This window comes from Sapajus apella, unplaced genomic scaffold (genome assembly GCF_009761245.1).
Source record: "Sapajus apella isolate SASKATOON/1434 unplaced genomic scaffold, GSC_monkey_1.0 scaffold9, whole genome shotgun sequence".
Classification (NCBI taxonomy): domain Eukaryota; kingdom Metazoa; phylum Chordata; class Mammalia; order Primates; family Cebidae; genus Sapajus; species Sapajus apella.
Window position 1 is genome coordinate 32,675,109 of NW_022436949.1, and position 72,089 is coordinate 32,747,197.

At 33.2% G+C, this 72,089-nt stretch overlaps 2 long non-coding RNA genes across 2 annotated transcripts; one reads left to right on the top strand and one right to left on the bottom strand.

The window, feature by feature from the left end:
* The first annotated feature begins 20,350 nt into the window (after positions 1-20,350).
* Positions 20,351-32,483, top strand: LOC116551340. Its single transcript, XR_004268861.1, has 3 exons — positions 20,351-20,470; positions 23,353-23,525; positions 32,008-32,483. It is a non-coding gene; the product is annotated as an uncharacterized LOC116551340 (long non-coding RNA).
* A 143-nt stretch (positions 32,484-32,626) lies between these two features.
* On the bottom strand, positions 32,627-39,189 carry LOC116551341. The gene is made up of 3 exons (XR_004268862.1): positions 38,660-39,189; positions 34,445-34,604; positions 32,627-32,910 (listed from the first exon to the last, which is right to left on the bottom strand). It is a non-coding gene; the product is annotated as an uncharacterized LOC116551341 (long non-coding RNA).
* Positions 39,190-72,089: the final 32,900 nt, after the last annotated feature.

A 72,089-nucleotide genomic window follows, 5' to 3' on the forward strand; every position in this document is an offset into this window, starting at 1 on the left:
GGTTAATAGCAGTTATCTTCACATATATATGTATTTATTTTTTTAATGTCAGTTTGGTGAAATGTGTCGTTAAAGCAAAAAAGAAGGCAAGCAAACAAAGCAAAGGTATAAGATACTTTCTTTGCGCTATGGTGGGATTCTCATGCTATGTGTTTTTCATTTAGGTTCTGGAATTCTTCAGTATTTTAATCTGTGTATGCTGATTATGAAATGGAATAGTGACAATCAGAATATATGGATATTTGATTTGCATTTTGATACAATTATTTTAAACATGAAATAGAATAATCTCCAAATCTCTCAAAATTACATATAAATTTTGCAGTTGATGTCCAAAGAAGACAAGCAACAAATCTTAACATGGGAAATCAAGCAAGACACTGAGCTGAATACACACGCACACACATTTTAGATTTAGGGATACTGTTTTATGATGTCATAAAAAGACTAATGATTTATATGTATATATATATGTACATATAACAGTAAATGAGGTGGTATGCATTTGATTTTCTTTGAAAATTGAAAATCTAAAATACATAGTATGATGTTATTATTTATAAAATCCATGGGATTCGAACTGTTAGAGAGCAAGGTCTTCATCCCTAAATTTGGTGTTCCTTATCTGATGTTCTCTCAGTTGCACTATTTATTTGCTGAATAACTTTGAAAGTTATACATCGCATCTACAATTCATAATACTATAAATTCTATGCTAGTATACATTAGCCTATCAGAAACTTTTTGTTTACATATCATAGAATTTCACAATTTTTTGTTGCATTTTAAAGTTATAACTTCATCCTTCTACAGCAATCATTATATAAAACCTCATTAAAATATTTTACAAACATTTTTGAGTCTTATAAATATGCTGACTAAATACTAACCTGAGAACTTTCTCTTGAAATGATATGCTAAACAATGTTGTTTTTTCTGTGAAAATAAATAGTTCTTTCTGTCCAAAGAAATGGATTTTTGGGAGAGGAGTTATATTTCCTTTTGGAAGCCAAGAAACACACATGTAATACACTGTATGTTTTTGTCCCTCCCAAATTTATGTGTTGAATCCCTAACCTCTAAAGTGATAGCATTAGGAGACTGGGCTTCAGGGAGGTGGTCAGGTTTTGAAGGTAGAGTCCTCATGAATGGGAGAGGTGCGCTCATAAGAAAGACCTCAGAAGGATTCCTTGCCTCTTCTATAATGTGAGGATATAAGGAAAAGACCAGTCTATAAACCAAGAAGTAGGGCCTCACCATACACCAAGCACCAAATCTGCCAGCACTTTGATCTGAGACTTCACAACTCCCAGAAATGTGAGGAATAAATATTTGTTGTTTATAGGCCATAGTGTCCGTTGTATTTTCTTCTAGCAATCCATAGAAACGACAACATCTTTAAGAATTACATTTTTATAACTTATCTTTTGATATTATACTTTTACTTTTCCTAAATATGACTTCATAATTTGATTTTATTTTCTTCATTTTATCATGCAAAATAGTATAAACCACTTTAAATAAGTTTATGTAGAGAGACAGAATTTAATGGACCAACCAATAAATAAATTAAAAAGGTAAACCCATGAAAAGTATTTTTTTTATTGTACTTTAGGTTCTGGGGTACATGTGCAGATCATGCAGGATTGTTGCATAGGTACATACATGGCAATGTGGTTTGCTGCCTCCATCCCCCCATCACCCACATCTGGCATTTCTCTTCATGTTATCCCTCCCCAACTTCCTCACCCCCACTGTCCCTCCCCTAACCACCCCCAACAGATGCTTGTGTGCGATGTTCCCCTCCCAGTGTCCATGTGTTCTGATTGTTCAACACCCACCTATGGGTGAGAATGTGCTGTGTTTAATTTTCTGTTCTCGTGTCAGTTTGCTGAGAACTATGGTTTCCAGATTCATCCATGTCCCTACAAAGGACGCAAACTCAGAGATTTTTATGGCTACATAGTATTCCATGGTGTATTTTTGCCACATTTTCCTTGTCCAGTCTATCGTTGACGGGCATTTGGGTTGCCTCCAGGTCTTTGCTATTGTAAACAGTGCTGTGCCGCAATGACATATATGTGCATGTGTCTTTATAATAGAACGATTTATAATCCTTTGGATATATACCCAGTAATTGGATTGCTGGGTCAAATGGTATTTCTAGTTCTATATCCTTGAGAAATCACCACACTGTCTTCCACAATGGTTGAACCAATTTACATTCCCATCAACAGTGTAAAAGTGTTCCGATTTCTCCACATCCTCTCCAGCATCTGTTGTCTCCAGACTTTTCGATGATTGCCATTCTAACTGGCGTGAGATGGTATCTCAATGTGGTTTAGATTTGTATTTCTCTAATGACCAGTGATGATGAGCACTTTTTCATATGTTTGTTGGCCTCATATATGTCTTCTTTTGAAAAGTGTCTGTTCATATCCTTTGCCCACTTTTGAATGGGCTTGTTTGTTTTTTTCTTGTACATCTTTGTAGATTCTGGATATTAGCCCTTTGTCAGATGGGCAGATTGCAAAATTTTTTCCCATTCTGTTGGTTGCTGGTTCACTCTAACAACTGTTTCTTTTGCTGTACCAATGTTCTGGAGTTTAATTAGATCCCATTTGTCTATTTTGGCTTTTGTTATCAATGCTTTTGGTGTTTTAGTCATGAAGTCTTTGCCTATGCCTATGACCTGAATGGTTTTGCCTAGGTTTTCTTCTAGGGTTTTTATGGTGTTAGGTCTTATGTTTAAGTCTTTAATCTATCTGGAGTTAGTTTTAGTGTAAGGTATCAGGAAGGGGTCCAGTTTTTATCTGATAAGGTATGAAAGCAGAATACCAATCCTCATTTGCAAAAAATTACTATAACTGAAACCTTTCATTAATTTTTTATGAGATTAAAGGACACACATTGAAATGTATTTGTTTGGTGTTTCATCATTTTAAATAGTTATATTTAATATAGTGATAGTATAGTAGATTGTATTTGAATGTATTCCATGATAACTCCAATAGAAAATAATAATTTAATGCAAAAAACTTAAAATAGAGATTGAATTAAAGGACAGGATGAGATAGTTTGGAAATAATGCTTAGGATGGATTTGTTAAGAGTTAATAAAAATATCTACTTAATATATTTATTGATTTAATTGTACATACAAAGAAAAAAATAAGTAAAAATTAACTTTTTTGAATTAAAAAAAAAACTTCATTATAGTAAAGTTTAATATTAAATGCAATAATAGTTTATATTTACATAATTATGTTCTTCATTAGTTTTAGGTATGGTTAAAAGTCAGAGAAAATGATATAAAGTCTCATTAACAATGATAAGAAACTTGTACATATAAAACAGGACTTTAACATTTTTCTTATCTGTCAATTGACTCAGTGAAAATAATTTATGACTTCTTAATTTAACACAATTATTTTCCAAAGCTTTCTAATAGACAAGCCATCTATCCCTTTAATTATTTAAGCACATTAGCAGGAACATAAACAAACATCTTTACTACATTTTAGTAACATTGAATTGTTTTTTTTAATCACTACAGTGACATTTAAAATCTAAAAATAATAACAGTTTATCTTTTAGGCTGATGTTTGATCAACCATTTATTCTTTCTTTTACCCATTCATGCAGAAATATTTATGTACACCTACTATGTGATGGAAACTCTCCAAGATTTTGGGGATTTAGCCAAATAAGAAAAGAAAAAGACAAACAAAAAACAAGACAGACAGGATACTTTTATTGTGAGAGAGAGAAGATATAAATAAGCCAAAGCTACATACACAATTATTACTTCAGATTAGATAATTATTTTGAGCAGAAGAAAGACACATGCAAGTATAAATGACTGGATTTGATCATCATGTAAATTCCCCTGCAGATGTGACAGCCCTGCACCAAGTGAGGGAGAACACCTTGAGAATAAAGTGTGAGTCCCAGAGGATAAAACGCCATTTAGACATTTTTAAGGAAAAAAAAAAAAAAAAAAGACAGGAAAATGAAGTTGACCAAACTTTACAAGGGAGGAGTATATACAAGACAATCATAGTGACAGAATTCAGAACAGATAGTCTTAAGGCTACGGTAAGAATTTTAAAATAGTTTCCCCAATAAGATGGAAACCACTGTAGAAATTGAGCTTGGTTAGCTTATAATCTGAATTGCACTTTTAAAAGAGTACTCTTAGGTCTCTGAAAATGTAAGTCCTATGAAAGACTCAATGACATGATTTATGTCAGTTTGCTGACATGTTCACTGTCACTTTTAAAGCCACTGTGCAGGGATAAGATCCATTGAGCATCCAATGCTTTTCCACAAACAGACAGTCAGATGCAGAAGTTGCAGTCCCCTTGATTGCTAGGTGTGCAAAAAGAGTCTCTGCAAGAAATACTCCATGTCACCCTTTGGATGATATTCTAACATGCACTCAACAGTCTGAACTTCCTTTAGGTGGAAGGTTTTTATCCTTGCATCTAACCTGCTTGAACAGGGGCCTCTGAACCCATCTCAGCTCTGACCAGTCCCACTGAATCTCTGTCTCCATCCAATTCTATTAGAATCAGATGACCTATCTGCCTTGCTCCTGGCATCTCCAATGTCTCTCAAAGGGGTAGGATTACAACACAGCAATGCAGAGGAATTAATGCTGCTTGGGGTGAACTTTTACTAAAAAGTTATAGGAAAAGGAAAGGAATCTGTGGATATATTACTTTATATTACTTTACCAACTTTTCCTCTAATAGGCAAGAAATAGTAACTCCATATGGTCTGCTCCAACTAGAGCAATCCCATTTTTCTGGTCATTTACAATTTTGATTTAGGCTCTGGCCAGGAATCTTGAAATTTTCTTCTCTTCTACCTGATCTAAATTTATTTTTCCCTTCCTTCTTTCTTCCCTTGGATTGTGTCATAAGATAAATTGTTAACACATCAGATTAAAAAATCTATAATAATAATTAATTGCAGTGATGACCACAGGAAAATTGAAGCCTCAAGATACAATTCTGAAGTTGAAGAGTCTCCCCATCTGGGAGAATGGGGGCATTGGGACCTTGTTTCTTGTGGTTTGTGCTTTCATACGTGCCTACTGGGGAGGATGCGAAGGCAGCAACCACGAGAACAATGATAATGATAATGATGGACTGTGATGTGACATAGCTGTTTTCAACAGAATAGATAAGCTTGTTAAAAATAAAAATAAAGAAAGCTCAGACAGCTACAAGACAACTTATACTTTAAAGGATAGAAAGCCAGAAAAATCTCCATAGTAGCGTTAAAAGATACTAAAGTTGTAGGAAAAACCGCTGAAAGGCAGACTTGAAATAGGAACTTTGGGGAGAGCGAAACTGCAAACAAGATTAATTGCAGCCAAATCAAGTATCCTGATGGCCATTTGTATGTATTTTTTTTGAAAAAAATTTCTATTCAAATCTTTTACTCATTTTTCAATTTTTGAGGTTTTTTTTTCTTCTTTTTGCTATTCAGTTCTTTGAACTTATATATTCTGGTTATTAATTCATTTTCAGATGTGGCAAATATTGTCTCCCATTCTCTGGATTGTTTTCTCACTTTGTTGATTCCTTTGCTGTGCAAAAGCTTTTTAGCTTGATGTGATCTCATTTGTCTATTTTTGTTTTGGTTCCCAGTGCTTTTGAGGTCTTCAAAGTTTTCTTCTAGTAGGTTCATAGTTGGCGGTCTTGGATTTAAGCCTTTAATCCTTTTTGACTTGATTTTATGTATGGTGGGAGATAGGGCTCTAGTTTCATTCTCCAGCATATGCTTCTCTAGTTCCCCCAGCACAATTTATTAAAGAGACTATGCTTCCCTTTTTGTACATTATTGGCATCTTTGTCAAATATGAGGTGGCTGTAAGTGGGAAGATTTGAATCTGGATTCTCTCTTATTCAGGGCTTCTGTGTGTCTGTTTTTACGCCAGTAGCATTGGCATGCTGATTTGGCTACTATAGCTTGGTAGAAGATTTTGAAGTTAAGTAGTGTGATACCTCCAGCTTTTTTCTTTTTTGTCTCATAATTGCTTTGGTTACACAGTCTTTTGTGATCCACACAAATTTTAGAATTTTCTTCTATATTTATGTGAATAATGTAATTGGATTTTGGCAGAGGTTGCACTGAATCTGTAAATTGCACTGAGTAGTAATGCCATTTTAACCAAATTGATCCTTCTAGTTCATAAGCATGGGATACTTTCCCCATGTTTTATGTCTTCTTCAATTTTTAAAATCAGTTTTATAATTTCCTCTGTGTAGATCATTTGCTTGTTAAATTGATTCCTAGGTATTTTACATTATTTATAGTTCTTTTAAATGAAATTATTTTCTTGATTTCTTTTTCAGATAGCTATTTATATAGAGAAATGGTACCTGTTTTCCTAAGATACAAATCTGAAACTTTACTGAAATTGCATATTACTTCTCACGGTATTTTTTTTTTTGGTGGGGTCTTTAGGGTTTTCTAGGTAAAAAATCATGTAATCTCTAAACAAGGCTAATTTAACTTCTTCTTTTCTAATTTCAGTGCCTTTTAGTTCTTTCTCTTGCTTAATTGCTTTGGCCAGGACTTTTAGACATTCAAATAGCCAACATCTATGTGAAAAAAAGTGCTGAAAATCACAAATCATCAGGGAAATACACATTGAAACCACAACAAAATATACTCTCACCCCAGTTAAAATGGCTTTAATCAAAACGATGGGAAATAATGATGGTGAGGAGGATGTATAGAAAGGATAACTTTCCTACACTGTTGGTGGAAATGTAAATAAGTACATCAAGATTCATGTACCAAGAACTATGTACTAGAACTGTAGAGGATCCTGAAAAAGGTAAATATAGAGCTATCATATGACACAGCAATTTCACTATTAGATATATACATATATATACTAAATATATGTGTATGTATATATATCTCCAAAGAAAGGAAATAAATATAAGGTGTCTTTGCACTCCCATGTTTATTGTAGCACTATTCACATTAGTAAAAATCTGGAAACAATGTAAGTGTTCATCAAGGAATGAATGGATAAACAACAACAAAATGCGTAATGGAATATTATTCAGCCATTAAAAATAATCAAATCCTGTCAGTAGAGATTTTATTGCTTAATTTTGCTTTGGTTACTTTTAAAAACATATTACACTGTTGTATTCTGGTTTTGATAGTTTAAATTCAGAAGCCCATCATCAGTCTCAGGTTCTTTGAAGGCTGCTTTATCCACAAATGTATAAATGAATAAAGAAAATATGATATACGTATAATATATTATAATGGAACAATAGGCACAAAAATAATAAAATTCAGTTATTTGCAGGAACATGAATGGAAATAGAGATCATTACGTAAATTAAAATGCACCAAGCACAGAAGGACAATTATTGTTAGTTCTCACCCATGTATGGGTGACATAAAAGTGGATCCTAGAGGGGTAAGGATATATGGGAAAGGGAATGGAGAGAAGTTGATTAATGGGTAAGAACATACATTATTTCCTTCTCCATATACAGTTTGGTAGAAGAAATAAGATCAATTGTTTGCCAGGCAACTAAGGTGACTATGGTTTACAATATAACATAATATAGTGTGTAGCTTGCATGTGTAATGGTTAATTTTGTGTGGCTATGATGCTCAGTTGTTTGGCCAAACACTAGTCTAGATATTGCTATAAAGGTATTCTGTATGAGTGATTAACATCTAAAATTCAGTTCACTTTAAGTAAAGCACATTATCCTGGATTATTAGGGTAGGCTTCATTCAATTAGTTGAAGGCCTTAACAGCAAAAACAAATTTTCTAGGAAAGAATAAATTCTGTGTCAGGACTTCAGCATATAATTTGTGCCTGAGGTTCCAGCCTCCCCTGTGGATTTCAGCCTTTCCAGCAGCCAGTGATGTGAACCAATTCCTGTATATAATACATCCACACACGTATACATATATATACACAAATATATGTATATATGCATACACATACACACTCATTTTCAACACAGCATTGATAGCCCTGCCCAGAGCAACTAGGCAAGCAAAAGAAATAAAGGACATCCAAATAGGAAGAGTGGAAGTCAAAGGATTCCTGTTTGCAGATGATATGATTTTAAATCTAGAAAACTCTACAGTCTCAATCCAAAAGTTTTTTAAGCTTATAACTTCAGTGAAGTTTCAGTACACACAATCAAAATACAAAAAAAAAAAAAAAAAAAAAAAAAAAAAAACCTAGAATTCTACTACTTCCACAAGAGTCAAGCTGAAAGACAAATCAGGAATGCAATCTCACTCACTCCTGTCACAAAAAGAATAAAATGCCTAGAAATACAGTGAATCAAGGAGTTGAAAGATCTCTAGTGAACTGCAGAGCACCACTCAAAAAAATCAGAGATGACAAAAAACAAATAGAAAAACATTTCATATTCATAGATAGAATCAATATCACTAAAATGGCCATAGTGTCCAAAGCAATTTACAGATTCAGTGCTGTTCCTATCTAACCACCAATGATATTCTTCACAAACTGAAAAAATGATTTAAAAATGCATATGGAAAGAAAAAAGAGCTCAAATAGCCAAGGAAATCCTAAGCAAAAAGAACAGAGCTGGAAGCATAATTCTACCTGACTTCAAACTATATACTTCAGGGCTACAGTAACCAAAATAGCATGATGCTGAACACACAGACTGATGGAACATAATAGGAAGCTCAGAAATAAGGCAACACGCCTACAACCATCTGATCTTTGATAAAGCTGACAAAAACAAGCAACATAATGACTCCATATTTAATAAAAGATGGTGGGATAACTGGCTGGTTACATGCAGAAAATTGAGAGTGAATGCCTTCCTTGTACCATATATAAAAACCAACTCAATATAGATTAAAGACTTAAATATAAAACTCCCAAATGTAAAAATGCTGGAAGACAACTTATGCAATACCATCTGAAACATAGGACCTGGCGAATATTTCATATTGTTGCCAAAAGCAATCTCAACAAAAGCAAAAATTGACAAACGGGATCTAATTAAATAGCTCTGTATAGCAAAAGGAAGAATTTCAACTCTTTCTAATCTTATATACAAAAATTAATTCAAAATGTAAGACTAAAATTTAAGGCTTCAATATATGAAACTCTTAGAAGTAAACATAACACAAAAGCATTATGATATTAGATTTGGAAGTGATTTCTTGAATATGACAGCATTAGCCACAAAATAAAAATTAGACAGATTGTACTTTATAAAAATTATGAAATTTCAGAACGTAATGCAGATGTGAAACTCAATAAACATAAGATGGAAGGAAGCAGGATGAGAAGGTAAAGTCTGTGACCACTAACCAGACTTGACAAATTCTTGGTCACCATGATGAAGATGTATGAAATAAATGAAATATCCCAGCTTGAGCTTGGCTATAATCAACACATTTTAAACAATCCTGCTAACTCCATTTTGCCCACCCTGAGCTATATAGGGCATTCTGTTCCAAAAGTTTGGAACACCTGACATCTGAGACACCTGGCATCTTTGCAACCAATTTACTGAGAAATCGGGCCCACCGGCCCTGGACATCCTGTAACTGCAACTGTGTAGCTGTTACCCTGCACTGCTACCCAACATCCTGAGTGAAAAACAATTTTAAGTAGAACTTTTTGTTAGGCCCCCCTTCTCCCCTAACCTGCTCCTTCTGCTTCTGTAATAATCTGCTTACCACCCCCTGACCTTAAACTGGTGTAAAAAGGTTGACCGCCCTTTGTTCTTGGCTGAGAGATTTGAGCTCTAGCTGACTCTCGGACACCAGCATAAAGGTGAACTTTCAACAAACTCAGTGTGTGGCTCTTCTGTTTAAACTCGCTCAGGTATAACATAAACATTGCCCAGTATAGGGGTCCTGCATTGGACAAAAATGACCAGCCTTGATAATCTTGTTAAGTTTAGTCATTGTCTGGGGCCTTCTCGAGTAATGTGTGGTTTCTGCTTACATGCTGGTACAGAGCCTAAAGATGCTGTAATTGAGGGCTGTTAGCTACCTGCCATTTTCACAGATGAATAGCAAGCTCCTTTCAAAGAGAAATCCAAGCAGTGCAAGTAAAAGATAATCATGGTAGAACTAGATGATGAAAGCTTGAAACCATAATCACATATTTTCATAGAGACATGTAGTTCTATGAAAAAATAATTTTATTTGATTTTACTTTAATTTGACTTTAGCATTTGATATTTAATGACTTTACAGACATTTATAAATAGGAGGAATACAACAATGCCTATGTAAAATATATAGTATATTAGTATAAAGTTATGTGAGCCAGTGAAATGAAAATACTAGTTCAATTTAATAAAAAAGAAAAATGTTAAAATAAATGTGAAATTAATTTATACATGGTATAGATTAATATCATGTATTAATTTTTACATGGTAATAAAATAAATTTATACATGGTATAAATTAATACCATATAACTACTTTTTGGGATTTGCCATATATATTTAAATAAGTAATGTAATCATTTGGGGGAAAAATCCCAAATATGCTGAAAATCCCATTATTTGCAAATATTTAATGTTATACTGAAAAACTGATAAAAAGTGTGTAAAATTTTCTTTTATTCCTCACGATCCATTTGTGGGTTGCAGGAGCAAAAAATGATGATTTCTGGAAAGCAGTTTGACAGTTGAATTGGAAGAAAATGCTGATAATGAATCAAAATATAGTATCTCTGGACAAATTAGCTTATTTTGTTCCTTAAAAGCCTTGATATCTTGTGACTGTCAACAAATATGTGTATTTGGTTAAAGTTCATACTTTTACTTAAATAAATAGAAAGATGTCATAAATGGAATTCTTTGAACATCACCCCTATGGCCACAGATTCCACGCCTTGTATTAAGATATTGTATCCATTAGGGTAAGGTTGTATCCTGAAAGTGTTAGGAACAAGACAACAATTATAAAGTTCTTAGACATTTCATTTGTGAAGTGCTCAGGCTTTATATATTATATATTTTCAGCAGAATACTGCATGTATTTTTTCCAATATGAGAAATATCTAGGCCAAACTACCAGAATAAATATTGGAGATTAAAATTTTACCTCTTTGAATATGCACTAACATAAAAAGAATCAATATGTGTATTTATGCAGAGAGAGAAATCACTCTTATCTTCAAGTCCTTATGATTTTACTTATATCATTTGATTGAATGGAATATATTAAATTAGTGCCAGATTTATCTGAAAATAACTTTAGTGCCAGTTATTATTGCATAGAGTACATATGCAAATTGCAAGTGATCAATAAGAATTTTTCTGAATGAATGACTAACTAGATGGATGAAAAGTTACTACCACTGGAAGCTACTGAAGATAGTTCCGAATATTCCAAATTTCTATTTTTAGTACCCTGTTCATCACATTGTAAAAAAATTAAATATAATAGATTTTATCCTGAACTAATAATGAAATGATATTGAACTTCAGAAATGTGTAAAATACAAACTTAGGGTATGGTAAATAGTTTAAACATGTTTGTGGCTAACTGGAAAAGCTTAGGTTTTATATATATATATGTGTATGTGTCATTATATATTTTATATATATATATGCATATATATATATAAATATGGCATCACTATCTTTTAGTCACATTATAAATGAAAATGAAAATTATGACTTCATCCTGAGTTCCAAATTACAGAGTCAATTAATGTATGCTTAAGAGTTTTCCTCATTGAAGTAAAGAAGCCAGACAGGAAAGAATGCATACTATATGACCATATAGGTAGTATTACTATGTACATAGTAGAACTAATCTGTGTGATTAGAAGTCAGATAGTGATTACCCTTTTGTGTCTCAGCTGTGATTGGAGAGGGCATCCAGATTTCAGCCATTGTCTGCATCTTGATATGGGTGCCAGTTACATTAGTGGATTGAATTTAAGAGAACTAATTGAATTCACAATTTATATACCTTATATTTATTGAGGTATTTTCTATTTCAATAAGAGTTAAAAACTGAATTATTTAATTGAAAAATTCCTCATTGGATTTTAGAATAAAAATGTAAAAGTATTCTGGGTTGTAAAATTTAGTATTCATGATTTATCTGCTAAATTGTCATGGGCATCTAAATTTAATAAAAAAGACTCTTTTTTTTTTTGAAAAACAGAAATAAGGTACTCCAAATGAATGCTAACAAATGCAGCACACTGGTGAGGTTCACATAAGAGCAAGTAAAGCTGTAAATGATAATGATGACAAAGAAGAGAAAGTATAATTGTCTATCTGGGGTTTCTAAAATATGACAAACCACAAGAAACCTGAAGGCACATAAAGAAAGAAACAAAGATGTCAAATGAGACTACTGGATGAAAATAATGTTTATTTCCTGCTCCACCAATTTGTGCATAGATTATTTCTCAAATGTATTTAATATATCAAGTTTTGAAGATAAAATTTCAGTTCTGCCTGCATTTTGAGTTATAGAAACATTGGGCTCTATAAAGTTAAAGGTATAATATGAAATTGAAACAGAATTGAGTTATAGAGTGAAAAATTGAATCAAACAAATTAGCTAAAATAAGAAATTATATTTATTGAAATAATCTTAATGATAAGATTCTTATTTGGGAAAATATATTGTTAATTTTCAAACACATTGAAATATATTGTTAATTTTCAAACACATTGAAAATTAACAATATATTGAAAATTAACAATATTTTGTTAATTTGAAACATAAACATATTGAAAGTTAACAAACATATTGAAAATTAACAGTATATTTGAATGTAATATATATTTGAATGAATTGATATTTCTCCTTGGAATCCCTAACATTCTTACTATAACAGGTTCTCATTTTATTTTGAAGGAACACAAAGCTTATATTTTATGTCTAATATATAGTTTGGAAGATCATGTTCTGGGTCATGATATTGAGATCATGTTCTGATCTAATCGAGATCATGTTCTGGGTCATGCATATATCATTTTATTTTTAGTGAAATGATATAAAATCTATTACAGTCAGTTAAGGTACTTTAATGCAGTCTTATCTCTGCATTAAAAAAGCATATTTTGTTTTATTTCTAAGTAGTATCAACTACAAAGTTACCGTTTTATCATACAAAATATTGAGGTTTTTGATGGCATAATATTGTGTTATTTTTGTATTCCTAATCATTAGCCAGAGATTGAACATATTATAAAACTCAAAATCATTTGAGGAATAGACGAGTGTATAGAAATGTACAGAAATAACATGGAATATTGTTAGAGTTTTTACTTAAAATATTTATTATAGTTGATAGGAAGAACATAGGATTTGGTCAAATAACAATATACTACAAACATGAATTGCTTTGATTTCTTTTCTGGAATGTTGGATGCTTAAAAAATTATAAACAATTGAGTACATGTGATTAACTTTTCAGCTTTTTATTCTTTATGTGTTGAAACCTAATACTTGAAATTTGAATGATATTCAAATTGTTTGAGGTTTGAGAATTCAAGTCAGAAAGAACCAATGATCTCCTTCCAATCTGGAAATTTCAGGGATAGAACATTTCTCAGACTGTGATACACCTATATTAGATTTTCACTGTAAAAGATTAAAAATGTGTGAAGGTGGATTGGGACAGTTATTACCTTCATTACTTTACTTTGCTCTTGTCGAGCAGAAGATGAAGAAGCAGTGATAACTAGTGGATGTTAACAGGGCTAGGGAGTGGACAAAGCTGGAAGAGAATGCTTGTAGGTTATTTTTTTCTGGGACCATGAAAATAGCAGTAAATGTTAGCATACACCAGAAGGATATGGGAGTGGTCAAACCAACAGATGGTAGCACTCCACAGGAACAACACCCAAAGACTAATTTGAATCAAGTCTCTCCCTGGTGGAATTAGCAAAACTAAGCAAATAATGTTACATTGTTTTCCTTCTTATATATTCTGGGAAGAAAAAAAGGAATGAAAGAGATAATTGCCTTGTAAAGGAGATTAACTTTGAATAGACTGAGGTTTTGAAGTAACTGCTAAACCATATAAAAGAGACTATATTTGAAATGGGAAGACAGTGTCTTAACTTGAACAGAAAGGTTAAACCTCCCTTCACCCCTCTTTACCAGATAAGAATAGAAATAAGTTCTTATGAACTAGTAGAGATTATTGAAGACTAACAAAAAAATTACAAGTCTAGAATTCTGAATAACAGAATAAATGTTTTAAAATCTCTAATATGAGAGTCAATGCTAATTGAGATCATGTTCTGGGTCATGCATTACCTAACAAATTTGTAAACCTTTTCATGTAATCCTTAACAATTCTACAAAAGATAAACTACTATTGTCACCATTTTATCAATAAAGCCAACAAGGCAAAGTAAATGTACAACAGTTATACTGGTGTTACATTGAAGATTTAAACCAGGTATACCAAATTAAGAACTGTGCTGTTTAAATTTATAGTAACATTAGTTAATTTTCCATATTTATTTGCAAATAAAACCTATGTAGATTTCCAGATACCCTGTTAGTTATGTTTTCATAATGTTTACGCAGGCTTTATTTCAGCAGCATTTTCTTCCATAATGATTCTGATAAATTAATATACACAAAGGACAATGTAAAAATTTCAAGTTGCCAAATGAAATACAGGATGACCAAGTTACATTTGAAATTCTGATAGATAATAAATTTTTTAGCATTAGTATATTTCCAATATCATATATGTCATATTGACATTAAAAGTTTCATCTTAAATTCATTTGCTACATAATTTTTTAAAATTTTTTCAAAATCTGGCAACCCTAATTCAATTGAATCTTAAATACACAGATCTAACCCTTTTATTTATATAAAAGCTAATACCACTATAGACTCACAAATGATAACCAATTGGCATTGCGGCAAGAAAAACATAAGTGGGAACTGCCTAGGTGCTAATAGCTTGCAATGTGATATGGTTTGGGTGTGTGTGTGTCCATCCAAATCTCATCTTGAATTGTAATCCCCCAAATCCCCAAGTGTCCAGGGAGTGAGGTGATTGGATCATGGGAGTGGTTTTCCCCATTCTTTTCTTGTGATAGTGAGTGAATTCTCAAGAGAATGGATACCTTTGTAAGGCAGTTTTCCCTGCTCTTCCATGCTGTCTCTTGCCTGATTGTAAGTTTCCTGGTGCCTCCTTAGCCATGTGTAACTGTGAGTCATTTAAAGCTCCTTTCTTTATAAATTGCCCAGTCTTGGGTATGTCTTTATAGCAGTGTGAAAATGAACTAATACTTTTCATGGTCCACTGTGGTAGGACCTGGCCTGGCACTCATAGTTAAGTAATGTTGTTCATCTGTTAAACATAAACAGTTACAACACCGACATAAGTCATTGTTTTTCTGACCAGAGACAAAAACAAGGTCACTGGGCACACCACAAATATCTTGAAGGTTAGCTCCCTTCCCAGCTAACCTGAGCGACTGTTGCTTCTTTACCAATTGTGTTTAGCCTTATTCCATTTCTTGTCTCTTATATAATATTCATAAAGCTACTAAACCATTAAATTAACCCCACTACCTAATAGCACCCAGTCTGGACAAGGATATCTGAAAACAATCATTTGAGAGCAAACCTCTCTCCTTTGAATCCATCTAAAACAGGCTTTTACTGAAATGCTCTAGAATTCACAATAATATGTTGTTTTATTGATTATAATGAGCCCGTAACCAAACTTCACTCAGATTGAAGTTGGCCTGGGGGTCTTGGATACATGAGTATCAACATTTGATATAGTCTGTCCTTTTTTCATTTTCGATCTACTGGTGAATATTTAGTACAATTCAGATTTGATTTGACTTTGCATTTTCCCTGTGACTTCATATATGATAAGTACACAAGTACATGCACTAATACACAATGACTAAACACTCTAAATTCACTGTGATTTTCCTTTTACACTGTTTTGTTCATTTTTCTATTGGAATAATTGTGATTTTTCTTAGTGATTTGCATACATTTTTAATATATTTTATATCAAGACCTTTCTCAATAAAAAATGATATGTATATATATATGTCCTATATAAAATTTCTCAATATAAAATGAGATATATATATATATATATATCTCCTATTAGTTCTGTCCCTCTAAGAGAATTCTTATAGGAACAAAGCTAGTAAATATATTATTCAAAATGAATAAAAAAATAATGAAATACATGATCTCAGATAGGAAAGTATTTTTTGGAGAATCAAAGTATATATGACAATTACAATTGACTATTATTATTCTGAGTTTACCAACCTTGTATATTGGGCAAAAGAAAAAAATCAAAAAAACAAAAAAAACCCTTAAAGGCTATGTTTAGTAAAATAATTATGTTGTAAAATCAATATTATATTTTTTACTATCAACTTATATATTGCCACACTTCAAGTATATATGTATTCTGCCTTGTATCTACACACACACACACATAGATCTGAGAGTAATTGAAAATATAAAGTTAATGTTAAACCAACCAAACTGAAGCACGGGTTTGTGGTTAAGTAACAACAGTGACAACACAAATCACAACATAAATGCATGCATATTTAAAACTATCTTTATTTCCTCCTAGTTTAGAGAGTGATTTAGCTTAAGACTTAGGTAAGTAATGTAAAAGATGCTTTGAGAAAATACTCTCATTTTCCAAAGACACATTATAGCCATGCTCATATCTCCTTCCCTTTTCATATTTTCTTCAACTTTAGCCCACTATCATTCAATATTCATTTAGGTTTTCAATTATTGAGGGCTCTGATTTCCAATACATAAGGCTTTATCTAGCATGAAGCTTGATTAATAGAGGTTAGTCAACTATTTATAGAATGAATAGATCAAATTGGGCTTGTTAGTAGAATGACTCCATTAACACTGTCACTTCAAATCATTAAAATCTATGCTGCATGACCTGCACCCAATGAATTGATTATTCATATAAATTTTAACATAGCCATTTAATCGTCCCATCACTCATAAAACATATTAGTTTTAACAGAAAAACTGTCATGTACTACCAGCTGCTAAATTTCATTTTTTCCCTGTCTGCCATCTACTTTGGCATTATATAATTAATTTACAAATTAAATTACAAAATATAATGATAAATGCCATGGAATAATATAAACTAAAATAGATATAATGATTCAATGAAAAATGCTTCTTTTTCAAAAATATTCATGAAAATATTACATTGACATAATGCAACATTTAACGTGATACATATATAATGGTAACATCATAAAATATTAGCACATGCATCTGTTTTCTGGATAATATCATGCCATTTCCAATAGCACCATTTCCTATTCCCACACACACACATAGCCACAAGTCACACAAAAGATATTGGCTGCTCATAATTATCAAGAGGCTCTAAATGCAATTGAAAATTCAAATGTTCTATGGAATATTCAAAATAAAACCAAGAAAAATTTCAGGAAATGGAATTTTATATGTGATTGTGTGTGTGTGTGTGTGTGTGTGTGTGTTGTGTGTAATTTTAGCCTTACTTTTAACTTAGTGGTGAGAGAAAAAGATTTTGCCATACTTCCATTATTTCTGCCAACATTTCTGATTTTTTTCCTTTTAACTATTATTACATATTTAGGATTAAAAAATTCCAGAACTACTTACACAGATAAAATACGTTAAGCAATGAATCGTGATGTTATTGAAGTAGGACAGAAAATCATGTTTTTGAGTAATCAGGTTGCTCCACTTAATCAAAGCATGCTTAATTAGGGAGCCCTCTTAATTGGGACTTTCCCATCTTATCAAATCGAGCCTAATAACACTCAACTGTAAAGACAGGTGCTTAACTGGGATAGTAATTCTAGATAATTGGGGGTGCCTGCGGGTAACCAAGAGTAACTTACATCAATCTGATTTGAAGATATTATGCCTTTGTAGGTGTCTCCCACTGTGCTTGTATATTGGCTCTCCAAAAATGACCTCTCTCCACTGTTAAATGAACAAATCTCCTTTTAGCACTGACTGCTGGAATTTCCTATTTCTCAGTTTTTAATTACACTATGACTTTTAAATTCTTTTATTATAACTACATATTATTTTACATATGATAAATTTATTAGTTTGCACTTTCAATTGAATTTTAAAGCAAATAATTAGTACATAAGTGAGGAAATCAAATACCACAGTTTAAAAATGCCATTAAGACACTAAATTATAAAAATAACGAACACTTCTGAATCTCTGAAACATAATAATTCATCATGTGCAAATAGATTACTTAGATTACTTTTTTTACTTACATATCATTTAGAAATTCCAATCCCTACTATAATATGTGTTATATTGGGCATATTCACAGATTTCAGATTATTTGACTAGTATCAAAATGTTGGTCCAGTTCTTCCCAAATAGCAGATACTCAAATAAGTTGACTGAATTTGGAAACATAAAGTTTATTCTATTTAGTTGTTTTAAATTAAATTAAATTATTAAAACAAGACACATAATAGAATTTCATTTTATTCTGTTTCACTTATGAAGCTTGCAAGCTCATTGGATAAGGTAGAGTTTTTCTATAAATACACTTCCAATTAAAACAAATTTTTTTCTTTAATTCTTTGGAATAGAATTTTTAGAGAGTGATGTTAATATTCATGTTTCTCCCTTTAAGTCAAGACACATAATACAGCTAACTGTGGATGATTTTAAGAGCCATAGAAAAGATATGCTAATTTATTGTAAATAAAAATTTTGTTTGATTAAATCCCTGAAAATTAAAAACAATCTTTATCAGGCTGTGTTAAATTACTAATTTTAATAACTTTACAAATGAACATTTTAGCTATGGTCCAGTTTTTTAAATATGAACTGTCATTTGAACCTATATATGCTATATTTTATTTTGTTAAAAATCACGTGAGTAAAACATTCTAGAAGAGAACAATTTCCTAATAAACTTAACTTAATTTTAAAATTTAAATATTATTCTAGTTTTATTGCTTGTGAGGCTTTCTTTTTATTTTAAATTTCAAAAGTGAAGACCTGTTTCCAGTGAAATTGAAATTGGCAATGATTTCAAATGATGGAAAAGATGTAGAATAACAAGAACTCTCATTGGTTGCTGGTAGAAATACAGAATGGCATAAAGCACTTTTAGGGAGTGTTTGGCATTTCTTAGGAAGTTAAACATAGTCTTACCATAAGATCCACCAATCACACCTATAGATATATACTTCCATCCAGTTAAAAATTTACATTTGCACAAAAACCTGCATATCAGTGTTGATAGCAGCTGAATTTCTAACTGAAAAAGAAAAAAAAGGCATCCAATATGTTTTGAAATTGTTAAATGGGCAAACTTTTTATATTCATACAAAGTGATTTTATTTAGTTATTTGAAAAGAGCTATGGAATCATGAAAAGCATGAAGTAACCCTAAATGCATAGACTTAAGCAAAAGAAGCCAATTTGTAAAAGATACATGCTGTCTTATTCCAACTGTATGACATTCTGGAAAAGGAAAATGATAGACATGGTATAGATAAAGAGCATTGTTTGTCCAGATTTTGAAGAAAGGGTTGGACAAATAGGTGGAACACAAGGGATTTTTAGGGCAGTAAACCATTCTATTTTACATCATAAGTGTGCATTAATGACATTCTGCATTTACCAAAACCAGTAAAAGTTATATGGCAAAAATAGTGAACCTTATTGTAAACTTCAGTGAATATAGACTTTAGTGAATGTGAATATATTTGAATATATTAAAACAGATTAAAAAACTAACAAACTTGCCACACTAATGCAGAATGTTAAAAATAGAGGAAAATGGGGTTAGGGTTACATGGGAGCTCTCTGTACTAAGTGCTCAATTTTTCTGCAAACTTGAAGCTGTTCTAGAATTAAAGTATTAATTAAATAAACGTTAACTGATCTATTGAAATGAAGAAGAGAAAAACAACAGATACAGGAGAGTCTGAGGAGAAAAGTGAATGCTTATACACTTGTTGATGGGAATTTAAATTAGTTCAGCCATTGTCAAAAGTAGAATTCTTAGATTTCTCTACTGAGTATATATCCAAAAGAAAACAAATATTCTACCAAAAAGACACATGCAATCAGATGTTCATGGCAGCACTATTCACAATAGAAAAGACATGGAATCAACTTACATGCCCATCAGTTGTGGATGGGATAAATAAAGTGATATATTTACACCATAGAATACCACACAACCATAAAGAACAAAATTATGTCCTTTGCAGCAGCATGAATGCAGCTGGAGACCATTTTCCTAAGTGAATTTGGAGCCATTATCCTAAGTGAATTGATGTAGTAACAGAAAATCAAATACTGCATGTTCTAACAAGTGGCAGTGAAACATTGGGTACTCATGGACGTGAAGATGACAACAATAGATACTGGGACTTCTAGAAGAGGGAAAGAGGTAAGCAAATTTTGACACACTACTTTTGAGTACTATGCTCAATACTTGGGTGACAGAATCATTTGTTGATGTATCTGGTTACCTACGAAGTTACAGTTAAATGTATTCTTTGGTGGCCTCCATTGAGCATGTGTGATCAATTTTACCAACATACTACAACTGTGTACTTCCCAACACAATCATTTTAAAACTTAGTACACTCAATTTTTTTTTTTTTTGAGACTGAGTCGTGTTTTGTCACCCAGCTTGGAGTGCAGTGGTGCAATCTTGGCTCACTGCAATCTGTGCTTCCTGGGTTCAAGCAATTCTCCTGCCTCACTCTCTCAATTAGCTGGGATTACAGGTATAATCTCAGCCACCATGACTGGTTCATTTTGAATGACATATTACAATTTCATTTTAATATAGATGTGTATAAAAAGCATATGCATTTTTAGTGTTTAAAAGGCATATGTTTAGAACAGATCATGTCTTCCAATCATAGGCCAGATGACAAGGATGAATAGTTGTTAGTACTTGTTTATTTATCAACATCAAAAAATGTCAGCAAAACAAAAACATTAGGAATGTATAGGAGCAGCTGTGGATGCTGTGTGGAGTTGTTGGGAGTGGGGTGAAGAGGAGAAAAAGAGAAAGAAATTAGTTTATTTTCAGTTGCATCTATTACAACCATTCTAGTCCATGCACCAGACAAGTGAATGAAAAAGACATCTTGCACATCAGGCTCAATTCTGCCTTCAGGGGACTTTAGCTCCAGGTGCCATTAGTCGGCAAGCCTTTGAGAAACTCCAAGAGAGAACTGTCCAGCTGTGAATAGTCAATCATTTAAGAAACTATGTTCTGTGGCAATCTGTCACATGGCATTAGACATTGAGAACAATCTGAAGGCATGCCTGAGGTACGAAAACTGTAATTAATAATGGAATCAGTGAGGATAATTTTTTGCTTGTCTTAGTAGTGATGAGCAACCATGGACAAAGAAAACAGAAAGATGTACCCTCCATGTACGAATTTGGAAAAGGAAAAGTGCTAAGAAAAAATGACTCCAAAAGAAATTTTAAACAAGGCTAATGTACTTAGATACTTAGTTTTATTTTTCAGTTAAACTCATTCATTTATTATTCAAGGTAACAGGCAATTAAATAGTATATAGATTATCTAAAATATTTGAAGTGTATAATAATTATGAATTGAAAATAAAGCTAGAAGTATTTGAAATTTGGCAATATAATATTTTTCTTGTTAGATGCTTAAAATTTTTATTTATTTGTTTACATATTCAGATGAAACACACATTTTAAGGCTAATATCACAAATTCTGTATAGCCTATATAGTTCTAATACTCAGTTTTAAAAGATAATTGAAAATTATGAAATTTTTTATTTGTAATTAAAGAATGTTACAATTTAAAACCAAATACATGGCCATTAGAAATAAAATTTTCAGGTGCAGTTTTTAATATTCTTGATATTAAAAGAAATAGATTTAAAATATTAGTCCAGGCATGGTGGCTTTCACCTGTAATCCTGGCAATTTGAGAGGCAGAGATGGGAAGATTGTTTGAGCTCAGGTGTTCAAGGTTACACTGAGTCATGATTGTGCCACTGCAGTCCAGCCTCAGTGACAGAGAAAGACCCTGTCTCAAAACAATAAAAACTTATTTAATATTAAACTACTCCATAATTTCCCATTGATATTGTAATATCATTGAAATTACAATGATATCTTTGATGAAATAAAATTGTCTATATTATCAAATATTTTACAAGATGGATTTTTAAAATCCTTAATGTCATATTGACACATTTCAGGATATTTTAAGTACGTGAATTCTTGAAAATACATTTAGCATTTCAACATGCATATTCACATCTCTTTTAACAATCTACTAATTTGGGTATTAGTGACCCATTTTTATGCCAAATTCAATCTTAATATTTTGGGTCATATTATTTTCAACATGTCAAATATTATTCTCATGTTTTTATCAAATAAAAGAAGTAGCAACTGCTAAAGATGTTAAATTTCTTGAAGTATAAATTTAACTCTCATATATGCAAAATCTATTTCAATATGTTTGTGCATTTTGCCTTGAAAAACTATTTGACATTGATTTTTCTATCTACACTAATAGAGTTACAGACATATAAAAATGATCACCTACAACAGCAGCAATTTTGATCAAAAATGTACATCCTAATGAAGAAAACCTAATGTGTTTCATTATTAAAATGAATATCTTATTATAAAACTGTTTATAACAAAAATATTTAATAATGTCAAAGTATTAAAATATGATGAATTGCTGAACTGGAAGAAATTGTCTTCGTTATTTTTTTCATGAAATTTCTACATTATGAAGAATTAAATAATTTCTTGAACTTTATATTATGCAGTGTAAACACAGCATTTACTTCATATCTGCTTGATATATAAGTTATTCTTTTTTTTTTAATCTGGCTTTCTGGTTTTTTTTTAATTATTTAAGTTCTAGGGTACATGTGCAGAACATGCAGGTTTGTTACATAGGTATACATGTGCCATGGTGCTTTGCTGCATCCATCCCCCCATCATCTACATAGGTATTTCTGTTAATGCTATCCCTCCCTAATCCCCCCACCCCCTGCTCTCCCTCCCCTAGTTCCCCACCACCCGACAGGCCCCGGAGTGTGATGTTCCCTTCCCTGTGTCCATGTTTTCTCATTGTTCAACATCCACTTATAAATGAGAACATGCGGTGTTTGGTTTTCTGTTCTTGTGTCACTTTGCTGAGAATGATGATTTGTATCTTCAACCATGTCCCTTCAAAGGACATGAACTCATCCTTTTTGATGGCTGCATAGAATTCCATGGTGTATATGTGCTACATTTCTTTATCCAGTCTATCATTGATGGGCATTTGGGTTGTTGCCATTCTTATATAAACCTGCCCACACTTGAATAGAATCCGTTCAGACAGCAAAGAATGCTCAATTAATGAAGGAGTTGCTGCCTTACAGTTACAGTAGACTTGTAGAAGACCATGTGAGTAACCAACAGCCCACCTCCTGCCAGGTAAGAAGGTTCTTCACATATCATAACTGTATACTTATTCACCTTATTATTTTTTTTTCACTAGGCCTTTGGTCCAATAGCAATGGAAACAATAGAATTGCAAAAGTAGTCATCTAAATTATATTTCTATAAGTTGTATCAACAATGTTTATTCAACCATGTTGTTTGGAAGGCAAACAAAATAATGTATAGATGGCATATCAAGCACACACAAATAATAAAATCAACAATGACTATCAGCGAACATTGGTACAGTGCATGAGTGTAGCTCTGCATCATGCAATCACATTTGCAGGGTGGTGTAAACATCACCACAGTTAAGCCACAGAACTATTCCATCATCACAAATATCCACCTTGTGCTATTCCTTTACAGTCCCATTCACCATCTTGTCACAGGCCCTAACTCTACCTTTCAGCAACAACTGATTTGTATTTCTTTTCTATAATTTGGTCACACACACACACACACACACACACACACATGTTTTATTGCACTTTAGGTTCTGGGGTACATGTGCAGAACATGCAGGATTCCTATTTAGTTTTAACAATAAATTTTTTATGTATGTATTATTACTAGGATGATCCCATACCAGCCTTTGTCTCTCTCATTTTTACTCATAGCTTCTCAAATTGAAATGCACAAGAACTGAATTTTATTTGTAATTAAGAGTTTTGATTAGCCACATGACATCCACAGCATTATTGAAAAGAGGGAATCTGCTGGTTCAAAATAGACAAAAAAACAAAAAAAAACAACATTTACAAAGACTCTGAAGAAATTTTATTTATTAGAACATCTTTTAATTTTGCAAAACTCCCATTCATGTTAAAATTCACATAAGCAAAAGGAAATAAGAGGGTCAATTGAAATGGTGCTGAAATTGTTTATTCAATTTTTAATATTATATATACTTATAATTTATATTTGTCATCAATAGAATGAGGATTTGGAAATATGTTATTTCTTATCACTTCCAGGAACTAGTTTAAAAACCATGAAATGTGAAATTGGTATTTTAAAAAAATTTTATACTTTAAAATCTACTGTGTTTTTGGCATTACAGTTTTAGAAAAACACATAGGCATGTTGCTGGTTGACATTTATGTTAAACACAGACTTTCAACAGTTAAAAGATGAAAATACTCATATTGATTCCTTGAAAAATAAAATACATGAGATTAGATAAAGCCAGCCAGTTAATAAGTCAGCGAATAGCAAATAACAGTTATATAAGGAATAGTTATCCAAATTGCAGGGTATATTGTTTAACATTCAACATGTCACAAACCTTACTTGAAGTAATTTTCCTAATTAATTTATTGATACACAAAAATTATGGAATAAAAAAAGTATAACCTTTCATACATGACCTAATTCTAATCTTTGACAAAGTGGGAAATCCTAACTGAACTTTATGATACAGACATTCACGTGTTTTTTCTGACTGACATAGAAATAATTTATTTTTAAAATAATTCTGATGATCTCTATTGCAAACTATTAATCACTCTCATTCTGTTATGTTCTAAAACACATGGCATTGGCTGTAAGCAGTATTTATAAGATATATTGATTCTAGAGGTTGGTTATAAAAGTTATTGCTTACCCAATCAACACTATATATTGATCACAATCTATATGATACACTTTTATAAATTTGATGTTGATGAAGACATAAACTGAATTTAAAACTTTGAATTCCAGCAGCAGATATAATATAGTTGAGTATGTATATGTACAAATGACAATAGGCAAAGATAATTCTCATTTTAATAAGTGCAAATATGCTGTTGGATTATAATGGAGGAAGAGATAATATGCCTTTGTTGGAGTAAAGATGGTTTAATAAACTTGGCTTTATTTATGCCTATATGGAATAGGTGGTTTTGCATTTTCCCTTTGTTTATTCTAATTTGAAAAACAGAGATTTTCTACAATTACTATGCTTGTAATATTTTATTTGAATATTCTTCACAATTTACCTATTTAATAACTGCCATATATATTATATATATTTAATAACTTCTTTACATATGTATGTTTCTGTGTGTGTATATATATATATATATATATATATATATATATAAAACTGGAAATATATTTATTGAAATCTTACCCTGGAGCAGCCATAAGTTCTTCCCTGGGCCAGCAAAACTTGAAATTTTAAAACCTAGTTCACAAATATCTATATATTTAAATAGTAAGTTAAAAGGATATTTTTCTATGTGTATTCTTAGATGCTTCTTTCTCTCATATTGCAAGTCAAAAAAGTTGTCACAACTGAATGTGTAAGCTATTTCCCATACCCATGTCCTTCTCCTCATATACATAGATATAAACATGCACACACACACACACACACACACACACACACACATTTTTAAGGACAATGTCTTTATAATTCCCTGTGTATTTTATTAATCACAGTAAAATTAATTACTTTTTAACATGTTATTTTTTTCCAAAAATTATTTTTCTATGTTTATTTTCCAGCCCCATTATGATAGCTGCCATTATTAGTTTCCTAGACTTGCCAAAACAAATGACAAATATGGTGGCTTAACACACAAAAATACTTGCGTTTTCACAGTTCTGGAGCCTAGAATTCCAAAATCAAAGTAAACAGTGTCATGTTCCTTCTGAAACCTAAGAGAAGAATCTGTCTTTGCCTGTTTCTATCTTGTGATCATTGCCAGCAACCCTTGTCATTGCTTGAGCTGTAGCTCTCTCACTTCAGTACCTGCTTGTGCCTTCAGATGAGCTTCTTTCCTGTGTTTCAATGAATATCCAAATTTCCTTCTTGTTATATAATCACTAGCCATTGGATTTAGGGCTTTATTTTTCCCTCTTAGTGTAAATACATGTGCAAAGACCATCTTTCCAAATAAGGTCATGTTCACAGGAACCAGGGATTAAGACTTCAACATATTCTGTCCAGGAATAGTATTCAACACATTGAAATTGCTGACAGTGATATGAATATATATAAAAAAAGAGTTGTCACAAAAATTTCAAGTCATGTTGAAACCTCAAAATATCTAAAAATTTTAAATGGCATGGTAGTCTTACATATAGTGGCATATAGATAATGTTGAATAAACAAAAATTAAATTTCAAGCAGTCACTCCAGAGATCTTTAAAAAGCTTCAAACAGAAGAAAGTACTTACATAGATTTATATGTAAAATATAACCAGCTATTTAAATAAGCCATTTGGTAATTGAATTGAATTTTATTCTACATATAAGAGTAATACTTCACTTTGTAAAAGCCACCATAGAAATGTAGCAATTACTTTAAAAATCTAATTTTCTGATTATACAAAATAAAATAAATGGAACACCACCATGGTCCATTTCTGGTGTCACAGTTTATTCTACATCAAAGCTGTTACCACAAATGTAAAGGGAAAGTTTAGCAACAGTGAGTGCTTAAAATCACAGTGTTTACAGATTGTGATTTTTAGAGAGAGATTTATGTCTTGACTGAGCATTTTGTTGTGCAAACTGAGCTGATTACAAAAGGAAAGGAATCAAAACCATGATTCAACTGTGTCATTCCACCTTGCCCTTTATAGCATCATTAAGAAAAAAGATACTTTTGTCCATGTGTTCTCATTGTTCAACACCCGCCTATGAGTGAGAACATGCGGTGTTTGACCTTCTGCTCTTCTGTCAGTTTGCTGAGAATGATGGTTTCCAGGTTCATCCATGTCCCTACAAAGGACACAAACTCATCGTTTTTTTATGGCTGCATAATATTCCAGGGAGGGGAGCACTACACACTGGGGTCAGTTGGGGGGAAATAGGGGAGGGACGGTGGGGGTTGGGAGCTGGGGAGAGATAGCAAGGGGAGAGATGCCAGATGTGGGTGATGGGGAGGAAGGCAGCAAACCACACTGCCACATGTGTACCTATGCAACAATCTTGCATGTTCTTCACATGTACCCCAAAACCTAAAATGCAATAAAATAAATAAACGGGAAAAAAAAAAAGAAAAAAGACACTTTCTTTTTCCTGGACGTTTAAACATTATTATAAAGTAAAATTATAGATAAATGTGTGTAGTTTCATCAAGCCTCCAGTGTATGAAGAGAAAAGGTACAACTTCTTTTTGACATTAGCAGGATCTGCAAATCTATCAGAGGAAGGTTTTCAAAGAAAACATTTTCTTTCTGAATGTATTAAAATACTGGTAAAGCAATGGACAAGCTTGTTTCTGTAAAATAAAGTATTTTATTTTCAACCTATTTATTTTTCAATCTATTATGTTTTAATTCAGTGATAACTTTTCCTGCTCCCACCCTTGCTGTTGCACCATCTTTACTCTTTACCACTCTCTCCACATAAAACATGCAACATTTATGCTCCCGAAGCACTTAAAGATAATGTGGGGATTACAAGAAAAAAACAAACAAGCCCATTCAAAAGTGGGCCAAGGATATGAACAGACACTTTACAAAAGAAGACATACATGAGGCCAACAAACATATGAAAAAATGCTCATCATCACTGGTCATTAGAGAAATGCAAATAAAAACTACATTGAGATACCATCTCACGCCAGTTAGGATGGTGATCATTAAAAAATCTGGAGACAACAGATGCTGGAGAAGATGTGGAAAAATAGAACACTTTTACAGTGTTGGTGGGAGTGTAAATTAGTTCAACCATTGTGGAAGACAGTGTGGTGATTCCTCAAGAACCTAGAAATAGAAATTCCATTTGACCAGCGATCCCATTACTGGGTATATATTCAAAGTATTATAAATCATTCTATTATAAGGACACATGCACACAAAAGTTCATTGTGGCACTGTTTACAATAGCAAAGACTTGGAACCAACCGAAATGCCCATCGATGATAGACTGGATAAAGAAATGTAGCTCATATACACCATGGAATACTATGCAGCCATAGAAAATGATGAGTTCATGTCCTTTGTAGGGACATGGATGAATCTGGAAACCATCAGTCCCAGCAAACTGACACAAGAAGAGAAAATCAAACACCGCATGTTCTCACTCATAGGCGGCTGTTGAACAATGAGAACACATGGACACAGCGAGGGGAACATCATACACTGGGGTCTGTCGGGGGAAATAGGGGAGGGACAGCAGGGGGTGGCGAGTTGGGGAGGGATAACATGGGGAGAAATGCCAGATATAGGTGATGAGGAGGAAGGCAGCAAGTCACATTGCCATGGGTGTACCTATGCAGCAATCTCACATGTTCTTCACATGTACCCCAAAACCTAAAATGCAAAAAAAAAAAAAAAAAAAAAAAGATAATGTGGGGAATTATCCTGCATGTAGATAGCAATTCTCCTAGATTTAAAACATTTTGTTTTGGAAAAAATACATGCTGGACTCTTTCCCCATCTTCTATCCTCTGTTGAGTGTCTACTGTTGACTCTGCCTAGCAATTTTCTGTCTCTGAGAATGGAAGTGTCTCTTTTAACAACATCAGCTTCCCTTTCCAACCCACCTCCTTACTACAGCTATAACATTACAACTATAAAGTTCTGCTTCACAATGTATAACTATGTATCTCTGTCTACAGTTGATTGTTCTAGGAGTAGACAATACATGTAGTGCTTTTTAATGACTATTCTTGCCTATGTTCAGAAATAGGTGGGAAGAGATTGTCTGAATTTTAAAAAAAAAAGGCTCACACACACAAGGAAACAGGATTGAAAGGGAGATTACTGGCAACATTGCTGGTCTCATTGGTTTCAGACGTCTAAGCACCCCTTCTTTACTCATAATTAAATGACCCTTATTTTATTCTTTGCCTAAGGTCTTTTGTGATGATTTTTTGTGTGTGCTTCTTTTTGTCACTTTCTCACCTCTATTTTTCATATAAAAAAGACAGGAAAGTTTATCTGGAAAATAACAAAAAACAAACTATCATTAATATTTTTCCTTATTGGGGAAGGGATTAAGGCATTTCTAACCTATTGTTTAACTTAACATGCATCAGGCAAAAAAATAATAAGGACTTATAAGTAACTAATTTTATTAGAATTCATATCCTATTATCATCTGTTTCCAAAAGCAAGTTTATGATAGGTCATCAACACTTACTTCATAGTATACATGTCATTTTGGTGGATTGATGATGGTTCTTAACATTAAAACAGGAAAATAAATCATAAAATGTTATTGATATATTATTTATTTGTTTTTAGATGTTCTATATTTTCTAACCAAGAAAGTTGTAGAAAATATTCCTGATTTTAGACAATTTTATAATTTTTTTAATATTTTTATTTGCTTCATTCATTAACACATAATTTGTTAATGCTTATTTTAGAAGGAAGCCAGATAAGTCAATACTTTGATATTTTTCTCCTCCTGTTTTCTGATGTTCACCTGTGAGTCTTAAAAGGCTAATCCCAATTTGAAGTCAAAAGACATGAGAACACATTGATACAGTTCATACCGTCAGTCTCTCAGGGAAGAGAGCAGGATCAAGAAGAGTGCAGAGTGGACGTGGTAAGTCAAATAGACAATACCTGACACAATTCCTCTCTTGTTTCTTATCATCTATTCTATGTTTTCAGATTAAATGTAGTGTTTTCCTAATAAGATTAATTCACCAAGATCCATTATCATCCATTTCATTTTATCATTGATAGGTGGATCACAATCAAGTCTTGCTCCAAACTAAAATCTAACATGAGTTCTAACCAGTGTTCTTTAAATCAGATTTCAGAAAGAGAGCTAGTGGTGGTGAGGGTAATTAATTGATGTAAAACATAGATGTTACAGTGCCTAGACTAAATCTTGTCACAGCCCTGCATTGGCAATCACAACATACTCCTTCTACCACCTCTTCATGTTCTGCCCTCTGTTAGCACATTAGCTAACAGAGCTGCCCATGTCTTTAAGATTTCTGATCAAAATTCATTTTATAAATTGTTGCTTATTTTATAGTAATAATACTAAACAGAAGAGAATTAAAAAAGTGTAAACTGTTCTTAATCCAAAAAAGAAAATAACAATAACCACAAGTATCTTTCCTTTGAGTATGAGAGATGTCTTTAAGGTACAATTAAAACCACTGTTAAAATGCATTCATACACCACATTTCTGTATTCACCCTACCAGTTATATTTTCTAAAGATATTTTCCTTCAAATGTGTTCCTTCCCATGAAAATTTCCAAATACAAATATTTCCAACTTTAATCCAAATATATTTTCAACTTTCTTTATAAAATACATCTAGCAAGTTAATTCATTTTTACATGAGAGAGCTATAAACACTATACACAGTGTCTAATGGGTAGTGGACGTGGAGGGCTTTTATGTATAAATATATATGTATATAAATATATGAAGACAAAGAGATACAGTGTTTCTTTCAAATTATTGCTCAAAATTAGTAGACTCTGCAGGAGTTAAGAAATACAGTTATTTGCTGCATAATGACATTTCCATCAATACTAGACCACACATGTGATGGTGATCCCCAAAGATGATATCGTATTTTTACTGCACTTTTTTCTATGTTTAAACATATTTAGATACGCAGATATTCAACATGGTGTTACAATTGCCTACAGTAGTCTGTTCCATAAGATAGTGTATATACAGGCTTATAGCCAAGGGGCAATAATTTACAGAATATAGCCCAATTGTGTAGTCAGCTAAACAATCTAGGTTTCTATAATTACCTTCTGTAACTCTATGATGTTCTCACAGTGAAATCACCTAAGGTTGCATTATTCAGAATGTATCCCTGTCATTAAGCCACGCGTGACTGTAAATGCATTTGTTTTATTCATTTTCACACAACATATTTGCTAATGTTCTCTTTTAGAATGTGCTCATTTTCTATTTTATCTCCTCTTTTATTTCCATCTCTAGCTATGTTTTTGCTCTTAATGTAAATGAATAATCGTATAAGCAATAATGAGAAGAAATTAGAAATCACATAACAGTTGTAGAAAAATGCTCTTGAGAATTAATATGTTTTTTCACATTATGCAGATTTTAGTGTTATACTAGGAATAGATATTAGTTCAGAGGTTTTTATTCTTTGTATTATATTTTTATTTTTGGCTTTATGTTTTAATACTGGTTCTGGGAGAAAAATATCAAATATCTTCTTTCCATAAGAACTGTAAAATTTTATATAAATTTTGTCAGAATTTTCTTAATTCTTCACCATGGGCCACTAGTTCTCTTAAAGAACTCTGTGGGTAAATACTTACATGAAATTAATTAAAAATCCTACCTATAATGATTATTCTTTTTTAAAGCAAATAACTACATGCTCTTTTAATTTTATTAACTCAGTACATTTTATATAGTAATCAAAACAGCCCTCATATTCCCGTGATTGAGTAAATTTTAGACAATTTTTTTTCTCATTACAGGTCCCTGACCTCCCTTTTTTAAAGAGCATTTATTTAGAAAAGTTAAATTGTAAATTTTGTCTCCGTCCCATTGGCATATAAATCTTTTCACAGGCTTCTGCTGGTTTTATAAGCAAGCAATGCCTTTTTCAAGGACCTGAGAGCCATCTCTTTGAAATGCAGTCAATAAAGATAGCAACTCTTTCTCTGTGAGAGAGCAAGAGCTAAAAATTGATAACTGCCAATTAGCAAAGACAGAATGACTCATCACATTACCAGCCTCTCTTATTATGCCCTCCAGTACTTTTCACTAGATCACCCCGGTGCTAAAAAACTCCCCCTCCTTTTTTTCAGCTGTGTTCAGTTCAATATCTCCTCTTTATTGCAGTAGTCTTAAAGTCCTTCTTACCTGTTTATTTTGCCTGATGCACAATTTTCTTTGACAATAATATCATATTTGGGAAGAACTTGAAGAAATAACATCTGTTTAATGTCATAGTTCTCAAAACATGAATATTTTGATAAACGGAGCTTCATAAAATATAATTTCTGAAACTCAAATAAATGTAAATATTATTGATATGTAATATGTAATGACATCAATAGATACTGAGCACTCACTATGAGCCAAACCACATTTTTAGTATTGGAAAAATGCAAAAATAAATATGACATTGTCTCTACCATGTATTATTGCATGTGTTAAAAATGGAGTTAAACAAACATTCAAAATTATGAAGCAAAGCATAAAAATTTGCTTTACAAAAATTATAAAACATATCTTAAATAAAATATTCCTACAAGCACTAGGAAAACAAAAATAAAGTCTTGTTCTGGCAACACCATTCACTCCCTTTGTCCCTTCAGGCCTAAATGCATTTTCTAATCTCCTGCTGTTATTTGTCCCTGGTGCTTCACCATCCATTTTATCTGTGTGTCAATGCATATATTTGGCCATGGTGTCTGAATGGAGCAGTAAGGCTGTTCACAAGATCCAGTGTCTCAGATCTCAGGCTCCTGCAGCACAATTGTTGCAGTTAAAAATAATTTATTACGCAAGAAAGAAAATGTAATAAAATAAAAAGCAAAGCAGCATATGGTAATCTCATAAGGAGATATTTGTTTTCTTTATTCATTTAATTACTGAGTAATGTGATTTTGTACAAATTATTCTACTCAGTGGGCCTATCATTTATATAAGTTAAAGAAAAATTGTTAGATGGGGTGGTGTCTCAATCTTCCCTTTTTGACATTATATATTTTATGATTGCATCTGTTTTTGCTTGGTTGGTTGGTGTTTTCTTTTAATAATGACTACTGACCAATCAACATCACTCCTGTCAGCTCAACTATATTTTCCATCAGGTGAACTGTGTATTCCATATTTGAGATGCAACTCAATCAACCACACATTTATTTTGACATTGAACAAATATATTTTACATCACTCAATTTACTCGATTTCTTTCTAAACTGAAATTGAGGAAGCATTAAATATATCACTTTTAGAAATTGAAATAATTAAGAAATATATCTGTAAATTCACCTTTTTCTGGTGTGTGTGTGTGTGTGTGTGTATATGTATATATAATTGAAATTTATTTTAAGAAAAATGTTTGTCAGTGATAACTTTTAGAAAAATTAGTAACCTTTTTCTGTTGTGTGTGTATATATATGTATATACAATTAAAATTTATTTTAAGGAAAATATTTCTCAATGATAACTTTTGGAAAAATTAGTAACAAAAACATGTATGTTTGGTAGTAACACATTTTATTATATTATAATGTAAAATACTTACATATAAAAAATGTTACTTAAAGAACATGGAGTCATATATTGTAATAACTCCAACTTCTTTTACATTCATATTCTATTTCAATCTAATCCAGATAGATTAATGATTTTTTTTCCATAATGGTGAACAATTTATTTTAAAAATATTTTATTCTGAATTTACTCAAAGGCAAACATATCTTTGAATGGAAAAGTAAGCACAAATTCTCCTCCACTGCATCCCCAAGTACTATCAAAAGAATAGGGTAAAATATATTTAATTTAAAATGAAAGATTCAAAGTAAAATTATGCATTTTCCTACATGTTCAAAAAATTCAAAAACTGATAAGATTTTAGTGACTGATGACACACATTATAAGATGTAAGGCCCAAAATACAGGGAGAATAAATATGTAGTAAAGGAGGGAGACGCTTTTACCAGCCAAACTTTGGAATGTATTGCAATCAGATCTGGCGATAAGACACACCAGGAACAAGCTTTGGGAAAGAAGAGTTGAATTGAGCTGACTTTAATTGAATTAAGTTGAATTAAAGGCTTGTCAGTGGAAGGAATATGGAATTTCATTGGAATTCTCTGCACACACTGTATTAATGATCAAAGTAACTGAAAACCTTGAATTACACACATGCCAAAGCATCAATCATTTGATCTCTAAATAAATTGAAAAGAGTTGTACTATTCTGGTCTAACAGCTTTGACATTTCAGGATAATTGTAACTTATTTTGGCGTAGAAGGCAAAAAATATCTTACTAGCTAGATTGCATACTGAAGAAGGATAGCTGTTCATAAAACTCTGATTTTACTTTAATCTTACTGTATGGCTAATTGATGGAAAGGCAGCGGAAGAAACATGCACAATTTCCTTGCATTGCAGATGAAGCCTCCTGCGCGTTCATCTCTTTATTCTTCTCTGTTACATGTGGGTCATAAAGGAGAAGATGATGACAAAGGCAATATTTGAAGACCACCTTCCTCACCAAATTGTATTATCTTATTTGGAGTAAAGACACAAAATTTTGTTGCAATAAATAATTACAGGTTTTCAGCATTTTTAAGCAATTTAACCTAGTTGATATTCAATTGAAATGGATACTTTGAAGGATGGTGCTCCAAGAAAAATACATGTTACAATGACAACACAGAAAGTGAAATTCAGGACATTACTCAGTGGTCAGAAGTTGTACACCAAGAAAGCCGATATGGAGACTGGAAATGAAACATCCCTATACCTTGGCAAAACATTTGCTAAGAGTAATGACTGTGATAGTTCATTAGGCAGTGTCAGTGTTGGTCAAGCTTGAGGTTTAGAGAAAGATTTCAAGTTCCTATGACTCATTAAAATATCTGTCTACAGCTCAGGAAAAGTGGGGGGAAAAAGAAGTGTGTGTCAAATTGAACTTGTCTTCAGGAAGAGATTAAATTAACATAGGGATTAACAAATAAAGGTCTGTCACTCAGATCTGGCAACCTGTGTTCATACAGGCCAATAGTTAGGAATGCTTTTTAAAAAATTTTTAAATTATTGAAAATTTCAAATAAGGTTTAATTCTTTGTGACACATAAAAGTTATATGAATTCAACTTCTGTATCAATACTAACATTTTGTTAGAAAATAATCACACTTATTTATTTACATATTACCCCTGGCTGCCTTTGTGCTACAATGTCAGAGGTGCTTAGTTGCCACAAAAGATTTATGTGGCACTCATGTTTGACACTACTCTTCAACGCTATGAAAATCACAGCAGTGGAGTTATAATTGGAAAGTCTTTCTAACGCCATGCAATAGTTGTCACCACACCTCAGCATTTTATTAATTTGTTTATTACTAATGTGTGGGGGTTCATTCAGGGTGGTAGGAAGAGTGGTAAGAGAAATTATAAAGATAGATATAGGAAATAGTCACAAACCTTCTTGGAAGGCCAGGAGGTTTTGCAACAGCCTTAGAATTGACTTATGGCTGAAGGCAGTCTAATTCTCTATAAGCTAATAGCAAGACTAAATAACAAAGGAATGTAAGGGAGTTTATCTAAAAAACTTGTTTACTCATGTGGCTTTAAAATTAATATTTAATCATTCATGAGCAGGATGATTCTCTGGGAAGCAGGGGGTGTTTGGGGAAGGCAATTAGGTTCACTACCCTCTAATGGTGTTGACTCAAGCCTTGTCATTTAATGTGTGCTGAATAAAGGCCAGCAGGGCCAGTGAGCTGGGGCTGCAGATACTAGCTCTTTACAGAACTCTCCTTGAATGTCTGTGAGTGGCCATGGACCCCTACCCAATTCTTTCACTGAATATCAGGAGTGCATTTGTTCATCCGTGGCTGGGTCAGGGTATACAGGTTGGACTTCGACAGCTGGTGTCCTGTGTGAGGAGGAAGCCCATGGTTCCCAGCAGAAAATACACTAGACATACAGCTCTGGAAACAAGTGGGGAGAAATCTTAAACAGCATCATGTTCAAGGGCAATGGGTCCCAGTAACATCATCACCGGGCAAAGAAAGAGGAAACAGCGGTTTTGCCTGAGCTCCTTTCTCCAGTAGATATGAAAAAAGACCAGGGATACACTACAGCCGTGGGACCCTGCATTAGAAGGGGAGCTCTTGGCCTGCCTGGTAAGGCAAGATCAACAAACCAATCACATGTATGCTTATAAAAAGATAAGAAAAACTTAGGGTTGTAGGAAGAGTTGTTAGAGAAATTATAAAGATAGTTATAGGAAATAGTCACAACCTTTTTGGAAGACCAGAAGGTTTTGCAAAAGCCTCAGAATAGAATTATGGCTGAAAGCAGCCTAATTCTCTTTGAGATGATAGCAAGAGTAAATAACAAAAGAATGTAAGGAAGTTTATCAAAATAACTGGTTTACTTATGTGGCCCTAAAAGTAACCTTTAATCATTCACAAGCCAGATGACTCTCTCAGGGGGCAGGCGGGGAACAGGTTGCTTACCCCTTAATGATGTTGACTCAAAGACTTTGTCATTTACTATGTGCTGAATAAAGGCCTGGCAATGCCAGTGAGCCAGGGTCATGGCTGCTAGGTCTTTATAGCACCTTCCTTGAGTGTCTGTGAGTGACCATGCCCCCCTAGGCTGCTCTTTCAATGAATGTTGGTGTTTGAGTGCATTTGTTCATCCAGCAAGAAATGAAGAAAGAAACACAGAATATGAATGTCATACTTTAGGTACACAGTACTGTGAATTGAATCATAATGCATTTGAAGACTGTTATAAATGGGTCTGGTATAATTTACCTCAGTAATGCAATTATGACAGAAAATTAGAATATGAATAAAATATGTTAACTATATTATTAGAAATACAATTTTATCCAGGTGAAAAGCTATGTAAATCACAAAAATATTTACATTTCTGAATATGTAAAACTAATAATCATAAACAAGTAATGTTGATAATGCTTTATTCATCTTGTCCATGGTTAAACAATTAGGTACCAGTAAATAATCATAAAATAGTTGAATATCTTGTAATTATAAAAATCACATTTAAAGTGCACTGTGCAACTGGTACACATAGATTCATTAAAAATAACTAAAATTTTTCTCTGAGGAATAAAAGACTCTTAAAGAATCAGAGAAATACACCAAAAGCTTTATGAGAAATTTAATTTTTGCAGTGCTGCTATTTTATGAAAGTTAATATATGAATTCAAAGGACTCCTAATTATAATCTAAATAATACTCTTCATGGAACTTGATAAGGTGATAAGAATATTATGAATCAATGAATTTGTAAGAGTCCTGAAGCCAAATTTTTAACAAGACTCTAGATAAAATGTCTCTGTGTCAGATTTTAAAGGTTTTCTTTCTGTCTGTCTTTCCCTTTTTTTGAGACAGAGTCTTGCTCTGCCACCCAGACTAGAGGGCAGATTCAAGATCATGGTTCACTGCAGCCTCCACCTTCTGGGCTGAAGCTATCTTCCTACCTCAGCTTCTTGAGTAACTGGGAAAAATTAGCGTGCCACCATGCCCATTAATTTGTGTATGTTTTGTAGAGACAGCATTTGGTGATGTTTTCCAGACTGGTCTAGAATTCCTGGGCTGAGATGATCTGCTCACCTTAGCTTCCCAAGGTGCTAGACTGAGAGACATAAGCCACCAGACCCCACTGCAAATGTTTTAATCATTGTAACTATAAAAATGTGTGTAGGAATAAACAGAAATGGCAAGTAGATAAAAATAAAAGAAATACACAATAGAGTCCAGAAACACTGCTATTTATATGCATATATTTTGGGGCAATATTTGCTCATTTTGTGATATGAAGTTTTCTCATGCTGCTTTCTTCTACAGCAAGTTTGGGGTGTGGGATTTGTTTCATTCATATAGACATATTTTAAAATAAATAAAGCCAAATTGGCTCGCCATAAAACTTTTGTCCATACCCCAAATTATTCTCCATCTGTCTTGAAGTCAACAGTAGCAGCATATCCCCATGACAAAAGCTTGCAACCTAATATTTTCTTATTTATGTATCCTATGCCTCATATAAAATTAATCACTAATTTTCTTTTTCTTCTACCTTTTAGAATACTCTTTATTCATCCTCTGTCTTCTTTCCTATGACAAAAGGAATCTGTTCACATAATCATTTATCTCCTGAACTTTGACAATAAATATACATTTTTCCTCCTCTTCCACACATAAATTTGAAATTATTTTCTTCACTAGAAATTCCAATATATGATTCAAAATTGTCTTATTACATTATATAAAATTTCATAGTTTACTAGTGTTACTAGGCACCATAGAGTTCATACAGTACTTATTATATATAATAAAATAAGATGTTGCTTAATTAGAAAACTAAATAGTTTATCTGTTCTTTTATTTATGGAATTTAGATAATTTTTTTTCTCAGTGGGACTATTATTGATTCACTTATATTTAACTCTACAAATTTGACATTTATTTCTTATTTGTCCAGTTAATTCTTTGTCTTTTACCTCATTTTCTGCTTTCTTTTGTATGAATTGGACTTTGTATGAATATTTTTGTGGGGGGAGGGTGGCATGGACAATTACTAGAAAGTCCTACTCTGTCATCTTACTCTCCCCTCTGCCTTATCACCAGCAATGTAGCACTGCAAAAAATGTAAAAGGAAATTATTCAAGCAGAAGTAAAATGATACCAGATAGAAAATTGTATCTACAAAAGGAATTCGAATTCCATGTTGGCTATTTATTTTCAATACTGTTTCATTGTTCATTCAGAGTATATAATGTATATATTTAACTTATCATAGTCTACATTCAAATAATATTATAATACTTCACCTACAGCCTGTCAACCTTACATTTTCCTTTCTCGCTTTCTTGTGCTGTTGTTGTATTGTAGTTTATTTATAAGTTTGTTTTAAACCAGGCAAAATATTTTATTGTTTTTCTTTAATCAATCATCTTTATACATATTACATTTTAGAGAAATTTATACAATAAGAACAATATTTACATTTATCCATATCTAAATATCTAGCTCTGTTTAATTCCTTTTGTAGATACAGATTTCTATCTGGTATCATTTTACTTCTGTTTAAAACTCAGAACCAAGCAGACCCCATGTCCCAGTATTCCAGACCAGTACCTATGGACTAAGCCTCCAGAACCGCCAGGTGGAGCCACATAGACCCTGGCTTCAGGCTTTCATGACAGACTCAATCCCTGATGTTTTGTGTGTCTGAAAATATCTTTATTTAAACTTTATTATTCAAATATATTTTTTCTTTATGAGGATTTTAGCATGATTGATTTCTTTTTACATTTCAAAGATGTTAATAGTTTCTTATCTTGCAATATTTCTAAACAGAAATCTGCTCTTGTGTTTAACTTTTTTCATTTCCTTCAATGTGTTTTTCTTTCTGCATTTTTTTAAATTTATTTTATTTTATTTTATTTTTTTAGACAGAGATTTGCTCTTGTTGCCCAGGCTGGAAGGCAGTGGTGCCATCCTGGCTCACCACAACCTCTGCCTTCCAGTTTCAAGTGATTCTCCTACCTCAGTGTCTCAAATAGCTGGGATTACAGGGTTCTGCCACCATGCCTGGCTAATTTTTGAATTTTTAGTAGAGATGGGGTTTCACCTTGTTGACCAGGCTGGTGTTGAACTCCTGACCTTGTGATTCACCCACCTCGGCCTCCCACAGTGCTGGGATTACAAATGTGAGCCAATGCAACTGGGCTTTTTCTGCATTTTTAAAGGACATTCTATTTATTACTTGTCTTATGCAATTTAGTTAAGATGTGTTTTGTTACAGTGCTGAGGAGGAGGCAGCCTAGAAGCTTCCTTTTCTAGGTAAAGGGGGAAGTAGTGTGGATTCTTTAGGATGTTCTGATAGCCATTGCTACTTCTTTAACTTCTTTGAGTCTTTACATCTCCTCCTGCTACATTTTAAAGCATTTTTATAGTGTGTGGTTTGACCTAATAAAGTATTTTTATGGCAAAAAAAAAAAAAAAAAAAAAAAAAGAATGCCAGAATGCCTCTCCTACTCCAAGGGATCACAACCACTCACCAGCAAGGGATCAAAGCTGGATGGGGAATGAATGTGATGAATTGACAGAAATAGGCTTCAGTAGATGGGTAATAACAAACTTCTCTGAGCTAAAAGAACATGCTCTAACCCAATGCAAAGAGACTAAGAACCTTGAAAAAAGGTTAGACAAAATGCTAAAGAGAATAAACAGTTTAGAGAAGAATATAAATGACTTGATGTAGCTGAAAAACACAACAGGAGAACTCCATGAAGCATACCCAAGTTTCAATAGCTGAATCAACCAAGCAGAAGAAAGGTTATCAGAGATTGAAGACCAACTCAATGAAATAAAATGAGAAGGCAAGATTAGAGAAAAAAAGAGTGAAAGAAATGAACAAAGCCTCCAAGAAATATGGGATTATGTGAAAAGTCCTAATCTACGTTTGATAGGTGTACCTGAATGTGATGGAGAGAATGAATGCAAGCTGGAAAATACTCTTCAGGTTATTATCCAGGAGAACTTCCTCAACCTAGCAATGCAGGTCAACATCCAAGTCCAGGAAATACAGAGAACACCATAAAGATATTCCTCAAGAAGAGCAACCCCAAGGCACATAACCTTCACATTCACCAGGGTTGAAATGAAGGAAAAAATGCTAAGGCAGCCAGAGAGAAAGGTTGGGTCACCCACAAAGGGAAGCCCATCAGAGTCATAGTGGATCTCTCTGCAGAAACCCCACAAGCAAGAAAAGAGTGGGGCCAATAGTCAACATCCTTAAAAAAAAGAACTTTTGACCTAGAATTTCATGTTCAGCCAATCTAAGTTTCATAAGTGAGGGAGAAATAAAATCTGAACAAGCAATTGTTGAGAGATTTTGTTACCACCAGGCCTGGTTTACAATAGTTCCTGAAAGAAGCACTAAACATAGAAAGGAACAACCAGTACCAACTACGCCAAAAATGTACTAAATGGTAAAGAGCATTGACACAATGAAGAACCTGCATCAACTAATGAGCAAAACAACCAGCTAGCATCAAAATGGCAGGATTTAATTCACACATAACAATTTGACCTTAAATGTAAGTGGGCTAAATGTCCCAATCAAAAGACACAGACTGGCAAATTGGATAAAAACTTAAAACCCATCATGGTGCTTTATCCAGAAAACCCATCTCACCTGCAAGGATACACATAGGCTCAAAATAAAGGGATGGTGGAAGATTTACTAAGCAAATGGAGAGCAAAAAAAAGCAGGAGTTGCAATCCTAATCTCTGATAAAAGACATTTTAAACCAACAAAGATAAAAAGAAACAAAGAAGGGCATTACGTAATGGTAAAATGAGCAATACAACAAGAAGAGCTAACGATCCTAAATATATACACAGCCAATACAGGAGCACCCAGATACATAAAGTAAATTCTTAACAGCTTACAAAGAGACTTAGACTCCCATACAATAATAGTGGGAAATTTTAACACTCCACTGTCAATATTAGACAGATCAACAAGACAGAAAATTAACAAGGATATCCAGGACTCGAACTCAGATCTGGACCAAGCAAACCTAATAGACATCTACAGAACTCTCCATCCCAAATCCACAGAAAATACAAATTTTCTCGGCACCACATCTCACGTATTCTAAAATTGACCACATAATTGGAAGTAAATCACTCCTCAGCCTATGCAAAAGAAAGGAAATAATAACAAACAGTCTCTCAGACCACAGTGCAATCAAATTAAAACTCAAGATTAAGAAACTAACTCAGAACCACACAACTTCATGGAAACTGAACAAGTGGCTCTTGAAGGTTGACTGGATAAACAATAAAATGAAGGCAAAAATAAAGATGTTATTCAAAACCAACGGGAGTGAATACACAACGTACCAAAATATCTGGGACACATTTAAAACATGTCTTGAGGGAAATTTATAGCAATAAATGCCCAGGGAGAAGCAAAGGAAGATATAAAATTGACACCCTATTATCAAAATTAAAAGAGCTAGAGGAGCAAGAAAAAAAAAAACCTCAAAAGCTAGCAGAAGACAAGAAATAACTAAGATCAGAGCGAAGATAGAGACACAAAACCCTTCAAAAAATCTATAATTCAGGAGCCGGTTTTTTGAAAATACCAACTAAATAGACAGATCACTAGCCAGATTAATAAAAAATAAAAGAAAGAAGAATCAAATAGATGTAATAAAAAACAATAAAAGGGATATCACCACTGATTTCAAAGAAATACAAACTGCCATCAGAGATTGCTACAAACAACTCTATGCAAATAAATCAGTAAACCTGGAAGAAATACATAAATTCCTGGAAACTTGCACCATCCCAAGTCTAAACCAGGAAGAAGTTGAAACCCTGAATGAACCAATAACAAGGGCTGAAGTTGATGCAGTCATTAATAGCCTACCAACTAAAAAAAGCCCAGGTCCAGATGGGTTGACAGCCGATTTCCACCAGACATACAAAGAGGAGCTGGTTCCACTCCTTCTGAAACTATTCCAAACAATACAAAAAGAGGGAATCCTTCCCAAATCATTTTATGAGACCAAGATCATCCTGATACCAAAACCTGGCAAAGACTCAACAAAAAAAGAAAACTTCAGGCCAATATCTATGATGAACACAGATGCGAAAATCTTCAATAAAATTACTGGCAAACGAATTATGACAACACGTGAAAAAGCTTATCCATCACGATCAAGTAGGCTTCATCCCAGGGATGCAAGGCTGGTTCAACACATGCAAGTCTACAAACATAATCCACCAAATAAACAGAACCAAAGACAAAAGCCACATGATTATCTCAATAGATACAGAGAAGGTCTTTGACAATATTCAGCAGCCATTAGGCTAAAAACTCTCAATAAACTTGGAATCGATGGAACGTATCTCAAAATAATAAACACTATTTACAACAAATCCACAGCCAATATCATACTGAATGGGCAAAAACTGGAAGCATCCCCTTTGAAATCTGGCACTAGGCAAGGATGCTCTCCCTTATCAGTCTTATGCAATGTGGTACTGGAAGTTCTAACCAGGCAAGAAATCAGGAAAGAAAAAGAAATAAAGGGTATCCAATTAGGAAAGGAGGAAGACAAAATTGTCTCTATTTGTAGATGATATGATTGTATATTTAGAAGACCACATCATCACAGCCCCAAATCTCCTGAAACTGATAAGCAACATCAGCAAAGTCTCAGGATACAAAATCAATGTACAGAAATCACAAGCATTTATATACACCAGTAACAGAATAAAAGAGAGGCAAATAAAGAGTAAACTCCCATTCACAATTGCCACAAAGAGAATAAAATACCCTGGAATACAACTAACAAAGGAAGTAAAAGACCTCTTCAAGGAGAACTACAAACCACTGCTCAAGGAATTAAGAAAGGACACGAACAGATGAAAAAACATTCCATGCTCACGGTTAGGAAGAATCAACATTGTGAAAATGGCCATAGTGCCCAAAGTAATTTATAAATTCTATGCTATCCCCATCAAGCTACCTCTGACCCTATTGACAGAACTGGAAAAACCACCTTAAACTTCATATGGAACCAAAAGAGGGCCAGCATATCCAAGACAATTCTAAGAAGAAAGAACAAAGTTGGAGACATCACACTACCTGACTTCAAACTATATTATAAGTCTACAGTAATCAAAACAACATGGTACTGGTACCAAAACAGAGATATAGACCAATGGAACAGAACAGAGGCCTTGGAAGTAACACTACACATCTACAATCATCCGATCTTTGACAAACGTGACAAAAATAAGCAATGGGGAGAGGTTTCCCTGTTTAATAAATGGTGTTGGGAAAACTGGCTAGCCATGTGCAGAAAGCAGAAACTGGACCCCTTCCTGACACCTTACACTAAAATTAACTCCAGATGGATTAAAGACTTAAACATAAGAACTAACACCATAAAAACCCTAGAAGAAAACCTAGGCAAAGCCATTCAGGACATAGGCATAGGCAAGGACTTCATGACTAAAACAACAAAATCATTGGCAACAAAAGCCAAAATACACAAATGAGATCTAATTCAACTCCCGAGGTTCTGTATAGCAAAAGAAACAATCATTAGAACAAACTGGCAACCAAGTTAATGGTAAAATTTTTTGCAATCTACCCATCTGACAAAGGGCTAATATCCAGAATCTACAAAGAACTAAAACAGATTCACAAGAAAAAAGCAAACAACCCCATTCAAAAGTGGGTGAAGGACATGAACAGGCACTTTTCAAAAGAAGACATACATGAGGTCAACAAACATATGAAAAATGCTCATCATCTCTGGTCATTAGAGAAATGCAAATCAAAACCACACTGAGATATCATCTCATGCAAGTTAGAATGGTGATCATTAAAAAATCTGGAGACAACAGATGCTGGAGAGGATGTGGAGAGACAGGAACACTTTTACACTGTTGGTGGGAGTGTAAATTAGTTCAACCATTGTGGAAGACGGTGTGACGATTCCTCAAGGACCTAGAAATAGAAATTCCATTTGACCCAGCAATCCCATTACTGGGTATATATCCAAAGGATTATAAATTGTTCTATTATAGACACATTCACACATATGTTCATTGCAGCACTGTTTACAATAGCAAAGACCTGGAACCAACCCAAATGCCCATGGATAATAGACTGGACACACATATAGGGAAAATGTGGCACATATACATCATGGAATACTATGCGGCCATAAAAAAACGATGAGTTCGTGTCCTCTGTAGGGATATGGATTAATCTGAAAACCATCATTCTCAGCAAACTGACACAAGAACAGAAAATCAAACACCACATTTTCTCACTTGTATGTGGGTGTTGAACAATGAGAACACATGGACACAGGGAGTGGAGCATCACACACTGGGGTCAGTTGGGGCAGAATAGGGGAGGGACAGCAGGGGATGGGGAGATTGGCAAGGGATAACATGGGGAGAAATGCCAGATATAGGTGATGGGGTGATGGAGGCAGCAAACCACATTGCCATGTATGTACCTATGCAACAATCCTGCATGATCTACACATGTACCCCAGAACCTAAAGTGCAATAAAATATATATATTTAAAAAAAAATTGTAGAGACAAGATCTCATCACATGGCATGGAGTAGTCTTGAAATCCTGGCTCAAGTGATTTCCCTGCTTCAGCCCCGCAAAGTGCTGGGAATATGGGAGTCAGTCAGCATGCCCAGTCTTTTGTTGTTGTTGTTTTTAGAATATCTGATACCTAGGAGAACTGTGAAAGATTTAATTTTTATGTAAAAAATATATATTTAGAATTATCTGCTAAGTAGTTAATAAGGAGTTGAGGACTAACAGATTAGCAGATTAACAAATTACAGAAGAAATAATTAATCATCAAATTAGATATAAAATAGGTTAAAAGAGTAATAACACTTGTTCATGAAACATAATCTTAGCAAACCAAGAAGAAAAAGAAATTATAGAACTCATTAAAATGCAATTATCAGCACATATAACAATAATCAGAATAATTAGAATATTCATATGCATGAAGTCTTCAATGTATCTATAAATTTAATGACAAGTAGTCTTCTAAACAAATGATAAATGATGTAAAGATCAATTAAAGTTTAAAAAACAATTATTTAATGCACATAAAAATAAAGGTACCAAATATAATGGCTACAAAGAAGCTAATAATACTTCTACATAATGAAGAAATATGTTTTTGTGCAAAATTTAATGATCAAGGATGTTTATTTTACAAAGGCCAAAAAAAGCTCTCAGATTATATAGAGGCTTAGAGCTTAAAATGAGACTATTCGTTCATTTTCAAAAAAAAAAAAAAAAAAAAAGCAATAACAGATTGCCTTTATGTTTTTGAGAGAGATAGTCTTGCTCTGTCACCCAGAGCAAGGGAGTCACTGCTGTCACTGCTTGGGTGCGGTGGCATGATCTTGACACACTGCAACCTCTCCCTCCAGGGTTCAAGCACTTCTAATGTCTCAACCTATCAAGTAGCTGAGATTAAGGACATTCACCACCACTTCTGGCTAATTTTGGTATTTTTAGTAAAGAAAGGTTTCACTGTGTTGGCAATGCTGCTCTTGAACTCCTGGCTTCAAGTGATCCACCTGCCTCAGGCTCTTCAAATGCTGGGATTAGAGGTGTAAGCCACCGTGCCCAACAGCAAATTGACTCCTGAAAGAGCTTGGATATCATGTAGAAAGATCATTTAGGTCTCTTTCTAGATGAGGATAGAAAATTAATGATTATTTCAATATGTAAGTTTTTGTGCATATGCATATAAACCAACATTTTACTATTTTTTAAGGATTTGTATTTTCTGAATATCATGTTTTATTATTGTAGAACTTGAAGATGTTGTCACATTTCAAATACACATTTTTTGTGCTATTCCTTTAATCAGAAATTTTATTTTAAATTTAACTTATTTAAAAATAAATAAACGACATCATCCAACAATGTTAAACCATAAAGGCAATCAGACAAAACAAACAGTATAAATCAGTACATTATAGAGCTAATTACATATTTTTATTTGTTAAACATATGACTCCAGGGATCTAAGCATCACCGTTATTTGACACATTAGTCATCTGGAGTTGTAATGAGTTAGCAAACTCAAAATACCCAGAGTTGATTTTACAAGCCTCAGTAGTTTGGGAAGTCTTGTCATTTTTTTTCACAGTTCTAACATTTATCACAGAATGCAATTATGATTGTTTATTCACTCAGGCAAAATACAACCTTAGGCAAAATACAAGAGTTACGACCTGTATAATTAAGAAAAGAATGATGTTCTGAATAAATAGACATGAAAATTTGGCTTGTCCCAAAACCCACAGTTCCTTCTTTAGTCAATATGCAACAACAGAAAATAGCCCATATTTTCAACAGTTGGTACTTTAAAGTACCAGTTCAGAATCCATCAATTTTAATAAAGTTAATAAAAATCTAAAATAAATGAGTACATCTAAATCTGAATACATTTATAATTCAATAAAATGTCATTTTATTTATATTTGTTTTGTATTTGTAATACAATAAAATATGTCATTTCATAGTATTACCATATGATACAATATTATTATACAAGTGGAAGATGTTATTGATGAAAATTCATGTCATATGCCTATGACATGCTAAACTAAAGAAGCAATAAATTAAGTTAATATCTCTCTGTATCTTGCTATCTCTTTCTGCTTCACCTTTCCACATTATCAGTTTTATAATTTTAGCAAGGCGTGTGGTTGAGGTGAATTTTTTTATATTTAAGTGAATTCTTACATTTGTTTGGTGGAGAAATCTGATAAGCAAATGGAAAAGGAGGGTAAATTTTATAAAGGTATGATCAAGCCAACAAGAATGATTAGCAATATTACACAAGGAAACAAACTAACAAAAATAAGTAAACACCAGCAAGAAACAAGAAGATAAATTGGATTTCTTCTACAAAGGGATGAAGTAGAAAGAGAGTTGGGGAAAAAAAAAAAAAGTGAAATAATAGAAACCAGAACCATGGAGAAATCCCACATTTAGTGGTCTGTATCTTCTGCTAATGTTGCATGCTGCTAATAACTAAAATGAATTTTAGTAAGAAATAAATACTTGGTATAAATTACGTAAAGGTGTGTGACAGTTTGTATGGGTATGTATGCGTGGTGGCATATCCTTTTTAAACACTTTCTAGAATTTATCAGTAAAGATATCCAGATCTGGTAGTTTCCACATTAGAGGAAGTTAACTACATATTTAGCTAAAACAACAACAACTATTGGTTTTCAGATTACTATGTCTCATTGGGAGAACTTGAGTAGCTCAAGTCTTTCAAGAAATTTGTCAATTTCATCGAAAGTGTTGTATGTATTTGTATACAGTTATTTATATTACATTTAATATTCTTTGCATTATGCTAAAAAACATATAACTTGATATCTACCCTTTTGAAAAATTAAGTGTGCAGTATTGTCACCTGTAAGCACTCTGTTGTACAGCAGACCTTTGCAATATTTTTGTATTTCAAAGGTGAAACTCTGTACTTGTTGAACAGCATTGAACAACAGTTTCCCATTTCCCCTTCTCTTAAGTCCAAGGTATGTTTGGCTAGATTGTCATTAAAATATATATATATATATGTCTTGCATTTTCTTACTTTTAGCATGCCTGATAATTCTTACTAGTTATCAAACATTGTGAGTTTTCACCATGAGTGCTATCTATCTATCTATCTATCTATCTATCTGTCTGTCTGTCTGTCTGTCTGTCTATCTACCTACCTACCTACATACCTATCTTCTGTTTATCTAGCTATCTATTTTTACAGAATTACAAGCACTGCCCTTTAACATGGTAAAGTTATTGGAAAATCTCTGATTGTGGCAGGATTGTTTCACAGATTTGCTGGGCAGCATTCCAACAACACAACAGCCTTCCGTTTAGTAATAATTTTGTCCCACTGTGGAGAAAATACTCCTCTATTTACTTGAAGTTTCTTGTATTACATATTTATTTTCACTTGGCATGGTAAAAATATTATTCTATTTCTGTGAGTGCACCAGGAATTGATTCACCTACTTCATTTGGGTGGCTCCTTTCCCGGCTTTGGCAATGTTCCTCAAATCTATGTGCTAATTACTAGTTAGATAGAGATTCACGGGGCATCCTCTGAAAGTCTCTACAAGACTCTAGATACAGTTCTATTACTTGGTTCTTTGTTCTGTAATCTCTACACACCTTTGCCTCTTCAAATACCAAACTTAGTCTCTGTAAGTCACTGAGCTCAACCTGCTTTCTTCTTCCCTGTCCTGAAACCTATTAATCGTCACTAGGTAGTGAGCTTGGTCAGCGGAAGGGCTCATCTTGTTTATTTTCACTTTTTTCAGGAATTACTTTTCTATGCTGTCAGTTATCCAATGTCTGCAAACTGATGTTATATATACATAGTTTTCACTTCAGTCTTATCCTGCTGAATTCAGGTTCTAACAGGTTCTCCTCATCATATAGCTTTCATATGGGAGTGACCCTCAGAAAGTTTGAGAGTTCATAGGTTCCAGAGGTTTCATGTATTTCCTACCATAACTGTGCCCTATCCTTGAATATGAACCCTCTCTTTATTGCAGCAGCTATTCTGGGCTTGGGTTTCCATGCTTACTGGAAGAAGAAATGGTCTCTCAAATTACATGGCAACTCTTTGTTGCAGATTTGTGGGACTATCATGAGTCACTTTGCCTTCCTTCCAGTTTCTGCTGAATAGTTGATAATAACCCAGGTTCTGTATTGGAGATCTCTACTAATTTAATTTTTTATACATGTATGTTTTACAATTTTTTTTTACTATAGTTGTTTAACTTGTTTTAGTTTGGAGAGAAGCTGGAGAAACTTGAGGAAATTTCAAAAATTGTGACACAGAAACTATCTTCGGAAGATATTTCTCTTTTTCTCTCTCTTGTTTTTCTCCAAATGTTCCTCTTTTTATTTATTTCTAAATGTTTTGAAAATAAGTTGCAGATATTTTGACACTTCAACCATGAATACATCTGCATAGATATCATAAAACAATATAATCAACATTATTATAACTGAAAATCAAGTATAGTTCTGTAATGATAATGTGTAATTAACATACTATGCAATCCAGACACAAAGGTCCTTAATAGTTCCAAAAATGCAACACACATAGAAAAATACATATAATTACGTTTCCTTATTCAGGAAATAATAAAACTTGCCATGTGTTTCCTGTATCTCTTTGATCTCCTTTGACCCACGGGAATTTCTGTTTGTCTTTATACTGTTGATTCATTCATTGGCATTATTTTTTATAGAGTGTGATACATATTAGAATTATCTATTTTCTTATTATTCAAATCTTTTTATTCACCTTTAATTGCAGCGACAAATAATAAAGTTGTGTATTTCTTACTGCATCATTTCAGCAGGCACATGATGACAATTTGTTCAGATGGTGTCTAACTTTCTATATGCTGCAGAAAATGTTGCCTCATCTCCTTATTTGTGTATCTATATTTTTTCTCTGTTAGTGGAAAATAATTTATGAGGTGATACTTTTAAACAATGTGAATAACCTATGTCTCAGTATCTTTCCATTTATGCCATTAGCTTCCATTTATAATTACTATGCTAATTAGTTACTACATTGTAATTTGCAAAATGGTGGCTTTCAGTCTTTCATTCTATGTGAATTAATTGACTTCTTTTGAAAAAAATAGTTTTCTGTTATTTTTTGTTCTTTCTACATTTTTTCTAGCCCTCCTTCTTTTCTTTCTTCTCTTCTTCCATCCTTCATTCATTGCTTTCCTCTTTTTTCTTAAGTATTTCTATAAGCTTATGAGTTTAAGAAAAATAATTAAATGCCCTTTATCTCTATTATTGCAATAAGAATATTGTAGTGAGACTATTAGGCCATGCAAATAGAAAATAAAAGCCAATAAGGAATTCCTTTTTATCTAACAGTCATATTCAATTTTTATAAAGCTTAATATATATTCCTTTTAGTCCCAAGTTGTTTTTAATCCTTTTGCTTCTCATTGTTCATATCTTTACTGTTTTTCTAATTATTTCTACAGATATTAAAATGAAATAAAAGCAGCAGCATATAGTCGGATTATAGGAGTTAATTAGGTATTAAAGTGTAAAACATTTATGGATGCTAAATGTATCATTATTAGAAAAGAAAGAACAAGGCTGATCATTGCTGCATGTAAGTATCACAGTGAAAATTACAGAAGGGTGGGGATCTAACGTTTATATGAAGAGTAAACTAGCCTTATAAAATAATGCTGATAGGATATAGCAATTAAATAGCTGTGTGATGTTAGAATGATGAAATGTTCCTGTTACCAATGACATGTAGATTATTATTGAAGTGATTTTTGGCAAGAATAAAATTAAAACATAGAATATTTACACAAGAAAACAATGAGATGTTTTCACTCATCTACAACTGGAGACTGAAATCAGAATTATTAATACAATACAAGTGTGCTCATGGTAATGTATGGCCATCAAAACTAACAATTGCCAGACAATGTATAGGACTATTAAGACTATATAAAGTTTAAAATAGTACAAAGCTGAACACTTTCTACTAAGTATTTGCTAAAAATGTAGAAAGAACTAATATATTTACAAATAGCAATATCAAACAATGAAAATGCACATTTTACATATAAAGAAAATATTACACATATATTAATTTTTCTCACTCTACCTTGTGTTCATACAAAATACATAACAATTCAAAATTTGTAGGAAAGGGAAATATCTGTTTTTTTCTTAAATTGCATATTTTAATTGCCCTGTGATGTCTTTACCTTTTCTAGCATCCGTTATTTTTCTGCTTTGATGATAAAAAGTTCTTGAAACTTATTTTAAAACCTTTGCATCGGTATTTAGAAAAATAAATTTAAATATATAATAAAACTGCCTATTTCTAGAAAAATGGGAAATATTACAATTAAAATTACTTTTAAAATCTCCTTAGGTTAAAAATACACATAATATAAAATTTGCCATCTTAACTATGTTTTAGTTAACTATATTTTCGTTAGTACATGTAAAGTTTAATAGTGTTAAGACATTCATACAGTTATGCAACAAATTTCCAGAACTCTTTTTATTTTACAAAACCGAAACTCTATACACATTAAACAATAACTTCCTATTCTCCCTCCACATAGACCCTGGCAATTATTCTTCTACTTTTGGTCTCAATGAATTTGCCTACTCTGAGTCCCTTATAAAATGGGATCATACATGGTTTTTTATTTTGTGACACTGACTTATCTGCCTACTCTGAGTCCCTTATAAAATTGGAATCATACGTGGTTTTTTATTTTGTGATACTGACTTATCTCATTTAGCATACTACCCTCAAGGTTCATCTATGTTGCTGCATATGTGAATTTCCCTCTATTATCAAACTGAATGATACTCCTTTGTATGTATACTGTATACCACAATTTGTTGTCATTTAACATGGTAAAGCCTTGAGTTGTTTTTGTCTTTTGGCTATTGTCAATAGTGCTGCCATGAACATAGGTATACAAGGTATACATAGGTATACAAAGATCTTTGATACCCTGTTTTTGATTCTTTTGTGATGATCAGAAATTATAATTTATTACACTGCATCCATGCTAAAATACTGATAAATATGTGTGTAAAGATAAATTTTTACATAAAATGGCTAAATTTATAAAGTTTAATAAACTCATTTTAGGCTTTTGTATACTCTTGCCTATGTACATTCTTCAACTGGTTTTATAGCTTTTATTTATATTTCTAGTGGGTACCACAGATTTCAGGAACCCTTCAACACAGGAAACCTTTTTCATATACACATTGGAATTTATTCTTATTCTCTCTTCTCCATCTAAACTATTATATTTTCCTCTCAAACACATCTAGTTACCTATAAAATGAGAGTGTTAAGTTATATATTCGATCTGTTCTTGAAACATCATGAAAGTTTCTTGAAGATTATTGTATAATGAAAATTTAAATAAAATGTAAGTGCCTCCACAATGTCAGTCTTATATTTTCAAGTCCCAAGCTTTGTTTACAGATGTATTTTGTTGTTTCATTTCTTGAGGAAGAAATTGTATTGTACTGATAAATTAGCTCCAGTTAAGATATGAGAAAATTTGCTTATTAAAGTTGGCACTAAACTAGCATAAATTATTTAGCAGTTAATGTTCTCACCCTTAATCAAGATGAAGATCAATGTACCTTTAAAATTATTTTGCTAAGAAATTATATTTGTTCAAAAATATGTTTATTAAAAAGAAAACATTACCATCATGTTTTCTAGATACAAAGCTATCCTAGATTACTTTTATTTTATATATTTTTTTACTTTAAGATATTTCCACCTCCTGTATAATTTGTGTGACAACGTAACCATCCAATTTGCAATATCTCACCTAGGTCTTGCCAAAATGCAATCTGTGAGATTTCAAATTTAATTTAGTTTAGCATTGTGGAAGTTTCAAGCACAAGATCTAGTTTAGAAGCAATCTGGGCAGGTAGGATGAAACAGGCTATGGGAAACACCTGTCAGATTTGGCATGACTAGAGAGCATAAACCACACAAACCACTTACAAGCACTATGACGATATGCAATGAACTGCATTTTATTGTATTCATCAGCAATATTGCCAAATCGTGCTTTCCAGATTCACCAAAACTGTAAGAGTGATCACTCAGATGATACCTTTTAACTTTAAAAACATGCTTATACAGTTATGTTTGAAAGGTGCATGTTCATAAATTATTTATATGCATTTAAAAATGTTTCATATGTTGCTCACAAAAAAGAAGAAAAGAAAAAAAATGCATGCAAATCCAGTCATACTCATTGCGATAAAAATAGCTACTTTGGAAGCTGAGGAAGAAGAATCCCTTGAGCCCAGGATTTCAGCTGCAATGAGCTATGAGAAGGACACTGCTGCAAACCTGCCTGGACAATTGAGTGAGACCCTGACTAAAAAACAAACAAACAAACAAAACAATAAAAATAACAACAACATATTTTATATATATATATATTTATCTATCATCTTATATTGATCTAACAAGTGGGAAACAAAGGTCCTCCAATATCCTAGCAGACATATAGGTGTTTGTAATTATTTAATTGTTTGGGGTTGTGGGTATTCGGGTTTCTTCCCAATCATGGCTGTTGGCACAGCCAGTATTACTTAACCAGACTATGAAGGAATTCTACTGTGCTTACTGGTCTCTCGGCTTTCTGCAGGTTGACAGCCCATTCTCTGGAGGTGCTCTAGAAATTGTTGGGTAGCCTTCTGCAAGACTCAAATCTGTAGCTGTCATATCATTGACATAATGCTCCCAGTGAATGCTGTATATATCACTCAAAACAGCCAGGTCCCCCAGCCACCAATCATGGCAGATAGCAGAACTATATAAGCACATCTGAAGGAGTGCCTGAAACATCTATTGTTGGCCCTCCAACGTGAGGTCAAACATGTCCTGGAACTTTAGGTCTAAGGGTAGGCTAAAGAAAGCATTTGCTAAATCAGGACAGTATGCTAACTACCTAACCAAGCAGTCAACCTTTCTAATATTTGAGCCACATTTGGAACAGCCGGAAGTATGGTCAGGGTCATCTTGATTCGTTGCTGGAAATCAACTATTGTCCAGGTGCCAGTAGGCTTTGGTACCAACCATGAAATGCTGCTGTATGGGCCCTGTGCAGGATACACAATACCCACCTTCTCCAGGTTCTGAATAGTAGCCTCTGTCTCTGTGCTCTCCTAGGAGATATTATATAGACATCAGTAGTCCACATAAGGATAACACCACTGGCTTCCATTTAACTTCCCTTTGGAACAAGCCTTCTGTCATTCTAACTCAGAGATGGAATTTGCCTACTACAAATTATTTCAAGGGAAGCTTCCAGGAAAATATCTACCTCCAACATATTTCCTGGGACTGGGGAGATGTTGACCCACCTTGGGGTGGTTGGAGAATGCCTAATTTGCAACAGTAAATGTGTTCTTCTTATAGGGCTTGATCCATCTCTTTAACCATCTATATAAACTAGATATCCAGAAAATTTATGAGGATTACCATGTATTGGAGTATATGCAGGTAAGTGTCTACCAGAGCCTAAACTCTTTGTTTCAAGGGGACCAATGAATCATTAGGGGCAAATGAGTCCTTTGGTCTCTCTGAATGACTCTATCTTGAGGAGAGCTTTGCCCTTCCTGTCACAGCAGGGGCCATGATGCTCACCTCCTGTTATCCTCATGTTCTTCCAGAGACAGTGCCTGGAGGTTTAGGATTAACCCTAGTGGTATATTCTGTTGTCCTAGCATGAAGAATTTCCAGTCTAAGGAGAGCTACACTGGTTTATCTCTTTATTTCTCTTTCCTTCCTTCCTTCCTTCCTTCCTTCCTTCCTTCCTTCCTTCCTTCTGCCTGCCTGCCTGCCTGCCTTCCTTTGTCTGTTTCTCCACTGCCAGTAGAGGTTAGGTTTTAACATTCAAATTTTGGGGAGACGCAAACAATAGCAGTACCAATCAACTTTAACTTTTATTAAAGAGCTGCTTACAATTTTTAATTTGTAAAGGCAAGTAAAGTTTTGTCTGTTGTTAATTAGCCAATGATACTATTTAATATTGTTTATTGCCCACATTATGTAACTTGCTTCTTGATTCACAAACCACAAATATTCTTAACATTTTATTATGCTTTTTCTCAAAACATATGCTGTAAGGATCAAAACTATATGGTAATTTATGGAAACAAATGTGTTTTGTTCCACACATTACAAAAAAAATCATCTTATGGATTTGACACTGGGAAATATTTTAGATTTCCTGCTGTAGCACTTTTCTTGCTGTGCTTAAATCAGTGTCAAAGACACCTGTGCTACAACCTGTATTCTCAATATATGTAGAAATGAGACTCCATTTTGAAATCCCATCTGATAAAACATGATGTTAATAATTTACTTTGTAAATTACAATGTAGTACCTTCTCAGCATTAGTAAATTAGAACGTCAGTCACAACCTGACAATACTGTCTGTTTAAATTTGTGTATCAAATCGTCAAGAAAAGAGAGTAACCATCCCTTTTTTTTTTCAAAAAATAGAATTAAATACAGGGTTAGCTTAACAGCATTATTTTTAAATGCCTTTGAATTATAAATTATAACATTTAAAAACAAATAGTTGGTCAGAGTGAATAGTCATATATACCCTAAGTGAAACAAAATAAAAATGAGCAAAATATATACCATTTATTTGTAGTAAGTCTTCTAATTTTTTTCATCTTATTTTAAGTCATAAATTTTAAACCAAGGTCTAAAATTTATTTTCCCATTAGTATTTAGAGCAATTAATTTTTCTTCCTTCCTTTACTTCCAACAATGTATTTATGTCCATTCTTTTTCTATTACATATAATGTTGTATTTTATGTTCTGAAATTTTTTATCAATACTTTTCCCCAAAATTTTACATATAAGTCGATTTTTCCAAAGTTGTCAATAGATATTAAGAATTTTTCTACATGCACTGTTTGCTTCCATCCCATAATTACCCTCCTACATAATCTTTGAACATTTTTTCTTTTAATTCTGGGCAACTTCATAGTGCATGAAGCATTTATTTTTACCATTTTTTAATAGAATATTTTGTATTATTGATTTTGTTCTTGTCATTGTTGCTTTCAGGTTCATTAAAATATTCTATAATAATTCAGTATCATTTTTGCTTTATTAATTGGTGCTCTAGGAAATGATTACAAAATGAACAATTTTTTAGATTCTTGGAACCTAACCTAATCTTCATGCTCTGAAATTTAAACACCATAAACCTCCAAATAGAAGTCTAGTACAGATAACTGCTAGATGTATTACATTCTAACTAGCTCTAAAAAGAGCAGGTTTTTTTCAAGTTTTTATTCAAAATCCTGGAAAATACTGGGTAGTTGATTACACACTGCTATATTTTACCATACAAAATTTTCATGAGCTCATATAATACAAAGCACTGACCACATGGATGACCATGTTCCTCCTCTTTTCATAGAACCAAATGCATATGACATTTACTAAGCAGATTCAAGAGTCATGTAATATGTTTCAACAATACGAGCTTCTTCAAGAGTGCTAAAAGAAGAAAGTGCTAGCCCATGGCAATTTAGACGAGGAATAGACTTGCAAATTATTTTGTGTACAGATTGCATGAAGTTTTAAAGACAAGAGCTTTATTCTGTCCTTATTGTAATAAGTGCTTGTAAGTGAAAATACATCTTGAGATGCCTGAGAGGCAGTAGAGAATGCAAAAGCACTGTAGCATCATCACCGGGAAATTGGGCATTAGATTTCAACCAGTAGTTTTATCCAGCTCTACTTTTTATAAGCTATTTCACTGTGGGAAAGTTATTTAATCGTTACCTGGCCTTATTTTTCTCATCTAAATAATAAAAGAGATATTTTTGAATCCCTTAGAGTTGGTTGTGGGGAGTAACTTAAATATTTTAAGAAGTAAATCTTTTAAAAAATGATTAGAGTTTCTGAACTGCAGTTTCAGATTCTCCATATAAAGAGCTGGACCTTCTTATACTTTTGGTTCCTATAAGGAAGAGCTGAACAAACAAATATTCTTCTGCAACAAGACCTCCAACCTTTTACCAGAGTAACTATGCATTGTGAAAAGGGAAATAATCATACTTTTGGGTAATAAATGGACACTGGCTGAGAGCTGATGTTGACTCCGGGGAACCCAAAATGTCACTGTGGTCTTCCAGTTAAAGTAGGGGCTTATGGAAGTCAAGTGATAAATGGAGTGTTTGGTCAGGTCTGATTTACAGTGGGTCCAGAGGATCACTGGACCCATTTAGTGGTCATTTCCCCAGTTCCAGAATGAATAATTGGCATAGACATACTTAGCAGTTGGCAGAATTCCCAGATTAGCTCCCTGACTGGTGGGGTAAGGGTTATTATGATGGGAAAGGCCAAATGGAAGCCTCTACCTAGAAAAATAATAAATCAGAAACCAAATTGCATCCCTGGAAGGATTGCAGAGATTTGTACCATCATCAAGGATTTGAAAGATGCAGGAGTGGTAATTCCCACCACAATCCCATTCAACTCTCCCTTTGGGCCTGTGCAGAAGATAGACGAATCTTGAAGAATGACAGTGAATTATCATAAGCTTAAGCAAGTAGAGACTTTAATTGCAGCTACCGTACCAGATGTGGTTGCATTGCTTGCGCAAATAAACACATCTCCTGGTACCTAGTATGCGGTCATTGATTTGGTAAGTGCCCTTTTCTCCACTCCTGTCCATAAGACCCACCAGAAGCAACTTGCCTTCAGCTGGCAAGGTCAGCAATATTCCTTTACTGTCCTACCTCCGGGTTATACCAACTCTCCAGCTTTGTGTCATAATCTTGTTCAAAGAGACCTTGATCACTTTTCATTTACACTTGATGTCACACTGATCCATTACATTGATGACATTATGCTGACTGATTGGATCCAGTGAGCAAGAAGTAGCAGACACACTGGACTTATTGGTGAGGCATTCGCATGCCAGGGCTGTGAAATAAATGAAACTAAAGTTCAGAGAACTTCTACCTTAGTAAAATTTCTAGGGGTTCAGTGGTGTGAGGCCTGTTGAGATATTCCTTCTAAGGTGAAGGATAAATTGCTGCATTTGGTCCCTCCTTACCCAAGAAAGAGACACAAGACCTAGTGTGCCTATTTGGATTTTGGATGCAACAAATTCTTTAATTGGGTGTGTTACTCCAGCCCATTTATCATCAAGTGACCCAACAGGCTGCAAGTTTTGAGTAGGGTCCAGAACAGGAGAAGGTTCTGTAACAGGTCCAGGCTGCTGTGCAAGCTGCTCTGCCACTTGGGCCATACGACCCAGAGGATCCAATGGTGCTTGAGGTGTCAGTGACAGATAGAGATGATGCTTGGAACCTTTGGCAGGCCCCCATAGGTGAATCACAGTGGAGGCCTTCAGAATATTGGAGCAAGGCTCTGCCATCTTCTGCAGATACTTAACTCTCCTTTTGAGAGACAGCTCTTGGCCTGTTACTGGGCTTGGGCTTCGGTATAAACTGAATGTTTGATTATGAGTCAACCATGCTACCTGCACTGCCTATCATAACCTGGGTGCTTTCTGACTCATCTAGCCATAAAGTGGGACATGCACAGCAGCATTCCATCATCAAATGGAAATGGCATATATGCAATCAGGCTTCAGCAGTCCTGGAAGTACAAATAAAGTGGCTCAAATGATTTATGGTCCCGACTCCAGCCACCCTGCCTTCTCTTACCCAGCCTGCACTGATGTCCCCATGGGGAGTTCCCTGATCAGTTGACAGAAGAAGGGAAGACTAGTGCCTGGTTTACAGATGGCTGTGCATAATATGTAGGCACAGCCCAAAAGTGGACAGCTTCATCACTACAGTCTCTTTCCAGGACATCCTGGAAATTTTCCCAGTGGGCAGAACTGCAAAAAGTGCATCTGGTTGTGCATTTTTCTTGGAAAAGAAATGGCCAGATGTGCAATTATATACTGACTTATGGGCTGTAGCCAACAGTTTGGCTGGATGATCATGGAAGAAGCATGATTGGAAAATTTGAGACAAAAATTTGGGGAAGAGGTATATGGATGAACAGGTTAAGTGGTCAAAAACTGTGAAGATATTTGTATCTTATGACTGCTTACCAAAGTGTGACCTCAGCACAGGAGGATTTTAATAATCAAGTGGATAGGATGACTCATTCTGTGGACACCACTCAGACTTCTTCCCCAGCAACTCCTATCATCGCACAATGGGACCATGAACAAAGCGGCCATGGTGGCAGAGATGGAGGTTATACATGGGCTGAGCAACATGGACTTCCACCAACCAAGGCTGACCTGGCTACGGCCACCACTGAATGTCCAATTTGCTGTCAGTAGAGACCAACACTGAACCCTCGATATGGCGCCATTCTTTGAGTGATCAACTGGCTACTTAGTGCAAGTAGAAATGCATAGAATACAGGAGTAAGATGGCAGATAGTAAACACTTCTCCCAGATATAACCTAATATTTAGAAGAATATCAGGTAGCAATTTACAAATTAATATATTCAACAGAGGAATAAAATCATTTAAACAAGAATGTCAGAAAGGCTAAAAATGCCAGAAATTTATAAAAATATTTTAAGTATTTACATTAGAAAAACAATGAAGATTTCTGAGAAAATAATACTATTTCAGAAGAGTTATAAGTGGAAAGCCAAATTAAGTCACTTATAGACCCATATCAAAGTAATTTGAGTAGGAAAATACATTTGGACATACAAATCATGTTATTCTTGATATTGTGAATATTGCCTCAGATTTTACACCATAAAGTGAGTTGTTTTAAAGTTATCTCATTATTTAATTGAAGCTATACAGCAAAAGTACAATAAACATGCTGCAACTTCATGAAAAAAAGATTCATCTTCATATATTTTATTCAATAAAATAAATCCTATAGAAGAGATTCGTCTCATATAATTTCATGTATATTTTAAAATGTACATTGAATGTGTGCAAAATATTTATAGGAAAATTATTCCTATAGCCTCAAGTACTAAAGATGACAATCCTTTCCAGGTTGATTTTTAGAATCAATATTAATCTAGTAAAATTTTCAGAAGACATTCTTGTTGAATCTGGAAAGGCCTATCTAACTAATCCTTACATGAAAATGAAAAGAAACCCTGATAGCCAGAAAAAATGTCAAGGAGAGTAACAGTTAGAATGTTTTATAGAAACAGAAAATTCAGAGGAAAAAAAAAAAACTATAGTATGAAGAAACAGAAATTACGCCATTGTGATATTGTGCAAGGATTTGAAACTTAGCCAACGGAAATGATGCATGCATATAGGAACCCTTTAATTTTGAAAAATTGGAGCTGAAAATTAGTGAAAAGATGAAAAATTATGTAGTAAATTGTGTAGGCTCGATTGAGTGATCAAAGTAGGATAAAAGTTGTTGACTGAAATTAAAACTGTTGAGACAGAAATAATTTGATAGGAGTTTATTGAAAGCCAAATTTGAAGACTGATTCTATAACACACATTATCAAAGCTAGGTAAGGTATAACCTCTGTTATAAGCTGAAATATTTTTGTAGAAATGTTTAGGAGAAGGGTGAGGGCTGTTCATATCAACGTTCTCTGCCGTTTTTTTTAATTAGAGGGTATAATATAGAGATCTAGGGCAAGGAAATACATTTACAGAACATCTATTTACTGTAGAAGACAACGGGTAAGCTAAAATGTTTTATGCCCAGGACAATTAGTCTCACTTCATAATTTGGAAATAAATTAGTCCCATTTTAAATGTTAGTGATAAATATTAATTAGCATGCGTATTAGTTCGTTTTCATGCTGCTATAAAGGTACTATCTGAGACTCGTTAGTTTATAAAGAAAAAAGAGGGTTTAATTAACTCAGTTCTGCATGGTTGGGAGGCCTCAGCAAACCATGGCAGAAGGTAAAGGCAAAGCAGGTACCTCCTTTACAAGGCAGCAGGAGAGAGAGAGTATGTGAAGGAAACTGCTACTTTTAAAACCATCAGATCCCATGAGAAATTCCTCATTATCATGAAAACAGCACAGAGCACACACCCCCCTAAGCCAATTATCTCCCTCCAGGTCCCTTCCCTGACATGTGGGGATTATAATTTGAGATGAGATTTGGGTGGGGACAAAAAAAGCAATCAATATATTAATAGTTTGAGAAACTCATGATACAATTTGAAGATTCATGGTAAGAATTTTTATTTAAGCACAGGATGTGAGCCATGACATACGACCATTTCTAGGTAGTCAAAATATAGTTTTCTTCTTTACATGTAGGGGTACATGTTTTAACCTTTGTCTGACATGGCCTTAGATTCTGTTTATTACTCTCTATCTGATTGTCACAATCAGTCATTTTCATCTTCCTTATGATCTCTTTTTTTAACATTACTGCTGGTCAGTTGTTATGTCTAAACTGCAAAAGGGAGGAGGTATAATGAGTCACATATGACCTACAGTCCTGTCATGGCTGGGAACTCCGTTTTTAAGGCTTCTCTGGAGTTCCTTTGCCAAGAGGTGATATGTTCAGTGGTAGAGTTCTTAAAAATTTATTTTTAGTTTACAAAAGACAACATGACCAATTCCTCATCCCATAAACAAAATGAGTTCCAGATAGATTATAGATAAAAATGTAAAAGATGAAACAATAACTACCGTAGAAGTTAATACAGAAAGATCTTCATTATTTTGCCAATTGGCCAAATTGTCTAAATAGATCAAATAAAACAACAGCTTTCAAATATGAAGAATTACTTTTTATTAACAGAAGCAATTAAAATAGTGACAATATAACATATCATGTGTCTGAAGATATGTGAATGACTGGAAATGTTAAAGGGTTGAAGTTTAAAAAATATAAAATAATCCAAAAATTAATAGGAAAAATAAAAAAAGGACTTAAAGTGCTACTAAAATTTTAAAACATATATAAAATGACAAGCAAACGAACTTTAAAAATTCAAAATTTATATCATAAAAGAAACAAAATTATAAGTAGCAAAAATATCATAGTATTTTGTTAGTAAATTTAATATGTCCACTTGTCTAGGATAAGATATCTACTTGTTTGATCAAGCAGTAGTTATAGAAAATAGATATTGCTATTCAAGTGTGTTGCAGACACATTGAACATTAACAATTGATTGACTTTAAATAAAGTAGATTAAATGACAGTTTTTGGATAGACCTCATTCAATCACTTAAGGGTCTTCAGAGCAAAATTGAGATTTCCCAGAGAAGAGGGAAATATGCCACAAGACTGTAAAATAGACATGTGAATTTCCAACCTGTTTTTCTGCCTCATAGATTATGGATTTTCCAGCTCACATAATAATGCACATCAAACCCTTAAAATCTCTTTCCCTCTATATAACTTTAGTTTAAAAATTTAATGTGGAAAATTTGTTTCTACAATGGTCACATGTCAGAGAAGACAGAAACAAATGGAAAAGCATTCCACCCTCATGAATGCAAAAAATCAGTTTCATTAAAATGGCCATACTACCAAACCAACATACAGATTCAATGCTATTCCTACCAATGACATTCTTCATAAAACTAGAAAAACTATTTTAAGATTTATATGAAACAAAAAACATGTCTGAATAGCCAAGGCAATCCTAAACAAAAAGAACAAAGCTAGTGGCATTGCATTACCTGACTTCAAACTATACTACAGGGCTACAGTAACCAAAACAGTATGGTAATGATACAATAACAGACATCTAGACCAGTGGAACAGAATAGAGAGCCCAGAAATAAGGCCACACACCTATTACCATCTAACCTTTGAGAAAACTGACAAAAAGCAGCAATAAGAAAAAGACTGAAAACTATAAAAACCTTGGAATAAAATGCAGGCAATACTACTCAGGACATAGGCACAGGCAAAGATTTCATGACAAAGACACCAAAAACATGTCAACATGAACAATAATTGACAAATGGAATCTAATTAAACTTTAGAGTTTTTGCACAGCAAAAGAAACTGTCAGCAGCGTAAACAGACAACCTACAGAATGGAGGAAAATATTTACAGTCTATGCATCTGAGAAAGGTCTAATATCCAACATCTATAAAGAACTTAAATTTACAAGAGAAAAACAAACAATCCCATGAAAAAGTACACGAAGGACACGAATAGACACTTTTTAAAAGAAGACACATATGCAGGCAACAAGCATGTAAAGAAAAGCTCAATATCACTCATCATCAGAGAAATGCAAATTAAAACTACAATGAGATACCATCTCACACCAGTCAAAATGGCTAGTATTAAAAAGTCAAAAAATATGCTGGCAAGTTTGTGGAGAATAGGAAACACTTATACACTTTTAGTGGGAGTGTATATGAGGAAATTCCTCAAACAGTTAAAAGCAGAACTACCATTCAACCCAGCTACCCCATTACTGAGTATATACCCAGAGGAATAGAAACCATTCTACCATAAATATACATGCACGTGAATGTTCATTCCAGCACTATTACTCACAGTAGCAAAGACATGAAATCAGCCTAAATACTTATTAATGACAGATTGAATAAACAACATGTGGTACATGTACACTATGGAATACTATGAAGTCATAAAAAGAGTGAGATCATGTTCTTTGCAGGGACTGATGGAGCTGGAGGCCATTATCTTTTGGAAACTAACACAATAACAGAAAACCAAATAGCACATGTCCTTACTTACAAGTGGGAGCTAAATGATGAGAACTCATGAATGCAGAGAAGGGAATGACAGACACTAGGGCCTAATTGAGGGTGGAGGGTGAGAGGATGGAGAGGAGCAGAAAAGATGACTATTGGATACTGGGCTTAATACCTTGCTGAAGAAATAATTTGTACAAGAAATCCCCATGATGTAAGTTCACCTATGTACAAAACTTTCACATGTCCATCTGAACCTAAAATAAATATATAGAAAAATTATAAAAGGGTGTTTTCAGCACATCATTCATACTAGTAACTGAAATACAAAGCCAAATATCAATTAAGAATAACATGTTAAGTGAAATAAGCCAGGCCAAAAAAAAAAAAAAAAAAAAAGCCTCATTTTTCTCTCTCATTTAAAAGCCGGAATATAAAATGGTAGATAGCAGGGGCTAGAGAGATTTGGTGGGGAGAGGGTTGGGGAACTGTTAGTCAAGGGTTACTAAATTTCAGTTGGACGGGAATAATAACTTTCAGAGATCTGCTGCACAAGTGGTTATTCTAGTTAATAGCAATATATTATATTATTGAAAAACTGCAAGCAAGTGGATGTCAAGTGTTCTTATGACAGAATGATTGAGGTAATGCATGTATTCATTAGCTGTATTTAGTCATTTCACAATGTACACATACCCTTTAAACATTAAGCTGTACATGGGAAGTCCATTATATTATCTGTCAATTTTTAAAAATTGGGAAAAAAAATTACTAACTCAAGTTCATTTAAAAATCAATGTTGACATTTTATCTCATGCCACATACAGTATACAATATGAAAATTCAATGCATTTACTATGTAAAAAGAAAGAATAAAATGTATGTGAATGGTTTTATCTTTGTGTGTTTCTGTGGGACAGATAATGAAATCAAATGTACTTCAGTGTCATGTCATAACCCAAATATTTCTTTTAAAAGGACAGATAGGGCAGAATTCATCATGTATGATTCTATTTACATAAAATTTAAATTATAAAAAGCTAGTAATTTGGGTTAGAATCAGAATACTGGTAAAGTGGGAGAAGTAATAATTGAGAGGAGACATAACGGGGCTTTAACATGCTAGTTTAATTCTATTTCTTGTATTTTAAAGGTACATGGCTATAATTACTTTTGAGTATTTACTGAGCTTTATATTTAAGATTTGTAAATACTCATATGTGTATTTGTGATATGGCTTGGCTGTGCCCCTACTCAAATTTTATTTCAAATTGCAATCCTAATTTTAACCCTAACATGTCAAGGAAGGGACCTGGTGGGAGGTGACTGAATCGTGGAGGCTGTTCCCCATGCTGTTCTCACAAGATCTGAGGGTTTCATAATTGGCAGTTTTCCCTGCACTCTCTTTCTTGCTGCCACCATGAAAGACATGCCTTGCTTCCCCTTTTCGCTCCACCATGATTGCAAGTTTTCTGAGGCCTCCTTAGCCATGCAGAACTATGAGTCAAATAAACCTCTTTTCTTTATTTATTGCCCAATTTCACTTATTCTTTAAAACAGTGTGAAAATGAGCTAATACAATGTGTATGAAAATAAACAGTATGTGAAAAAATATGGTATAGGTCAGTAAAAAATTTAAAATGAAAAGGTCATCATAGAGGGTTAGTTTTGAGTATATCAATAACTAATTTCAAGTCAAATAAGGTAAGGGTGCTAATTAAAGGAAAAACAAAATTTTGTGTATCCTTGTATATCATTGTGTACCACAGAATCCTGGTGGTAATTTGAAATTCTAGCATATTTCCTAATTATAAACATATAAATAGAAATAACTTTCTTAAACTCAAGTTCTTATGGCAAAAAACATACTGCTTGTTTACAAAAATATATAAAAAATAAAAATAAAATTCAAATTAGCATTACTTTAGTATGGCAGATGTTGTTTTGCTCAAATTAATCACAGCCCAGAAGTAAAATATTTTTCTATTGATGACTTTTCATTGCAAATTATCACTCCAAAGAAGAGTTCGGTCCTCCTAAATGGTAAAATAATTCAACCTGACAACAATAGCAGATGCTTTTAATAATAGTGATCAGTTTTTGTCTTAATAAAATTAAGACATTCCAACCAAATTTTTTGAATATTTATATTTCCAAACATGAGCACCGTATTTTATACTCTTTTATTGCTCATTAGCTAACAATCAAATCATAAATGCAATTTAAAAAAGAAACTGATGCATTATAAGCCAAAACTTGAACAGAAGTTTGTCATTTAATTAAATATGTTTGCATAGGTTTATTTTGTCATCAAAAAATAAATAAATACATAAATAAAAAGGGAAGATGAACTACATATGTGAGACTTGGAAACTTATAAATATGGAGTGGTTATTGAAAAATAGCCTAGACTATTTAACACGGATTTAAAGAGCAGATTTAGTTTTAATAATAAATGCGAAGCCAACTAGACAATTGAACTTCATGAGTACCTGAGGTTCCAAATCCTACAATGTAACACAGAAAAATACTTCTTGCTCAGATAAGTAGTCCCAGCCTACCCTAAGACAATGTCTCTGTTCTGGAAGTTGTCTGAGTAACCCCTTTGCTCCCATATAAAATGACTGTCTTTGCTGAGGAATTTCTCTCTGAAGATATGCCATAACCAAATTTTACTTGTAATAGTTACAATTAGATATACAATAATGATGGATAAACATAATGGATACAATTGTGCTGTGACACTACTTACTATTTCTCGGTCCCTTGCAGGGTACCAGTTGATTTAGCAGATTTTTATTTCTCTTTGCAATCCTCTTGAGTAATTTATAATTTTAATACCAATTGTGTTTTGAATTTGTGTTTGCATTTCTGTTTTCAGCTGGGATTTTATTTAAAACTTAGTCTAATTTCAAAACACGCTGCTATGAGTACTTTATGGACAAGAATTTAAAATAAAAACTACAAAGCATTAAAATAATAAAACTTAAATCAGACAACTGGGAATTTTTTTAGGATGTTTTTTTCCCCTTATAATGACATTTAAGCCACTTCTTAAATCTACCAATTGATCTCACCAGGTCTTTACTGATTTCTCTTACTGAGCCATCATTTCTGAAAACTTCACTGCAGTTATCACTAAGCATGGTGTTATTATTATGCGAAAAATAGTTCTTAATTTTTTCAGGATTGCTACTCCTTGTTTAAATGTTTATATCTTTCTTATCATCAATCACTTCTCTCATACGTTTCTTCTTTCCTTTGCATGTCATGTGGGCAAATTAAACTTTTCTCTCTTTTTTTCTCATTTTTATACACTTTTGTTCTCATAGTAAGAGAAAAAATATATTTTGCCAGAGAATATGGTAACTTTTGAAGAAAAATACTACTTAATTAGAGTGTCAACAAGTAAACATATGAGCAAAAGAATGAATACATTCCAAATATCTCCACAAAAATTATGCTTCTCTAGCACCGGTAGGTTTGTGCAAATAGAAAATACTACATACTTTTAGACCTGTCTCTAATTCCAAAATGTAAAAGTTCCTGTTTGTCAACAGTCTGTAGTATTTTCTGATGGTTCTGGAGGCTAGCAGTCCAAGGACACTTAGCATGTTTTGTTTCTTCTGAGATCTCTCTCTCTGTCTTGCAGACAGCGACCCTCTTGCTCTGTATTTGTATAGTATTTACATATAACAGACACACATCTTCCCATATACACTAAATTATCTCTAATAATACCTAATACAGTGTAAATGCTTTGTAAATAGTTGTTACACAGTATTCTCAGATTTGTATTTTTTTATTATTGTATTCTTATTGAGATTTTTTTCCCTGAATACCTTCATTTCACAGTTGGTTGAATCTATGACTGCAGAACCCATGAATAGAGAACCAAGCATTCATACATTAAAAAATTTGATTTGACATATATTCTTCTTTTGAAAGACCTCATTTAAAAACATCTTATAGCAAAGTGAAAACGGAACTCCAAAAAGATTAAAGTATGATTTCAAGGGCTGTCCTTGAAACATAAACATGGCCATTAAATAAACAGGGCAATGAGAGGCATCTTGGAATGAGCATTCTCTGTGTTAAAAAAAATACATCAGATAGATAGTACTAATAAAGGGATGTGATTTATAAATGATATATGTATAAAGGTTTAAAGATAACAATGCTGAGGCAAGCTGTGTTGAGGGGAATACATAAGAAATTAATAGTGTAGGTATTAAAAGACATTCAGAATATTTCTGATAAATTTTGACAAGAAAACAGAAAGCATTATATACTTCAATTTTTTTCTTTGAAAGTTATATTTTTTGATACCACTTTATTTATGAGTCCAGTAAAACCATATAACTCTGCTTTCATAAATATTATTTACAATCTTTTAAAATTTTTTATAATTAACCTAATGTAAAGCATAATTATTATCCAGTTTTAAAGAAAGCAATATTAATAAATATTAATAAAAATTAATCTCATAGGTTATAATACCTGAAAGTATGGGAAATACAAAGAAAATAATAACACAGGAGTGAAGGGTAAACATTTTCTTATACATATCAGGAAGAACTTCTTAAATTTTATGTTCTATAATATTAATTAGTTGGAAATGTGAAGTTAAGATACAAATTTCTATCTCAAAAATGCTGAAAAATATGTCATGATAACATGTATCTTCTTACAAATAGCTTATCACTTTATACCAGAATATATTATTTGAGGTATCATTTCTACGTGCAAGGATTATTACAATATCAATATTCTTTCTGAATATTTTTGTACTATTTTGCTATTACAACCTAGCATCACAGCAATCCATCTCAATTAAAAGACAGCCAGGATCTTTCAAGGAGTAGGGGAAAATTTGGAGTTACATTTAATTTATATTAACATCCTAACTTTGAGAGCTTGTAATAGTGACTTACATAAAAAATGTGTCATTAAATCTGCATGTATGATATCTATATAACATTACTTTTATTAAAATGATGCCTTCCTTTAAACTGCCTTTTAAACACAATCACTTGCTATGCTTACATACATTGTTGTTTTTAATATTCACTTTGGTTTCCATTATTACCCCCATTTTTCAGGTGAGAAAAAAATACATCTTGGTGTTTGCCTTAATAGCACCACAAAAGTTAGGTCCTGTTTATAGTAAGAATTTGCACTTAATTAGATAATTTCAGAGAACATCATTAATAATAAATATGCCAAAACCTATTATGTTGTTTATATAATAAAATCAAGAATAATATCAACTTTGCCAAAATAATATTTTCCAAGATAAACTGTTTTTGAGCAAAAAAATAATAATAAAACATCAACATTTTAAATCAAATTAAAATCCTGGTTATATTTATTTTGGGCATTGGCAGTAATTCAATATAATTTAAGAATGTCAAATTGTTTTTAAGAAGGAAGTATGCAGCATGCTTTCAATTTACATAGAAGATCCTGAGAATCCTAACTCAGAAATCAAGTTTACTCATTAGAAGGTACCATTTCAGCATGTGGTCTGAGATTCTCTGTAAGTCATCTGCTTCGGTGGTGAAGCACACGCTGTTTTATTAACAGCCATCAAGAAATGAAAAGCAATTGTGTTTTTTAGAGGCTCTTTCTATTAACACCCTGTAAAAGACTCCAGTTTTACTTAAAATGAACAAAACAAAAATGTGATAGAAAAACGAAATGCTCCCACTAAAACGTATGCTTCTGTTTCATCACGATTGTTTCTCACTTTGATGCTTAGACTGAACAGTTTCACAAGTAAATACAAGTGGAATACAAGTGGTTGGCTCATACATATTCATGAAGGGGAGAAAAAATTCCCCTCTGAGTAGCTCCACACGGAAACATTTCCCTAGACAGGTTTGAATCCTGAAAGCTGGAACTGAAGACAGCACAGAATGAGCCGCATGGAGAGACAGAGGAAGGTTCTGATTTTTAATTTACTTCCTAAATAAGCCACAACTGACCATGATGTTTCTATCCTAAAACAATGTCTTTAGTTATGCTGTTGTATTGTTTCCTAATTGTCTCTAACTATGCTATTAAATTTAGCTACCACTCGACCTCTCTTACTTGCAAGCACAAGTATTTTGGGGGTCAGGGAGAGGCATGGTTGGGTCAGATGTTCTCATCCAAAAGACAAATATTTAATGTTTACACCTGTTGGATGCCACATGAAAGAGGGATGATAAGTACTTCAAAATTCAATGTGGCTGAATGGTCATAGTCATGCATAAAATAAAGTATTCTGAGAATTTTCTGACAGCTATAGAACACACAAAGTGAGGCTAATGCGTAAATATTGTTTATCATTCTTATTTCCCAGTGTTTTACATTGATCCTTCTTTTAGTTTATATGCATTTTTCTGTACATTTATTTATACCATAGTTTAGATCATCCATTATTTATATATTTTTAATTTTCTATTTCCCAAATTTTATCCTATTTGTGTAAGCCTCTGACCTCAACAGTGTGTGGTTCCTTCCTACTTAAATATAGTTTCTGCATTTTTTTTCTTTTTTTTTTTTTTGAGACAGGATTTCACCATGTTGCTCAGGCTGGTCTAGAACTGCTGACCCCAGGTAATCCACCCGCCTCGGCTTTCCAAAGTGCTGAGATTACAGCGTGAGCCACCACGCCCGGCCAGTTTCTGCATTTTTAAATTAAAAAAAGTCTAACATTATTTGCCAATATGCCTTTTCCAGTCAAAACATTTTAAACAATATTATGATGTAAATCCTGCCTTAATTGAGATGAAATATTTAGAATATATTTTATCATTGGCAAGCTCAACCCTCCTCTACTCGCTTACCCCAGAGGCAGTCAGGATTAATGTAAAATTCAAAGATGCTCTAATTATTTTCTTTCTGAGAACCATTTTCATGTAAAGAACTATTTTTTAGAAGTTATATTACAGCGCAGCTTCATTATTATAATATTGGAGTTTATATTTTACATTTAGCCAACAATATTGGACACGTCATTCCTCTTTTTATGTATTTTATCATCAATTTACCTGTTTTTTTGGATATGCTTTTTATTTAGTATGCTGCATCTAGTAATTGTATAGTGGTCTAATACTGGCATATACAGAAATGCCCTACCTCTGCTATGGCTGGTAAATAATAACTTGGCTGAGTGTATTTCTTAAAAACATTTATTTTAAGAATTTTAATGTTAGAATATTACCTCCCTCCCTCTCCTTCTCTCTATCCATTCCTTCCTTTACTTTTTTCTTCCTTCCTTCTTCCTTTACTTTTGTTTTTCATTGTCCCAGAAGAGTATCTGGGACAATTACCAAAATTTAAATCAGATCTGTAAAATAGAATGCATAATGGATCCTTTATAAAAAATACACATTAAAAAACTAGTATGTGATGCAGACAGTGGTAGGGGCTTGATATCAGTAGTGTCTTTTCAAATTTCTCAGCAAAAGAATTATTTGTAACATTGTTGCCCTCATTCTATACATTAATAATTGTGTTAAACACAAAAATGTTAGATTAAATTCAACCTTTTATGTTTTCGACATAATATTTTTTGTGAATTTGATTGTCCTTCTTTTGAATGTAAACCACAATCTATGCATGTAATTATTATGAATCCTTATAATTTTATATTGATTTGTCATCCACTTTGAATATGGATTTAACTTTTTTGTACCACAATCGGGGATTAGTCAGCCTTGACATAGTTTCCAGTTCTTTGACTGCCTCCATTTCCTCAAGGTGGTTGACCCAGATATTTGTCTTGGACAACAGTCTCCTGGTGACCCCTCTCTATGGAAGAGCTAGATACAGCCTTCTTGACTCACCCCACTGACCTTGACATTCCACACAAATTAGGTAGACATATGGCAGTGACCACCAGTCAGAGCATGACCATGACCCCATGGAACTTGCCCCTACTTGTTCCAAAGCCACCAAATAGGAGAGCATCCTGGACCCCAAGAAAGGCCTTGGTCCACAGGTCTCCTACTCATACCTGCTCTTCTCTCTGTCTCTCTTTTCTCACCTGCTGGTTGAGCACACCTGTCCTGTCTGGCTTTCCTGTTTTCAGTGACTCAGTGAG